Source organism: Triturus cristatus, chromosome 6, assembly GCF_964204655.1.
Source record: "Triturus cristatus chromosome 6, aTriCri1.1, whole genome shotgun sequence".
Classification (NCBI taxonomy): Eukaryota; Metazoa; Chordata; class Amphibia; order Caudata; family Salamandridae; genus Triturus; species Triturus cristatus.
In genome coordinates this window covers 810989650-811061738 of record NC_140589.1, presented here as the reverse complement: position 1 = coordinate 811061738, position 72089 = coordinate 810989650, and the positions used below count along the sequence as shown (strand labels likewise).

General features: G+C 44.4%; 1 protein-coding gene across 7 annotated transcripts; it reads left to right on the top strand.

Annotated features, from left to right (window-relative positions):
• The first annotated feature begins 28624 nt into the window (after window positions 1-28624).
• ZBTB18 (zinc finger and BTB domain containing 18) lies at window positions 28625-43618 on the top strand. 7 transcript variants are annotated; one of them, XM_085611401.1, is made up of 3 exons: window positions 28625-28766; window positions 31108-32169; window positions 40235-43618. In XM_085611401.1, the coding sequence occupies exons 2-3, from the start codon at window positions 31122-31124 to the stop codon at window positions 40276-40278; spliced, it is 1092 nt and encodes a 363-aa protein (XP_085467527.1). In that variant the 5' UTR covers window positions 28625-28766; window positions 31108-31121; the 3' UTR covers window positions 40279-43618. The 7 variants fall into 7 exon arrangements, with proteins under 7 accessions (XP_085467527.1, XP_085467522.1, XP_085467526.1 ...); XM_085611396.1 differs by lacking the exon at window positions 40235-43618 and having other exon boundaries at window positions 28637-28766; window positions 31108-35366; XM_085611400.1 differs by lacking the exons at window positions 28625-28766; window positions 40235-43618 and adding an exon at window positions 28859-28882 and having other exon boundaries at window positions 31108-35366.
• Window positions 43619-72089: the final 28471 nt, after the last annotated feature.

The window sequence follows — 72089 nt, the reverse complement described above, 5'->3', positions numbered from 1 at the left end:
CTTTTTGGCGACTGTGCCTGTGTTTTCAGACTGACAGATTCCTTGTTGTATTAGTAATTGTATGGGGGATTGATTCTGTCTTAGTCTTTAAATTTTCCCTCGGACCCTCCCCCCCTCTTTTGTAAAAATCCTGCGATATTCCAGGATATAAAGTTTTTATCACATTCACCCAGACACACATGGCTTTGCCGTGGAGAATCCCGCTGATCATTAGATTTCTCTAGATCCGTGAAAGAGAACATCAAGTTGCGTGAAGATAAGATAATTTGACAGTAGGTCCCGTTTCCCATTTTTTAGGTTTCGCCTGTGAAGCAGGTACGCATTTCTTGTAAAATCTATTGTATTAAATATATCTTAAAAGGGGCTTACATCCTGACCTCATGCTTTCATTGCTTTTTGTTGGTTCCTGTGCTTGCCACTTACTTATCCTCCATTTCTATTGGCTGTAGCACACTGTTTCCTGTGTGCTCTGTTGTCTTGCTGCCCACTCCCCTGTTCTTTCCCCTGTTTTGCCAGAAAGACACGTCACTCCACTTGGTTCCGTTTCAGATCTCTATTGCTTGATAGGCTTGAATAAAGCTTCTTATCAACTATTGTACAGAAGATAATTTGACATTTCACTTGATTCCAAGCACGGATGCTACATGCGCATTCTTCATTTTACAGTTTTCGGTGCAAGTGTCACAACTTGGTGGGGGCTTAGTTCCTAGTATTGTAACTTCAGAGCCATAACTGTAAGCTGCATTTTTTATTAAACAAAAAGCTTCAGACGTCTACTGTGCCACCATCTGCCCTAGCTAATATATTTAGCTGCACTCCGGGCTCACCACTGCCAGCCTTAGGGGAATCACTAAATCGTTGCTATGGTGACTTATGCAACTCTGTCTCAGATACAGTGCTTTCGTAAGGGCCGACACAGGGCTGAAAACAACCAATGTACTGTGGCCAGGACCATCCTCAGCCTCTGGGACATGTGCACTGGGCGGAGCGCGTGCTGATCAGATTTTGTCCCTTCCACCATAAACAGCACCAGCCCACATAAATTTTAGTTTCACCAGCCATACAGGTCTCTGTTGTGGATGGTGTGGGCCTATACATGTGAGCTGTTGTCAGCTGACAGCTTGGGTGAGACATAACTGCATTCTACATTACAGATACTCATGTCTGCCAACCCTCACAGAACTTCGGCAGCCACTTCACATGTAGACAGACACAACGACTGCCACTGAAACGCTTCTGGTCAGTGTAGGCCGAGTAGAAGCAGGTTGCTTTTATTTCAAATTCCTGCCATGGTCACTGCCGCTGGTAGAATTAATGATTAAAGGACCTCTATTACCTCAACACTGCTCCCCTCACCTGCTCATAGGGAGTTGCCGGGGGCTCTGCCAGTCATGGTGAGGCGTAGGGCACAGCTCTAAAGACAGTTGTGTAACTGTGTCAGCCGGCCCTCTTCTGGCTGTCAACTGTCTCCAGCACATCACAACACTCTCAGAGCACCTGTCTGCAGTGAGTGACTCCACAGACTCCAGCTACAGTGACCAGGCCGAGCAGCAGGAATTATTTACAGCAGCTTTGTCAGTGACTGCGTTGGTAAGTGAAAGATAACATGGAGAGAGATCAAAGTTTTGTCTAGTGCATGTTTTGACTCACCAGTAGCGTAGAGGGTTAATATACCTGTTGCGAAGAACATGTATTCTGTACATCACAGAACAATATTTTATAAGGAAAGCTCAGTGGGTTACTGCTTTTGTCAAAGAGGTCCTTTTGTACTTGCAATTCATAATTTTCAATCTACACAATGACTTAAAAACTGTTATCAAAGTCATCAGCTGCATGTAACGTGCATAGTATAGGTTAGAACGTTACACTTTTCCCCCTGTCTTTCATGATCCTAATTTTGCTAAAAGGTGTTAGTTTGGGTAGAAAAGCATTCTTAATAGTAAATCAACCCCAACTACTGTGGTTACCAAGTGATATATGAGAGAGACATAGACAGACAGGCAGTTTCCGAACGTATGACTGTTTTTGAAATACAAAGTATCCTTCGTAGCTATACAATTTGAGGACCCGCTACTTATTTAGAAAACATTCTGTTTTTGGGAAAGGGCTCCATCTCTAACATACTAAGCAGCCGATTTTATCTTGTATGTTATTGCTTTCATGTGACTGGTGCAACACGTTTTATTTTTTGCTATGCGTGTGTCTCCCTGAACCAAAAACACTGACGGGTCTGCACCTCAATTTTTGTCTGTACTTACACGTGCACCCTGCTCTTTGTTTCCCCTGCCTGTCAGCGCACATCAGGTGGCACATAGCATACAATATCTTCTCCCAAAGTCATGGTGGTCTTTTGCTCCAGACAATGTTAGGTGGAGCCTAATAGCTGTCTGCGCACATTCCACTAAAGCTCTGTAGATGTGTCCTTTAGGAAAACTGCTTCACAATTAAAATACCACCCCACAGAAAATACTAGACAAACCGGGACTAAAGGCAAACTGGAGCACCCTGAACCGTACTTGGCTTGCACACGTTCACATGCACATAATGGAGCTACGAAACATAGTGCATTATTGCATCCGTTCTGGATCTGCACTGGGAGATGATGGCTGCAGACTTCACTATCACACGGTACACTGCCCTCACACACTACACTCCTTTCTCTAGTGCTGCACACTTCATTATCACACTGCATGCTTCCCTCACACACTGGACCCCAGCCTCTAGTGCTGCACTCTTTACTATCACAATGTAAGCCTCCCTCACACACTGCACTCCCACCTATAGTGCTGCACACTCCACTACCACACTGCACAACTGCTCACCAAGCTAAATCTTACAAAATCAAAACATTTATATTAATCGGATAGGCGAAACCTAATGCAAAACCAGTATTAATGCTTCATCCGACAATTTTGAATCAAGTTTAATTATGTTGGAAGAGAAGCTATCCGGGCCCTGGGCCTTTGAACTTATTAGCCCTTTTCTAATGGTTTCTATCACTATAACTGAAAGAATCTTGTGTCATGCCCCCTTGCTCCAACTGCTCCACCCACCCACTCCCTACCCCATCCTCTTGGCCTCTGTAACTTTATACAACCCTGATAAGTAGCTTACCCAAGTTTCTCCAAGTACAGGGGCTGCTACGATACCTTTTATAACCCACAGCATTCTATTTACTACGGTCCAAAAATCCTTTGTATTTCCCCCTCTCAATGAAGCTATTGCTGTAATCCAGCCATTTTTTTGCACAGTCCACTGGATCCTTCCACCCCCTTCCACCTTGTATATCTTCTGCTGCCATTTTGCTTATGGAGTTGATTAAGGTCTCATACTCATGTACCATTAGCTGTGGTGTCAGAGAGGAATGTACATGCAATACTTCCTTTATTCTAATAGGTCTGTAAATTTTCAACATGCCTGTCCAAATTAGCCTGCATTTATGTGACCTAAATATTGCAGAACTATTTTGCCACTTACCTCTTAAGCATGCATCCCTTTGCAGAGAAAGAATTATAGGCTTATGATCACTACCTGTTAATCTTCCGACCACTAGGTCCTTTATCAAACCAAAACTTTCGGTAGAGATGATGACATAGTCGATTAATGTAGCCACTTTACTATTGTCAAAGGCGCACTGAGCAGGCTGACCACTTACACATCTGCCGTTCACAATAGTTAAATTTAACCTCTCAAGCAAAAGACGAAGTTTCATCCCTCTCCCATCACTCCGTGATACTCCAAGTGCTGATGTGGGTTCCTCAGGGTGTTTTCTTTCCCGAAACTCATCCTTTACTAAGTTAAAAGATATTAAAGCATTACAATCTCCCACTATCAAGATGGAAACCTTTGGAAAATATAAACTCACCTTATCTATCAACTGATTATCCAATATTTTATTTGGATGAAAGTAACAATTAATTAAGCTATTGCTTCCTTTGCACCCTGTTTAGCAGGTAATATTCTGCTCACTAAGACTGTCTGGCAATTAGTATATTCTTGAAAACTTCTCCTCTCAATCTCATATTTTACACCAATCATTACTGCAAGCTCTCCAGAGGACGGGCTAAATTTGCCTTTAACTGCACTGGTACTAAACACTTTATGATCACTCATCATCACCTCATGTTCTTTCCAAATCTCCAGCAGTGAGATGATCATAGCATTTCTATCCTCTATGACCCCTCGCAATGATTCTAGATTCTTTTTTAGGCCCACAATATTCCATGAAACCAAATGTACCCCTATATCATCAGAATATAATAAATAGGGGTCTAGAAAACACAATTGTCTCATTTAATGCCCAGCAATCTATTTCCAAGCGTTATCGTCTTGGCTTACTGTTTTTTCTCTAGTTGAAAAAATCGGCTTTCTCATTTCAGATTTCACTATGAATATTTTCATATTCAACAGGCCTACAGGCCCCTTGAACCCCCCTCCACAAGGAGACATACTTAGGTTGATACGATATATAGGCTCTCCACCTACACCCTGGATCTTCTTCTGGGTTGCAAACACTATAGAGAGGGCGGGCCTATAAATAAATGACTCATATACATCAAAGCCAGACCTTCGGAGTTCATCCACTGAGGAATGACCACATCCACCATAATTCAAGAATACAAATAAACCTAGGCACATGGCCATGATGCTGCCACCTCACTTGCCTTGGGCAGAACCACCAAAGAAATATCCTTAGAAGATTTTTTTGATAATTGTGGAATTGATTAAAAAAAAGATAAAATGCATGATTTTGTTTTAAAAGCAATCCATGTCTGCAAAAATATCTACCAATAGCACAACCCTCTCTACTTCCTCATAGGGTCCAACTGCTGAGACTTCACCCCATCTTTGTTCTACTTTTGGTCTAAAGGCTTTGCTTCCACATTTAAAAGGGAACTGGCCTTATCCTGCCCTTTTACCCTTCTTCCAGACATAACTGTTCCAAATCAGTACACGGATAATCTATCGCCCCCACCCCATCGTGTATTCTGGGGATCTCTGCTGAGGGCACTAACCCAACCTGGACATCCTTGCCCAACAAAGGCCCCTTCTTGTGCTACATCTGCTGGAAATCTAATCCTCCTTGCTCTTTACTTTTCAACCTACACATTTTCCCTTTTCCTTATTTTGTGCCTTGTTTGCTGACGGGTTATAACTTCTTCCTATGTTGTACTTGTTAAAAAAATTTAAAACCTTATTTTCTTCAATTAATTAACCAATCAGAGGTTTGTAAAGTGCAGCTACTCACCCATGAGGGTGTCAGGTGCTGGGGGAGGGGGCTGTTGATCCGTCTGGGTGTGGAGGTTCAGTCAAAGAACCAGGTCATGAGGTCCTTCATGAACTGGGTCAACAACGCGGATTGCCTGAGGTGGAGTAGTAGGGTGTTCCAGGTCTTGACGGCGAGGTAGGCTAAGGATCTTCACTGGGTTCTGGACTTGTGGATCCGTGGGATGGAGGCCAGGACGAGTTGGGCAGAGGGCGTTGTCTGGCGGCTGTGTGGAAAGTGAGGCAGTGGTTCAGCTATTCTGGTCCTGCATCGTGTAGGGCCTTGTAGGCAAGTGTGAGGAGCTTGAAGGTGATTGTCTTGTTGATAGGTAGCCAGTGGAGTTTTCAGAGGTGTTGTGTCATGTGGCTGCACTGGGAGATATTGAGGACCAGTCTGGCTGTGGCGTTCTGGATGTTCTGTAGTTTCCTGAGCTGTTTCTGTGTGACGCCGGACTAGAGTGCGATGGAGACGGTGTCGAAGGCGGCCAAGAGGATGGAGCAGATCTCGTCGGTGGCAGCGAGGAGTGTGGTCTCGGTGCGGTGGTTGCTTCGGAAACCGGATTGGGAGATGTCCTGGATGTGGTTCTCTTCAATGAACTCAGAGAGTTGGGCGTTGATGGCCTTCTCAATGACATTGGCTAGGAAGGGGATGAGGGAGATGGGTCTGAAGTTCTTAGGTCTGTCGGGTCGGTGGATGGTTTCTACATCAGAGGGTTGATCTTGGTGGGGTTCCAGTTGTCGGAGAAGGTGGCAGTTTTGATGGAGCGGATGGTGCGGAGAACCTGGGGTCGATGGAGGCGGCAGCTCTATAGAAGATGTGGTACGGGCAAGGATTTGAAGGGGCGTGTGAGTGGATGCTCTTCATGGTCTTAAGTGTGTCGTCTGTAGTGAAAAGAGTTCAGTTCAGCACGATCAATTTGGGTGAGGTGTGGTTGCGTGCAGTGGTGGTAGGCATAGTGGAGGGGTCTTGGGCGTATATCTGCCTGATCTTGTGGTAGAAGAAGGTGCAGAGTTTGTTGCAGAGGTCTTGGGAGGGTGGGACATCTGTGGTCTCGCTGTTGGGTCTGGATAACTCCTTGACGATGGCGAAGAGTTTGTTGCTGTTGTGTGCGTTGACATTTATTCTGTATTGGAAGGCCATTTTCTTTGTGGATTTGAGGAGAAGGTGGTGTGCGTTGATGGCGGATTTGAAGGTTGCATGGGTTTTGTTGTTCCTCCATCTCTTCTCGAGTTGTCTGCAGGTGCGTCTGGACTCGTGGAGGGCAAGAGTGAACCAGCTGGCTTTCTTGGAGTGTTGCTTGCCTGGTGTCTTCTTGAGGGGTGCCAGAGTGCCTGTGCAGTTGGAGATCCATCAGTGAAGGTTGCGAGCTGCAGTGTTGATGTCTTTTGGAGTGGTTGTGCTAAGGAATTCAACAAGACGTTCTTCGATGGCCTTGTTCCAGATGTGATGGGGGTGATCAGGGTGGTGGTGTGGTTGTTGGTCCAGAGGAGTTCGGTGGTGTGGCTGTAGGCGATGTTCCCACTGGCGGAGAACCCGGGATCAAGCGTGTGTCCGGCTGTGTGGGATTATTCATTCACTAGCTGCTTGAGTCCGATGTTGTTGAGGTTCTCTAGTATGGAGGTGGTGTTCTGGTTACTGGGGTTGCCCAGGTGGAAGTTGAGGTTTTCGAGTAGGATGTACTCAGTGGATGCAAAAGCCTGGATTGCAATGAGGCCTATGTTGGCATTGGTAAAGGGCAGATGGGGGCCGGGGGTAGACGTAGGGTGCCGCAGAGGGAGGTTTTGGCATTGGTCTGGATCTGGAAGTGGAGATGTTCTATGGTTGTCGTTAAGTCGCTTGAGTGCATGTTCTGTCGAAGGGTGTTCTTGTGGCCGAAGGCGCTGGGTGTGGTCTTTGCAGGTGATTTAGCTGTCGGGGATGGCGATGTCCGGTCCAGAACTGAGGTTGGTCCAAGTTTCCATGAAGAAGGCAGCGTCGGGAGAGGCGGCGTTGAGGAGGTCCCAGTGGCGTGTTTGTGGAGGGATTGCACATTGAGGAAGTTGCAGTTGAGCCAGTCGGGTGTGCTGTTGGTCGGCTGGGTGGCGAGAGGAGCTGGCAAGTTGGCATGGGTGAAGGTGTGGCTGCAGTTCCGGCAGGCAAAGGGTTCATGGGTCTCCTTTGGCGATGTTAGGTGGCAGGCGGTGTGGTGTCCTGAGTTGAGGGTGATGGGGGAGCTTGTGTTGTAGCAGTGGAAGGTCAGAAAACCAGGGTCCCTGGTGCTGGGTGCGGTCCAGGCGCGGAAGGGGATAGACGATTTTGCCTTTGGTGTGCCAGCGGCGTGTCTGCACAGCAGCTGCCATTAAGCAGTGCTGCAGGGGGCTGGACAGCTGGGAGGGTAACTGGAGGAGCGGGGCCGCGGGGATCAAGCGGCAGGGGCAATGAAAGAGCAGAAAAACAGGCAAAAGAAAGGGAAAAAAGGCAGAAGCATGAGAAATTTAAAGAGAACAAGAAAAGCAGGAAGAGAGACAGAAGGGCAATCAAGGCTTGTGGCTCCTCCATTGTTGCAGTCTGGATCTTGACTGAGCAACAGTTGGGGTCTATTCAGGCAGTTTTTGAAAATATGTCGATGTTATTCAATTCCCCTTTAAAGCTCCCAAGTACGGTGACTTTTTTCTCAATGGATTAGATTTTATTTTTTGACATAGTCTTGAGGAGAGCATTACACCAGATATACATTTTCTTGGCATCATGGTAAGGGGCTAGTAGGGGCTCTCTTACGGCCAGATGTATGAAAGCATTTTGCATTCACAAATTGTGCAAATCGCAAAATTCAGATGTATGCGAATGCAAAATGGCAAAATGTCCTTAGTCATGTATGAAAGGCTTTTGGATTCATAATTTAGGTAATCGCAATATTTTGTGTTTACCTAAATTGCAAATGCAAATAGGGAATCACAATTTGCGAATCCCTGGTGCACATCTAAGAAGCATTTCCTAAATGCGAACTGTGCATTTAAGAAAAACTGATTACCAACAACTTCAAGTTGATGGTAACTATGTGCAAACTTTAGAAAATGCCCAGAAATGCATGTTACAAAGTGCCATGTGCTCACTTTCTTTTTTTGGGGTGCTTCATGGGGGCCTTAGACCCCGGGCATCCTTGACTTTGCATTAGCTAATTTGCGAATACCAATTTGGTAATCACAAATTAGCTAATTCAAAACCATTTACACCTATGGGCCTGTAGTGTGTTGAGTCTCTGTCTCGAGCACCTGCTCGAGACAGAGTTTTCAAGGGGGTTCTGGAATGGGGAGATTACGGTTGGCAGAGGGAAGAGGGAGATGGATGATGTGTAGCTCCTGCTGGCTAATAAAAGAAGTTTAATCCTACCTTTGTAGACACTTCTTTTCAGTGGCGACGAGTGCCGGCAGGAGTCCCACGCGTATGCTGCTTTATGTGCCGGAGCCCGGTTTGTCTTTATTTTCCGAAGACGAGCCGCTTTGCCCTGTTTGCTCAGCTCCTGCTCCATCAAGGTGAGGTGAGGTCTCGCCGACTATTTTCGCCACCGATTCCTCTTCGCACAGCCCCTTGATCTCCATGGCACCGGTGTCTGCGTTCACTCGCTCCTACAGCAATTTTCCCTGTTGCAACGGTCACTTCTCTGACTTGCCTGACCTACGGCGCACACGCACATTACGCGAGATGCGTGCGGCGGCCATTTTAAATCCAGGCAATTTCCTACAAGCCCTGTTGCAACGGCCATTTGCCTGACTTGCCTGACCTATGGCACGCACACACGTTACGCGAGTTGAGTGCGGTGGCCATTTTAAATCCAGGTAATTTCCTACAAGCTCTACCAGTGATACACACACTTCAATTTAAAAAACGAATATCACTCGGGTGTCATTCCCAAGGCAATCGGTGACACACACACCTATTTTTATTTACTTCAGTGAAACACACACTTACACAATAACAACTTTCTACTATAACAAAGGAAACAAACATAGCATCAAATTTTAACAATTTATTCAACCCCAGTGCAATTTAAAAAAAAAAAACTAAACTGTTGCTCCAAATTTATTTTACACACATTTAATTCTGTACTTCACTTTCAACATGCAGCAATCCATAATTCCACCTGCTTCTTTCATTCCCAGCCCAGTATCCCCGGAAACAGATTGGGAAAGATGCAAGGAAGGCTTTGAGGCATACCTTGATGCTATCAACGGTGAATCTTTTACATATAAAAAGAAATGTGCCATTGCCATTTTGAGACACTGTTTGGGCTCAGAAAGTGGCAATATTCTCAAACACATTCCTAAGGTGGTTGTTTTATTAGTTGAAGGTGAATGTGATGGTGTTAAGGATGAGTATGGTACAGCCATCAAGTCCTTGGACACAAGATTTAAAGCTTGCAAAATCGTTACGTTGGAGAGACCTACATTTTACAAAAGAGCACTGTTGTCTGGTGAATCAGCAGCTACTTATGTTGGCGCACTACAAATTTTGGCTGTCTTGTGCAACTATAACACGTTTGAAGAAGAAATGATTAGAGATCAATTGGTGGAAAAAGAAACAGTAAAAAGGTTCAAGAAGCCTTATTATCCAAGCCAGAACTTACTTTACAAGAAGCCCTGGAGATAGCCACAAGGATAGAAAGCACTACAGCATATTTGGAACAAATGACAATTTGTGATTCCAAAGTTCATTCCGATGCGATTTCGGCTGTCAGAAGTAAGTACAAAAAAACAAAAGAAAAACTGCATCAAGAAAAGACTAAAGAAAGTGACAAGTACTTTTCAAAACCTTCATTCAAACGTTGGGAGTGTTACCGCTGTGGTAGTTTATTTCATCTTGACAATATATATAAAGGCCTCAAAGGGAATGCCCTGAAATGGATGGCTAACTTTCTGTATGACAGAACTCAGACCATTAAGCTGGGTCCCTTTCGCTCACAGACTACCAGGGTGACCAAGGGAGTACCACAGGGCTCATGTTTGAGCCCTACCTTGTTTAACATTTATATTACTCCCTTGGCGAGACTATTGAGGAACTTGGGATTTATTCCTATATCCTACGCTGATGACACCCAACTTCGACAAAACCAACTCCAATATTTAGACCACCTTTTCAGAGGGTATGAAGGTCATTATGGATTGGATGAAAGAAAACTTTCTTCAGCTCAATGCAGCAAAGTCAGAGGTTATGCTGTTCGGCGAAGCAACGGTGAAGTGGTCCCCTAGCTGGTGGTCAGAGGAACTAGGTCTTGCCCCAAATCCAAAGCAGGTGGTAAAAAATCTAGGAGTGCGATTAGACCACAAACTCACATTGCGGGAGCATACCACCTCCACCGCTGGAACCTGTTTCCACAGCCTTAGTCTACTCAAAGAGATTTCCCTGTCCTACCATTATCCACTCGAAAAACCTTGATTCAGGCTTTAGTCCTAAGCCGCCTGGATTATTGCAACACCCTGCGGATTTCAAAGAATGAAAGGTCCATAAGCAAATTGCAGGTTGTCCAGAACACTGCGGCCCGCTTGGTGACCAATGCCCCACCCAGAACCGCATTGCTCCCGCTTCTTCAAAAACTTCACTGGTTACCAGTGCAGAAGAGGATCAAATTTAAGATCTGCTATATTGTATACAAGTAGTTAAACAACCTAGGCCCCAGCTACCTCAACGACAAATTTGTTAGCTATGTTCCTTCTAGACCGCTTCGCTCTGGAACTAAAGCAGTGCTCCAAGTTCCGCGTGTCAAAAAACACCCGCTTAGGTGGCAAAGCTTTTCACCACCTGGCCCCACGCTACTGGAATGAACTTCCCATACACTTGCGTCAATGCACGACTATCTGGTGTTCAGAAAGCTGTTGAAAACGTCACTGTTCTAATTGTCCCTCCTTGGTTAACTATGGCTGTCTTAGCGCGGAGATACTCTAATGGGGTGATTCGGGCGCTTTATAAATATATATAAATAAATCAAATAAATGCCAAGACTTGTCCTGCTATGAATGTCGCATGCACAAAGTGCTCAAAAAAAGGTAATTTCGCTAGAGTTTGCAGGTCCACTGGGAGAAGATCATTCAATGCTGGACCTTCAAGAAAAGTTTTCAAACTAGAACCTTGTAAAGAAGGAGAGTCATCGTCAAGCGAAGAAGAACAAATCTGCATCGTTGGAGAGTCACAAGTTGTGAGCACATGCAGTGTCACACCGCAAGGAATCAAGCATCCTTTATGTATTGTGAACATTAATGGTGTGGATGTTAAAGTATAGGCAGACTCTGGTTCTCCTTTTACCTTAATTGGTGTAAAGGTTTGGGAAAATTCATTCAAAAATCAAGGGTCTCCTTTAAGGTCATCCAACATAAAACCCATAGGTTATGGGGGAAAAGTCATTGATGTTTTAGGCGAGTTTGATGCTAATTTATGCTTCAAAGACAGTAAGTGCAAAGGAATAATATATGTTGCTAAGGAAGACTTTTCCTTGTTGGGCAGGCAAGATCAATGAATTTTAGGTATAATACTTGATCCTAACAACCCCCATCAATTCATATTAAAAAGAGATCTTATCTGTATTCAAACAATCAAAGAAGAGTCTTGGGACACCAAATATCCTGAGGTTTTCAATGGGAAACTTGGCCTATTCAAGGGGTTTAAGCACAAAATAAGATTGGTTGATAGGGCATTGTACATAAAGTTTGCAGAGTACCTTAGACTTTACGCGATGAATTGAAGAAAGAATTGGATAACCTTTGTGCCATCAATGTAATTGAACCTATCGAATCCTTTGATTGGATTTTTCCCATTGTACTAGCCAAGAAAACCAATGGTACCCTTCGCATGTGTGTTGATTTACGCGATTTGAATCAACATATATGGGTTGATCAACACCCTTTGCCTAATATTGTTGAAATGACATCAATTCTCAAGGGTGGAAAATGGTTCACTCTGTTGGACTTGACTTCTGCCTATCATCAAATTGATTTACACCCCCATTCCAGACATTACACTGCTTTTATCACTCCCGATGGTTTGTTCCAGTTCAAACGCATGTCCTTTGGACTTGCTTCCGCTTCTGCTGTATTTCAAAGAATTGTGGAAAGCAAGTTCAAGGGTATGTCCGCGGTGATGTCCTTTCAGGATAACGGTTTGATTTTTGGCACGAGTCAACAACAGCACAATGAAAGATTGCACTTTGTTTTGTCAATTTTAAATAGCAAGAGTGTCACTCTAAGCATCAACAAATGCAAATTGAATAAGCCCACCGTGGACTATTTAGGCTAGAAGTTGTCTGCCGAGGGTGTGGAGCCCAAGTCCAGTGTACTACATGCCATACAAAATGTCTGCACTCCTAAGGATAAAGATCAACTGAGATCCTTCATGGGAATCATTGAGTTTTATGCAAGGTTTTTGCCCGATTGTGCTGCTAAAACTTACCACATGAGTCTCCTCAAGAAAAAAACTGTGTTCATGTGGTACGAGTGTACAGAAGAAGTAAATCTAATTAAAAGAGAGATTGCACATGCCGTTCCTCGAAAACATTTTGATACTAAAAATCATACCATTATCATGACTGATGCCAGTCAGAGAGGTTTCGGTGCAGTGCTTATGCAACACAGAGAAGGAAAAGAGTCATAGCCTTTGCGTCCAGAGGATTGAGAGGTGCTGGGGCCACGTACTCGGTTATAGAACGTGAAGCTTTGGCATGCTGGTGGGGTATTGTCCATTTTAAGCATTATTTGTGGGGTTCTAAATTCACTGTGAGGGTCGATCACAAGCCTTTGGTTCATCTTTTCACCACAAAGGGTGGAAGCAGGGCAACTCCAAGAATTGCAAAGTGGCAATACAGGTTGTTGGAACACAATTTTGCTGTTGAATATGTCCCTGGCAAGAAAAATATGTTGGCAGATTGTCTTTCTAGGTTACCTAGTTGTGATGTAACCAGTTGTCTGGACGATGAGAAGGATACAGATTCCGCAATTATATGTTATACTGTGTGTAATTTTAATGGAGCTTTAACAGAACAAGAATGGAGTGCTTGTGATTTGTATGAGGAAATCAAGGGAGTGATGAACCTGGTGCATGAAGGTTGGTCTGGAAATTACTCAAGAGATGACTCCCTCAGCAAATATAAACATGTTTTTGATGAGTTGTCCATTGTTAATGGACTATTGTATCGGACTTCTTCGCTTGTGGTTCCCCAGTCAATGCGTGACAAAGTTCTTGTATTAGCTCACGAGAGTCACATTGGTACGCGTGCCATGAAAAAGAGGATCAGGGAAAGTTTCTGGTGGCCTGGTTTAGACCGGAATGTGGAACATTTTGTGAGGGATTGCATGCCATGTGCCATCAGTGACAAGTCTCAGGTGACTGTACCTGGGCCTGTGGAGGCACTTGAGGTGCCTGTTAAAGCTTGGTGCAAGCTTGCCATCGACATCATAGGTCCCATGTCCTTGTCTTCCAATGGTGTTTCTGAGTATGGCATTGTCCTTGTTGACTTTTACAGTCGTTGGCCTGAAGTTAAGTTTGTGAAGTCACCCACAACTGATTGTATCATTGAGTTTCTTGAATTATTGTTAGCTAGGGAAGGAATTCCGGATGAGTTACTTTCAGATAACGGCTGTCAGTTTACCTCTATACAGTTTAAAGAATTTATGGGCATAAAACACTCTAGAACATCTCTTTATCACCCTAGGAGTAATGGCCTTGTAGAAAAGTTTCATAGGGTGATAAAGAACAATGTGCAACTGTCCAAGGCCTGTGGTCTCAATTGCAAGAAAGACTTGATGAATTTACTGTGGGCAGTACGCACCACTGCCAATGCTGACACTGCAGCTTCTCCTTTTGTTTTGCTGAGAGGAAGCGTTCCCTCTTCCAAAATGTTGAGGAAGTGGATGGGAGAGTTTAAACTTCCAGAGGAAAAAATAAAGGAGGTAGTCAGAAAAAGGATTGAAGCTCAAGACAAGTATATCCAATCTGCGAGCAAAGAGTTGAGCGTATGCATTGGTGACCGAGTGAGAGTAAAATATTCCAGGATTCTTCCCAATGGAGATTCCAAATTCTCTGATTTTAAGCCTGTTGTGACAATCAATAAAGGAGCTGTAAAATTAGATGATGGCAGATGGTGGAACAAGAGTAAGATCTCAGTTTGTAAGTCTCGTCATATCATCGGGTCTGGAGGAGATAGGTTCCAAAGTTCTCCAGCTCATGAGGTTCATCGTGCACCTTCTTCTAGAATTTCTAAGTTGCCTTAAAAAAATTCCAAGAGTATGTCATGCATTAATTTATTTTATATTTCTATGCCTCTAAGTTGATGTTTTGTAGGGTATTTTGCCATGCTGAAGTTTTCTTACGTAATTACACTACAATGTTACAATAATTCTGTGTGCTTTGACACCGACACAATAATTCTGTGGGCTTTGACACAGACACGTTATCAATGTATCGTTGTATCTTTCTTATTTTAATTTTGTGCTTTGTTCTATAGCTATTTGTAATTACTGCCACCCATGTACATTGTTGCCCATGTTAACTTTTATTGTTTATTTCATGTTTTTGTCATTGTATGGAAGGAAGATGTGTTTAGTCTCTGTCTCGAGCATCTGCTCGAGACAGAGTGTTCAAGGGGGTTCTGGAATGGGGAGATTTCAGTTGGCAGAGGGAAGAAGGAGACGGAGGCTGTGTAGCTCCTGACGGCTAATAAAAGAAGTTTACTTCTACCTTCGTAGACACTTCTTTTCAGCACCCTTGGCTTTGCATTAGCTAATTTGTGAATACCAATTGGGTAATCACAAGTTAATTCAAAACCATTTACACCTATGGGCCTGTAGGCCCATAGGGATGAATGAAGTCATATTACCTAATAGCGATTCACTATTTCGTGAATCGCTATTAGGTAATATTAAGGAATCACAAAAATGTTACTGATTCCTAGATACATAGCATTTTGCGGTTCCCAAATAGCGATTCAGTAAAAATCGCTATTTGGGAATCGCAAAATGCTTTTTTGATACACCTGGCCCTAAATTCATGCTGTATTGTGTCGGGGTGCTTAGACCACGCGCCCAACGATTTTCATTTGTTCCTTCTTGTGCCTTTCTGAATTTCTTTCCTCTTATTGGTAAGACGTTGCTCTTTGGCCCACCTTTGAGTGTGTTTTTCACTTTGTGGCGTCTACCCATGTTATACGACTGTATTTTTCGTTTCTTGCACTCTAATTTTCACTAAATTGGTCCTGTGAACACAGCTTCAACGTGACCGCGCTATATTTTTCAATGCTTTATTTTGTTACTACATGGGGATCAGACGGCATTTATGGGAGGTGTGCGGGGGAGAACGGAGCAGTTTAGCCAGTGCACACCGCCCGACCTTGGGAACCTGCTCTCTTCAGGAAAGCCAGAAAGGTTTTCAGAAAACTTGGCCCGTCTCCCACCAGTTCTTCTGTAATAACTGGCAGCACCTTGCCTAACTTGCCTCCAGATAAAAGCTGCAAAATGCAGGGGCCTTTCGGGCACTGCAGGTATGCAAAGGAGCACACCATGATAATGTAAATGTGTGCATTGTAGTTTGTGTCATGTTAAAAATATGCAATACCGGCATCCATGCTGTTTGGAGAAAAAAAAACGCTGTAGGATACTCAACTTTTTATGCCTATGTTTTTTTTTTTACTTTCTTATCTCCCTTTCCCGTCTACCTGCCCCTTTACTGCCTACCCGCATGCCCCCATTACTCTTCCCTTCTCTACCTCCAACTATCCCCTTCCCTCTTAAGAACCCATAAATTGCTTTGCTTTACTTTGCCCGGGTTACTGCAGTGCAATGTTTTTCCTTTATTGTAGTTAGTGTCATGTTAAAAATATGCAATAACTGCATCCATGCTGTTTTGAACAAAAACCGATGTGGGATACTTAACGTTTTATGCCTCTCAACTCTTTTTTCTTTTTTTTACTCCTTATCTCTATCCCGTCTCCACGCCCCTCCTTCACTTTTACTCTCTCTCCCTCCCACTACTGCCCCTTTCCCTTTTAAGAACCAATAGAATGCTGCAGGTTACTTTGCCAGGTTTACTGGAGTGCAATCTATTTTCTTTCCTTATGGTGATGTGCGCATGTGAATTTGACATGGCGGTGACAAGCATGTGGTAGTTACATGGCAGTATGCCACGTTTGTGATGACATTAGTGGCAGTATAAGGGACCATATGGATAAATCAAAGCCCTACCATGGGAACCAGTGCGACCTTAGGCACGGACGGGTAGGGAAGCATATGCATGCTCGATACAACAGGGAGCATGAAAGCTAAATTTTCCTGAGTTCCATTGGGCCGGTTTTTTAGGTCGCATCTGTGCCCATGTGGGGGCCTTGATTTATCCATACGGTCCCTCATCAATCCTGATGGTGGACTCCTTAGTTTTGCCAAAATGTATTGATGCAGTCACCTTACTTTGGCCACAGCTGAATGCTTTCTTTACTCAAATTTTTTTTTGATTCAGAACTTGCAAATATTTTTCATTGGAAGCTCAGATATTTGTGCGGTCTGTCCTGCTGATGACCATATCAAATTAGTTTGGTCGAAACGCTGTTGATGCTTGTCTTTGGCATATATTGAAGAGGAAGCATTCTTCGCCACTTCCATTCTTGTGATTCGTCAACCGGTTTCTATGTTAATTCACTTTCGTCTGACATAGTTTACACTGTTAATCGTATCTTTTACAATATTTGTTGTGTAACTGTAGAAGCACCTTTTGTCAATTGTCTTATTGTCATTTTATATTAATATTTTAGTAAGATATGTTTTTGCCGTATATATTGTTTGATTGAGTATGGGTACATCGTGCACCTTCTTTTAGAATTTCTAAGTTGCGTTCAAAATTCCAAGAGTATGTCATGCCTTAATTTATTTTATATTTCTATGCCTCTAAGTTGATGTTTTGTAGGGTATTTTGCCATGCTGAAGTTTTCTTGTGTAATTACACTGCAATGTTCCAATAATTCTGTGTGCTTTGACACGGACACAATAATTCTGTGTGCTTTGACACAGACACGTTATCAATGTATCATTGTATCTTGCTTATTTTAATTTTGTGTTTCTTCCTCTTTGTTCTATAGCTATTTTTAATTACTGCCAACCATGGTTTTAGGTCGAGCATTTGAGACCTTTTGTATATACTTTAGTATATACTCTTATGGGCTTAAAGCCATTTGATTTGTTTTGGTGTCCTTTAAAAATCCTTGCTTGCTAGGGGTCAGTCCTGCCTCTTTGTCCCTCCTTTTTACTTTTTGTTCCTACCAGATAGCAGGGACTAAGTACTGTATAATTATGCTTTGGTACTTTCTGTTCTTTTATGGGATTATTTTTTTATTTTATTTCCTTCCTGCTCGTGTTACGCTGTGGGTGTGTGTTCAGCTTCAGTGCCCCCATTTGCTTCACTTTTTATTAGCAGAGCATTCTCCCTAGTAAACAGGCCTGTAAATCTTTAATCTTATCTGATCACATTTGCAGAGCATTCAAAGACCAAGTACAAATTCCATAAATCTTTTGAAGGTAAACCGCTCTGGACATGACTAGAGGGGGCCGAGAGGCAGAAGAGCTCACGATACAGACTGAAGAAAGCCATGAAAACTTGTTTTTTATTGCAGCTCTCTGAATCTGTCCACTAATATGGCTGCTTTTTGTTTCTTTTTGTGACTGTGCTAACGTTCAAAATGACTAAACGCAAGAGGCACGCAACTTCCTCTACTGCGCCAGGGCTATTGCTCCGATGTCAATGGAGCATCTTGTTCATCAGGTAGATTAATGGCACTGCCTAGGACATCCCATTTACACAAGATGAACTAAATAGTAATGTCTGCTGCAGACAGGTATGTAACTCTGGAGACAGCGACGCTGCTGCATAGTGCTGTTGTGCGAAAGAATGCATGTCATACACTCAATCTACTATTTATTACAGCCACTGCTCATTGTACACCTTTCCTCCCCTACTCTGCCCACTTAGAAGACCCTCTTCTAGTGCTGATGTCTATCCCAGAGTTTCCCTTTCAAGCGATCCAACACTTAAATTTTTTTCTCCCTCTGCTCTAGTTACAACTCCTTCTCCTTGTCTTGGTCCCACGATCAGCGCCCTGCCCGACTGGGAAGACTGCACTGGAATCTGAGGTTCTGCTGCCATCTTTGCTGAACCAGTGCCCTTTGTGGCAACCTTCATTGCATGCCCACCGCCCTGTCTGCTTCTCTTAAAGCCCTCCACTGTATCCTGCTGCCATGCCTTCTTCTTCCCCCAACGATGTGTGCATTTTCTTTTTTTAAGTATGATTCTTCTGAATCAGTTTTCTAATTAGCAAGACTTTTCCTGCACTGGCTGCAGCTCACGTTTCATTTCTGCTTTGACCCAACTTACTGCATTACGTGGCTTTTAAAATACAGGTGAAAGATTAATGGGAAATTTGGTACATCAAATTGACTCTTGAAAATTTCTGTAAATGTGTCCCACAATGCAGTGGGATCACGAAGTGCCAATTTCGTAGACTAACGTTATCAAATTGGAACGATTCAGAGATGTGATTTGAACAACAGATCCGTGACGTGCGTCTGTGAGCGGCGTCTGGGTGTAAAGTAAAGAACAAGGTTTTATTGTATACTATGAATATTTGTATAGAGCTCACTACACTTGCTGAGGTACTGAATCACTTTGTGGGATCTTTGGCGAATCATGGATATGACCTTGTAGCTGGTTTGACGTGTCTGCCAAATAGTGGAAGCTCTTAAGAGTCCGATCATTTGTTTGATTATGGCATATAAGTAGATTTGAAATCTGCACAAATAATGGCCCTAGCGCTCCTGGTTAACATCAAGCTTCCATTTGTTCTTAATGCAGGGTGAGAGGTGAGGTATGTTAGGGTGGGGTGATGCTTACTTACCCATCCCTAAATGCACTGCCCTAGTCACAGCAACTGGGTGGTCAGTCCAGCCCTGGTAGTGCTGTGTATATCATACAGCACAATTGACCAACTCAGTGGTACTCATTTTATTTACCTCAGAAATAATAACATTTTCACTGCAAAGTGCTCACAATTTTGCAGCATAAACATTGATCCACTGAGCTATCTAGTTGATTTAGTATGGCAGGCCTTCTTCTAGTCTATTAGTTCCATATCAGACTGATTTTTCTCATCTTCGCCTCCCAGGTTTTGGCATATTACATAAAGACCAGCTACTATTTTTAGAGAAACCATACGATATATTTTGTGACTTACAACATCTAATTCCTCTAAAATGTTTCAGAACACCCTGTCCCGTATAACATTGCTAGAAATTGTATCTGCTTGATGTATTTTTAAAAATACAACTTTATCGGCTTCGCTGCGAGTGTGAGCAGAGTCCTAGGCTCCCCAGCTGCTTCCTGGTTACTCCCTTCTGTGGCAACCAATTGCAGAGGGCGAGGGGAGGAGCTTAGGCAGCTGCTGGCCTTTAATGCTGGTCGCAGCACGGGAGCGGGCAATTTAGGACCTTGCCGCTACCCTGTTGGCGAGTGAGTTTACTTTGCCATGTCTTTTAAAAAAAACTGTTTTAATTGAATGTGCTTTTACGTATTTTTAAAAAGAAAAATAACAACTTTACCGGCAATAATTTTAATTCACGTCTTGTTAAATTGCTAGAAATTGTATCTGCTTGATGCATTTTTAAAAATACCAACTTTATCAGCTACACTGCGAGTGTGAGCAGCGTCCTAGGCTCCCCAGCTGCTTCCTGGTTACTCCCTTCTGGGGTGACCAATTGCAGAGGTGGGGAGAAGACTAGGCTGCTACCGGCCATTAATGCCGGTCGCAGTGCGGGAGCACAGCGGATGCGCACAGTGGGCGCGAGCTAACTGATTTACTCACCAACCTAAATTTCACTCAGCAGGTATCTTCGGCCACACACACTGGACCAGGTATGGACAAAGAATTTGGTTGTACCCGCACTCTCGATCCTACTTTGCATATGGTCAGACCATTACTTAATAAAGTTCACCATTAGGAACCAAAGTTCCCACTAGTGAAGGCAGGATGGTCAGGAAATGGAATACCATTGATAAAAATCAATTTCACGACACATTGGCTAACACAGCTCCAATAACTGAATCTGACATCAATGTCAGCGAGAAAACTCTCTCAGCCTGGATATTAGCAGCCAGTAATAAACACGCCCCATTCAAAATAAATAAGTCTGACCCGTCGTTTTGATGCACAAGATGGTTTTCCACCGACTTGAAAATCCCAAAACTGGGCCTTCTCCAACTAGAAAGGAGGTGGAGACAGAACTATTCACCAGAGGGAAAACTCATCTAGTCTGAGGCTATGAGGAATTATAAAAAAGGCCATCCTAATCGCTAAGGCCGTTTATTTCTCCTCCAGAATTCGGAGCTCCAATAACAAGTCTAAGGAGATCTTCTCAATCGTAAATGAACGGTCCAATTCAGACAGTTACCACAAAAGTCGTACCCACCCAAGCACTCTGTGACTCTTTGAATAACTTTTCATAGAAAAGATTTCCACCATTAAAGTAAGTATTCTAACACGTCCTTCTCACGCAACATCCCCATCTATGCCTGGAAATACTTGCTTGTTTGAGCAATACCCAGCCATAAGTATACAGGTACTCCAGGACCTTATGTCTAAGGTAAAATCTGGATCTCCCAGACTGTTGCCCTCCTCACGTTCTAAGAGATGCCTTCACCAGCCTTCCAGGGCCTGCCCTTTCCCTACTGAGAGTCCTTATTTCAGGGCCATGTCCCCAAGGCTTTTAATGAGGCAACGGTCGTTCCCCTTCTGAAGAAATTAGGGGCGGACCCTCAGATCCTTTTAAACTATCGTCCAATTTCTCTACTCCCCTACTTAGCTACGGTACAGGAGGCCTATGTGGCCAAGTGCCTGTCTAATTTTATTGAAGTGTCCAACTATCTAGACTCACATCAAGCAGGGTTCCGCCCTGCACACTCAACTGGTACGGTAATACTGGTGGTATCAAACTCCCTTGGAGAGAATACCGACCGGGGCGGTCCTCAGGCCCTGGTGTTGTTAGATCTCTCCACGGCCTTCGACATGGTCGACCACGCTATCTTGGTGGACCGTGTCAGGGAGGCAAGCATCCAGGGTTCTACCCTCAGTTGGATTAGCTCCTTTTTAGAGAGCCACTCCCAGTAAGTTTGCATAGCCCAGTTTATGGCTTCTAAGCTAGAAACCACTAGCGGTGTCCCGCAGGGCTCATCGCTGTCCCCCCTTCTGTTCAATCTTTACCTGCTCCCTTTGATCCGGTCTCTTAAAGAAAGAAAAGTTACCACATTTAATTATGCGGATGATCTTCAATTAATGTTTCCCATTGACAACTCCCCTCAATCAATTCTGGAATTTCAGTCCACCATGCTACACATTTGTCACTGGATGGACGGCAATCACATAAAGCTCAATCCAGGCAAGATTGAACTGGTACTTACGGGTGGCAGCCATAACCTCTGGGGCCCATACTTATGGTCGGTGGACCTAGGTCCCCCCCACCCCCTCTCCCTCTGCAAAAAGTCTTGGCATCACAATAAACAACGACCTGTCTCTTAAGTCCCAAGTCAGTTCCGTGATCTCCACCTGTTTCTTCCAATTACGGAAGATCAGAAAGATCAGTAGACTTCTCACTCGGGAAGCACTTATACAGGTAGTGATAGCCACAATTATGTGCCATTTAGACTATGCTAACTCAGTCTATCTTGGCTTACCATTATCTTTAACAAAACGTCTACAGTTAGTACAGAATCAAGCGGCTAGACTGATCCATCAGCAACCTAGGTGGCAACATGTTACCCCATTTCTGAGGAACCTGCACTGGCTCCCTATTGCTCAGCGCTGCACCATTAAAGTAGGATGTCTGGTCTTTAAATCATTGCATGGCCAGTGCCCTAAATTCATCGGAAACCTCATACAAAGGTACTCTCCCTCACGCAACCTACGCTCAACCCACCTCCATCTCTTGGCAACTCCCGCCTTCAAACTGAAGCGACAAGGGGGCTGCAGGTTTGCAATTCTGGCACCCAGACTCTGGAACTCCTTTCCTTTGGAAATTAGATCAAGCACTGACCTGCTGAGTTTCAGAAAATCTTTCCAAGACATGGCTATTCACCCAAGCATATAAATAAATCCCAACTGGTCCAGCTAGTCTGAGATATAGCTCCATGAAACCAACCAGTGTACGTGCGCTCTATAAGAATGTTTTTAACATTACACTCCTGTATTTTTACTAGAAACAGGCCTCTGCTCAGCTGTCATTTCAGTGTCCATGACGTCACTACTCGGGAGGCCCAACCCCCGCACTTCGAACACAAAACACTACCAGCTGGAAACTTTTTTTTTTTTATTTAAAAGGAAAATGACCACAAAAATCCCTAGCGCTTCTCTGCAACAGGAGTCTTTCCATAAAACGTTTGCAAAAAGTTAAAGCATCAAAGCCACCAGAGTCCATAATTAATGAAACTGTTGTTTTGTTAATATTTCAGTATACGAAATAAAACAGACCTACCAGCAACTGTACACTTGAAAGCTCTCATTGTGACATATTTCATGGAAAAGAAGTGTGCATGGTCAGAAACACTTTCTATCGTCACTAACACCATCATTACGGTGCAGATGTATATACACAAAGTCTCTGATGCTTCATTACCTGGTTAATATCCAATGATTGAGATCTTTCAACAAAATACCAGTTAGTTATTTACAAATATTTTTTTCTGGATATTTGGCTAATGCGTTTTTGGGACTTTGGACTCTGCATGTACATCCGAAAAAAAAGAAAATCTTACAGCCCAGGAAGAACTACTACTGAACTAAACAGACACAGTTACACTCACATGAACAATACATAGCCTTCATAGCCATTCAGCAGACGTTAAAAAAACAATTTATAACCAGAGGGCTTTAGGGGAATCCATTTGCAACTGCAGTGTCCGCTTGGATAAGGATCCAAGGTAGGCTGAGGGTACTGATTACTTTGGAGCAGGGACGTTGAAATAATGTGATTCTCCAGCTGTTGCGTTTTCCACATAATTATGGCTTTTCCACATTTGCCACTTAATCCATCACCTGCTGCATAATCTGCCAATTTCAACAAAAACAAATTCTAGCTCAAACGAATCAAATGTTACTAAAATTACTGCGACCTGTGTTGCAATGCAATTGAATTATATAAACTGTAAGTGGTTCTGTAGAGTGCCACAATTCTAGACACAATTGTGAAAATGCTATTTACTAAGCATGAATATTAAGGGCTTAAAAACAATCCCTATCGAGCAGAGTACAAGAGCTTCTATTAGTGATAAGTTCCAAGCCTCTGCACAATGAAATTCTTATTGCCCACAAACCACGACACAAAAAGCAATTTCTCAATTACATGTATTGTTCAGCTGTCCGTAACACACAGAATACATATAATACAATGGATTAAACTACTATATATATATATCATGTGAAAAATTAAAAATGATCAGTGTTAATATATACAAACATCATAAAATAAAGAACACAGTCAAATGTCCACATTTATGCAGTTCAAGACATTCTGGTAAGTTTCTTTTTATATCTGTAAAATAGCTGACACAGAACATAGGATATTCACGTCGACGTTTGACCATCTAATAACAATTATACATCTTAGTGTGTCTTCCTCAGGACTAAAAAACTAAAGGGACAACCTCAAGTGGAAGAAGCTAGGAACACAGAGCTTGTGCCCTGTGAATATCGTCAAAGTATATTTCATATAGTCATGGCCCACAGCCAGGGAACATTAGCTGTGTAAATTAGGGGACGTATGACCCGATCTTCCTTTGCCTTAAACACACAAAACCATTTCAATTGTATTCTCAGTATTTATTTCACTGGTGCTCATCCAAAACAGAAGTGGTCAGCTTGCTGTACGGCCTCCTCATGAGAGGCCTGAAGAAGACCTGCTAAGATGTATAACCATTAACACGTTATCAGAATCGAAAAGTCGATGTGAGTATCCTAGGTCCTGCGTCAGCTATCCTACAAATGTAAAAAGAGACAATATGAGGATATCTTCAACTTCATAAATGTGGACATTTGACTACGTGTTCTTTATGTTTCTATATCTGAACTTTTGATTTTTCATGCGACATATGCAAGTTTAATCCACTGTATTATATGTATTCTGTGCGTTATGGACAGCTAAACAATATATGTAATTGAGAAATTGCTTTTAGTGTTGTGGTTTGTGGGCATTAAGAATTTCATTGTGCAGAGGCCTGGAATGTATCACTAATAAAAGCTCTCGCATTCTGCCCTATAGGGATCATTTTTCGACCTTTAATATTCATGCTTAGTAAATGGCACTTCTCACTATTCTGGCTAGAATTGTGCCACCCGGTAGGACCACTTGAAATATATAATTGTATACCCAGGTTCGGAGGAACACAGGGCAACTCCATATACTTAATGGCTGTACAACTGAAGGCCCTATGCAATGGTTGTCTAGTCATCTGACAGTTGCTTATTAAATGTATTTGGATGTTACATTGGTACTAATGAGATCAAAAAGGTACTAATGAGATCAAAAGTTTGCCCAGACAGTGTTAACATGTTATAAATGTCAACATTATGAAGTAATATCAAAAAAGTTGCTGCATAATTCCAGTGACCACGCTGTAGAGTTTGCCCCTTATTGCAGAGCACAGCCTGAGGCTTAATATCTTGCAACCACTATAGTTGCTGATATTTTTTTGAGTAACTAGTAATTTTGCGTGCATGACACTTACATCGTAAATTTCTCACTGTTCTGCATGTACCTCTCCTTATTACCCTCCTACTTTTCCAGTTTTATATTGTGTTAACTTGAAGCTTACATGACTCAAGACAGTTTTCTTTTTTACTGGATTTTTGAAAGAGGAGTTTGCAGGGTGGTGAATCAACTTCACTTAAGCCGACCCGATTTTCATCTGTATTGAAGCAAATGTGCTTCTTCTGACAGTGGGTCCTTTATGAAAGTTTTCCCTTAATAAGGCCCAAGTTGTTGATCGCTTTGAAAACATGACATTCGCACTCCGTGTCCCCTCTGCTGGACTGGTTTCTGCAGCATGCGCCAAATGCAAGTCTGGGATGCCAGCCCTTCCATTTTAACCAGATAAGAGCCTGTGGGTAGCCCCATCCATCATTAGACATGGTAATCCTGCTGCCTCACCCAGGTCTCTCTGCTGCAGAACAATACAAGCAGATCCTGCAGCTTCTGGCCGAGCATGAGAGTAATGACTCTTGCAGCACCCACTGCAATCAGCAGGCCATGCAGTGGTGAGTCTACCTTCCTACCCCTCTATACCACCCAAAGGGGGTATCCGAGGTCTCCTACTGCTTACTCCTTTCAGCAATTCTGTTTGATAGATATTAAGGTTCTTTCTGCCTGCTTCTCTAATCTACAGTTTAATGGTAGCAGTGGCTTAGTCCTCCTACCACTCGAGTGCATCAATGTTGGAAAGTTTCCTCCCCCCTAATCGTGTGCTTGCTGATATTCTTCTAGTACCAACCCCTCCAAAGAGCCAATCAATTGTCCATCAACCAACAACTCTGTCCAGTGCACCAGCTGTTGGGGGGGTTCCAATATGGCACATATTCTGAGGTGCTTTGCTCTCCCATCTCTCCTGTAGCTTGCATGTGAAGGTATGTGTTTGTCCAACCAAACTGTAATATTTCTTGTGGGGGGGGGGGGGTTCCTGGCATCCAACCTTTTTACACAGTGCGTGCTTTTATCTCCCCAACTCAGTTATAGTGAACTAATATCATGCCTCAGCAAAGCAAATTTGTGGAGACAACTCTTCTCCTGCTACTGTTTTGCAGATCGCCTACAGGTTCGTTTGTTGTGCCAGCTATCTGCAAAGTACGACTCACTCTAAAAGCATATTTTAGCACTTATATTTTTTTTTAACGTTTTTGCAGGAAAAAGTGCAGTTTCATAGGTCACTAGCTTTTTAGAGAATAGATGCCTGGGGGGTGAGCAGTCCTAATACTTTCTCACCCCATATTTTCCTTCTCCTGTGGATGCATTAGGAATGGAAATAAACCAAGCTCCTAAGGGTAAAAAGCATGTAGAACGCTGCAAAGGCCAGTAAAAATCCCTCCCCCACCCAAATGATCCATAATTAGTCAACAAAGTGAAAAGCTTTCATAAATCACAGCATTTACAAACTATCACTTTAAACCGGGGAACGCTAAAAAAATATTATGTGGGTTGACAGTTTTTTCTTTGGTCAGATTTAGACAATTACAAAGCCAGTTGACATCCACATAACGCATTAGGCGTTAGTAAAACTTATAGGCATATCTACCATAAGCTTGCAATGACTTTTTAAATTAATTTATGTATACAACCATGCAAATGCTAGGGAACTTTGGTAAAAATATAACAAATATGGAAATAAAGGAGTGGTCAAGCACTAAAACAACAATTGGATCTTTATGCATGTATAAGTGCTATGCTTAAGTCCAGAATTGTGCTCTGATAATGGTGCACTCTGATAAAAGCAACCCAAACTAGCAGCTGCATATATTGGTATACGCTGGGTAGGTTTGTGATCACCCGGAAGTGGCTAACAAGTGTAATAGTGATTAACTTGTCTTTAAACACACAAAGACACCAATCTGGAGCTTGGTCCTACCCATTTGTTTTTTTCGTATTCAAAAAGCAGAGCTATCCACACAGTTTCACACCACACAATTCAATTCCACACATTTCTAAAATGCACCACATAGTTGGATTCCAAACCAAATAATTCAACTAAACACAATTACACAACACGCCATACATCCAAACCACACCACAAAATTCCACATCATGCACAAAATTGAACAGCACACCACATAATTTAACTCCACTACATATCACTCCACAAAACAAGATACCATTCCACAAAATTACCCTCCATATTATTTAAGTACACTCGATACCACAATTACTAGCCACATAATTCCCCTGCACACCATGCCACATAATTCCACTACACAAATCTACTCAACACCGCAAAATTCCATGCAAAACAGTTCCATAACTAACAATTCCAATCCAAACCACATAATTTCAATTAACACCACAGCATACACTCCTTAACACATGGGTGAAAGACATTGCCATTTACAACCCCAATAGCTGTAACTAAAGTAAATGCAAGACCTATTTCATCGCCAGTGCTCATTTCCAATACAGCAGCCCCGTTTCTTAAATGTTTTGCACCAAACCTAACTTTTCAATGGAAGTCCTAATGCAGATTGAGACATCTTTCCACAGGATGGCGGTCCCAAAATTTTGAGACTTTGAGCAGTTACCCCAGGGTCAGCTGTGCTGATCAGCCAACACTAATTCTTCTGGCCAACCTCTCCTCCCTCCTCCTTTCCACTTCTTTGCCTGCACCATCATTTCCTCCTTCTCTCCCCTTACCACTTCTCACTCTCTCCATTGCTACTCTGTCCTCCCCCTCGCTACCATCCATAGCTTTTGGGAGTGTACAGTGGCTCGATCTGGCAGAAGCAAATGGTATGGCAGCTCTCTTCTCAGAGCTCCGCCCTACCTCGTTGCTCAGTTTCCACCTGCATCTAGGAGTGAGTGGTAGCTCCCTTTTCCCCCTCACAGAGAGGCTTTCATGATGCTCTTCAAAATTTATGACAAGTTAGCGTAGTGGTTCTCTGGTAGACAGCTTTCAAAACTAAAGACGCAATTTAAACGTGTTAAGGCTTAAACAACACCTTCAAGTACAGGCAAGGACATCTCCTTAACAATCTCGTATAAGGTCCCAAAGGCGAGACCTGTTGGCTATGCCAATGCTTGTTTACGGATAGTTTTAGCGCAGGTGGCAGGAAAATGCTCAGCCCAACATCCTTAACAGTACCGAAGCACCTGCCCTCAAAGCGCCCAATGCAAACTTAAAACAGTTCCTTTCAAGATTTAAAATGCAAAAACAATGAGCTCCCAGAACAGGATTGTTAACCAGTTTAGAGAATGAAGCAACTGAAGGAGGAGTGAGGAGCGCGGCGTGCGGGCTCCCCCCCAGGAGAAGCAAGCCGCACCAGCCTAACGCTGGCCGCTTCCGCTCCTGCAGGGAGACAGCCGCGACCTTAAGGCTTCGCCGATGCCCGCACCTCTAAGCGCCTAAAGTATGCTCCACTCGGCTCCCTCCCTGCCCCGAGGTCAGTGCGTCGTCATTCCCGGTTGGAATTCGGACTAGGGGCCGGGGACCAGGGACCTGTGGCCGGGAGCCGCAAGAAGCCGAGAGACGCCGGAGAGACGAGGTTCGTGTGGAGTGAGTCTCGCCGGCGTTTCGGCGTGTGACGTCAGTGCGCCCTCGCCATCGTTCGCGCTCGCTTCCGCGTCCTCGTCCTCGTCCGAACAGCAGCAGCTGCACTGTCATAGTCTTTTTGTTTTTTCCCTGATAAAAGTTCTCATAAGAAGGAGCTGGTGGCAGCAGCGCAGAGGAGCAGCATATGGCGTTAAAAGGAGCACAGCTGGAGGTAAGCATTTCCATCTGAACATGATGTCAGAGCAGCTGACAGCCTGCCATCCCCTCAGCCTTTTATTCTAACGCGCAGACAGGGAGTTAGTGTGCGCAGATCTGTGTGGGGAGAAGGTATCTCATTCCTCTCTTAACATCATCTCCACTTTGCATCTGTCTCTCTCAGTCCGATTTTTTTAAACCAATCTAACAGACCTGGAGCCAGCAAGACTCAGAGGAGTGGACCTATTCAGGTTTATGTATACTAAAGGTAGGACTAGCTTGGGGATGTAGTTTGTGTGGTGTGGCTGTTTATTAAATTCATGGACAATTGCATTCGTTTTTAACTCGGTTTAAAGAGGAACTATGAATTTTTGACATCTAACGCAAGTGGACAGGGCTGCACACGATAGCTGAAAGACGATTTTTACAGCTAGTCGCAGTGTGCTCTCTTACATTTACCCTTCCTTGAAACACGTGCCCGTTTCACAGTGTTGTTATTTAAATATACTTTAAAAGAAGATGGGTTTTTATTTCTTTCATGTATATTTTACTGAAAAATGTTAGCAACAATATTTTTGTTTGTGCCATCTCATCTCCTTTCATTGAAATGTTTGCATGTACAGAAACGGATTTTACGCACATTTTCACAAAAGAGCTTTATAAAAATGCCTGCTGCTTTTGTATTTTTTCCAAAAACAGTTTGCGAGTTATACTGTTGCTGCCGAGGAATAGTTTTTTTCAAGTCTAGTTTTACAATATTATTTGAAAGAGGTTTTGTGTAAGTGACTAATTTAGACTTTGTGGATACAAGCTGCCTGAATTGGCCAGACAGCTGTAATCGCACTCCTCTATTCTTAATCTCTTTATCTGGGCAGCAGCTGCCATATGGCCAGAGTCAGCTGGATCAGATGTTTATAAGCTTCCTTCTTCGTCCCTCTCTGTCCTTTCAGCCTCCTAATTTGATCACAGCTACCTTGTGAGCTGCCCTCCAATCTTTATTTTTAGCCCTCTTAAGGATTAGGATTGATGTGGGCTGTGGGGCACTTAAAGTGATTGTATTGTAAATCTTCTAGCTATTATTTGAATGGTAGTTGCTTTACCGACTTTATTTGGCCATGCGTTCTAAAGATTCAGCATGGTCACACGAAAACTACCTGTCAAATCCAATTGTGAAGACTTAACTTGGAAAAGTATACATTTTGCGCCGACGCGTGCAGAAGACCAACTTTGCAAGTGAGTGAGTAATCTTATTTGAATATTTGCGCCAGCTGGCTGCCTGAGCCTCTCCTGCCCAACACTCCTCAAATACTTTGTGGTCGTTTGAGCATGGTTTAAGGTACAGTGAGCAGTTTTGTCATACATCTGAGCGAGAGAATAGCCCATTTATTTCCCTTTGGATTTTGCAGGTGCACACGGTATGAAACACTATCCTAAGCTAAAAAAACATTAATTGGGCATGCCAGCATTATATAACACGCCATATATATATATATATATAATATATATATAAATTAAGCTTTCTCAGAAAAGTATGAAGGTCTTTGTCGATTATTGCTTTAGACACTCAGAAACATATAACAATTTTTTTTGAAGAGTTCACTTTACCCAGAAGAAAGCTAAATGCTTGAGTTAATTCCTAGTGCATCTATTACCAGAAGAAGCCAAATGTACCGTAAGTTTTTTTAGTCTTCTTAACTTCTATACTTTTTGCTCTCGATCATTCCTATACAACTTGCACGGTAGCCCTTTTTGAACAGAACACGTCGATGTTCTGCAGCGTTCATAGTACACGTTTTCAGATTCTGCTTGCTATTTCGTCTGCAGCTGCCTTCTTGTGTACATAATATACTTGTCTATAGTGTTTAAACTTTGTTAGACTATCAGGTTCTTAATTTATTTTGATTGAAATCTACCAAATGAAGGCACATTAGCAAGGTATAAGGAGCTGTCTATTTCGTCCTAAAGGAGCTTTCTATCGTTGCAAGGATGCCACACCCTCTTTCAAACAGAAAATTATGCATTTGTTTTTTTTATTTAATAATATAGTCATTTTAAGTGTTGAAAGGTATTTATTGATCACGATTTACTAGATGTTTATTAGAACAGGTCATCTAAGTGTAGCTTTAAACAAAGTTGCTAAAGAAATGACCAAGAAACCACATTTCTCCGCAGATTTTTAGAAAATCCTATTTGTGGATGAATGTTTAAATGGTGTCTTGGGTTACACAATTTCACGTTTTCCAGTTTAGGACTTTGTTGTTATAATGTGGTAAACTTATTTCAAAACTACTTCACAAATTGTGCAGACTTGTTCTAATGCTTGAGAGATAAATATTCTGTTTTTTTCTGTTTTATAGGTTATGAAGACAGCATGGAGTTTCCAGACCACAGCAGACATTTGCTGCACTGCCTGAGTGAGCAGAGACTTCAGGGCTTTCTTTGTGACTCCACTGTTTTGGTAGGCGATGCCCATTTTAGAGCACACCGAGCTGTCCTGGCTTCATGCAGCATGTATTTTCATCTCTTTTACAAGGATCAGCTAGACAAAAGGGACATTGTTCATCTGAACAGCGACATTGTTACAGCCCCAGCCTTTGCGCTTCTCCTTGAGTTTATGTATGCAGGGAAACTCCAGTTCAAAGACCTACCCATTGAGGACGTGCTAGCAGCTGCCAGTTATCTCCACATGTATGACATTGTTAAAGTCTGCAAAAAGAAGCTCAAGGAGAAAGCCACTACCGAGGCAGATAGTACAAAAAGGGAGGAAGACACCTCTAGTTGTTCAGACAAAGTGGAGAGCCTCTCAGATGGCAGCAGCCACACGGCAGGCGAGCTTCCCAGTGATGAGGATGAAGTAGAAGATGAAAAATTGAGTATGCTACCCATCAAAAGAGACTTGACGGCTGAGGCTGGGAACATGTGGATAAGATTGCCCTCGGACTCCGCAGGCATTCCCCATTCTGGCTTGGAGGCTGAGACACACGCAACAGCAGCTGTGAAAACAGTAGCCAGCCCCTGTAGCTCAACAGGGTCTTTGTCCCAGAGGTCTGTCACCTCCTTGAGGGATCCAGCAGATGTTGACTGTGTACTGGACCTGTCTGTCAAATCTAGCCTTTCAGGACCTGAAACCATGAACAGCTCTTATTTCTCGTCACAGGACTTGGTGAGAAACAACCTGGTGCATGTGAAAGTAGAAAAGGAAGCTTCATGTGAGGGGAGTGACGCTTGTAGTAACGACTATGACATGGAACATAGTACTGTGAAAGAAAGTGTAACTATCAATAACCGGGTACTGTATGAAGCAGCCCATCTTGCTCCCATCAGGGAAGATTCTGTCTTAAGGGAGCTGGATCGAGATGACAAAACAAGCGATGATGAAATGGTAACTCCAGAAAACGAGAGAATCCAGGTAGATGGAGGTATGGAAAACAGTCTACTCCCTTATGTCTCTAATATTCTTAGTCCTGCTGGTCAAATTTTTATGTGTCCACTTTGCAACAAAGTCTTTCCTAGCCCACACATCCTACAGATACATTTAAGCACGCACTTTCGAGAGCAGGATGGGATCCGTAGCAAGCCTGCAAGCGATGTCAATGTCCCAACCTGCTCCTTGTGTGGTAAGACTTTTTCATGCATGTACACACTGAAACGCCATGAGCGGACTCATTCAGGCGAAAAGCCATACACTTGCACTCAATGCGGCAAGAGCTTCCAGTACTCTCATAACCTGAGCCGCCATGCCGTAGTTCACACACGGGAAAAGCCACATGCCTGTAAATGGTGCGAACGCAGGTTCACACAGTCAGGAGACCTTTACAGGCATATTCGGAAGTTTCACTGCGAGCTGGTGAACTCTTTGTCTGTTAAGAGTGAAGCACTGAATTTACCCACTGTCAGAGATTGGACCTTGGAAGACAGTTCTCAAGAACTTTGGAAATAATGTGTAAATATATAAAGTAATATATATATATAGATATATAAATCATATGTATTTGTGGTACGGTCTAAAAGCAGTCCTGTTTCCATAACAAGAAAGTTAGGATATTTACTTCTTTGCACTTTAGGGCTGCATGAACATTTCACTTAATCAAAAGCACTGATCGGTGATACTATGAAAACTGAATGAACAGCGTGGCTGAACTGCCTTTAGATGAATGTCGAGGAACCACAAAAAAGCATTTCCCCAAACAATACAAACAAGAAACTTCCTTTTTACACAATGTGGCCAGCTTTGCATGTCAAATGGTTGTCAATTGTTTATTTTCACAAATCCCGCTCTTTGTAGTATTAAAGCAACAGTACTGCCTACAAGTGCCTCAAAACCTCAGTTAGTAGGAGACCACATGTTGCAGCAAAACCGTTCCATTTATTTAACTTAATGTTGTAGATGGACATTTAGAGTTCAGAAACTGTTCTTCAATGAAATATTCCCATTCAGTTTCAGCTCTTGTAAAAGGGTGGCGTCATAGTTTCCTACAGAAAAACATTATTTGTCAGCTTAATGGTTTCATGTAATAGTATGACAAGAGTCCGAAGAACTTTGTAAAGATAGATGCTTCAACATGGTGTCTTCGTGACTATATGAGATGCATCATTTCTTTTCATGCCTAAACATATAGGGTTAAAGAATCCTTGGTAAAAATGCACTTACCCGCTAACCAAGGGCTAAAATGGTTATGGGGTGAGAATAACCTTGATCAATTTACCTGAATTTGGACTTTTAGATTAAGGTTTTGCTGGGGTGAAGGGGTTAGAAAAAAAGACGTGTTCAGGACTGATTTAGGATGTTGAATGGGGTTTTTTAAAACAAGTAAATAATTCTGTTGGTTAAACCAGTAATAAAGTCCTGAATTGGCAATTGCATAATTTTGTTCAACACCTTTTGGGCAGTACTCCTGCTTCTTGGTGAGCTGGATTTCATAATGTTGTACAGGAGGTTAATTTAGGGAATCCTTTCATTTTTTTCCCCTCAAAACTTTTGACACTTTTTAAAATTGTCTTGATTAGGCTGTTGGAAACCTGAATGCTTTTAGACCAATACGGAAAAAATAACAAATGCTGGACCATCCGTTTGTAAAGTGAGCAGTTAATTTGAACTGATAATAAATGCTTGAATGATTCCCACTGGAAAATTACTACACACACTAGAGTTCTTTGGCAGGTTCATGTTATATGAAGGTTTTGCTTGAGATGAAAATGGTAGCACTGCTCATGCAGTGTTAAGCTAAGTTTAAAATGTGAATTACCGTTCTTGTACACTGTAAATGATTAATTGGGGAGGGGGTACAAAACTTGGCAGGTTGTTTTGATGCTCTTAGTTGAGTCTCGATAAGTACTTATTAAGGCCACAGACATGCATGAGTTACCAGTATATATTTTTGTTATTGTTTGCATTGTATAACTTTAAGAGTGAGTTTAAATTTATTTAATTTCCGAAAGTAAAAACACCGTTCCACATGGTGTTATGAAGAGTAACAAATGCACTGGTTTCATTTATTTATTTATTTTTTTCAATTTGTTTTTGGGTTTGATATGTAAAGTTTACTTTTCTGCTGTCCTTAATTAAATTCGAGCTGTTTTGCCGAATGAACACATATATTTTAAGCTGCAAGTTTTAATTGGATGCACGCAGCAAGAGAAATGCAAATGTTTACACACTGGCTTAAAATGTGCATGTGCAGTATGCATTTTTTTGCAAACTCGAACCTCTAATTGCACAGAAACCGCTTCATGTCAAACTCTGGGCGTGCTTGGCTGAGCATTTTTGAGAAATACTACTGCACGAGCTGACAATGGGCAGGCCTTTTTCTCCCCTTTTTGAAAAGATTCTTTGGAGCGAACAAGCCCATGACGAAGGACTGGAAAACTTTGAATTGCATGGGAAGGGGTGGGGTTGGGTTGAGAAAGTGAGGCAGAGCGTAGGGCTTTACAGCATTGCCTGAATGGACGTTTCAAACAAGTGTGCTTTTCATAAGCAGCACAGTGTGAAGACATTCTGCAGTGTTTTGTTTCCCTGTCTTGCACTTACAAATAAGGTCTACCAGAGTAACATGGAAAACTTAAGCGTTTTTGTTATGTTTTACTCTTGTTTAAGATTTGATCGCCTTAACTACTGTAAACATCGCCTATGTCTGAGCTCAAGACACTGAATGGAAAATCCAATTTGCTGCTGGACCATATTGGACTGATTTGGTCAGATGTTGGGTGAATTTGCTCTAGTGGCATTCAGAAACAAAAAAAGCTGTGAAAATGGCCTTTTGAGCATTAACTTTTAGTTACTTGAAAAGTTTATAGGTCTTTAAGAAGATTTATGTTGAGCTGTACTTTTTTTCCCCTTGTAATCCAGAAAAGACAATCAATGTCTGAGAAGACTTCAAACACGTCTTTTGAATTTTGTTGTTGTGGTCTTGGAGAGAAATTGCGTTTTCTCCTATTAGTTTCACATTCTTCCATTGTTTTAAGAATTAGACTTACATGTAGCTTTGACAATCATAGTATGTTTTATTTTCCTGAGAAAGGAATAACTTATGATGCGGTTTAGTTTTGTACTTTTGATGTGTTTTGGTGAATTTCTAAACTTTGTGCTAACTGCAATAAATTATGAGCTGAAAAATGACTTTGTCAGTTTTTGCTTCATTTAATGTCCTTATATTATATATGGTGTGTCGATGTGCAATAGATTTGCAACTATTCCCACTCCATTTCAAGCTGCGCATTTTATACCAGACAGTAGTAACTTCCAAATTAAGAGGGTGTTGAACCATTATCTTGGACTGTGTAATTATGAATGATTACAGATTATTTCATTTCACATGTATCTACAATCGATTTAATTCAATTAATCTTTGCAGTGTTCACAGAAATGAGCGTTTGTGGAAGGCAGGTAAGTCATTTTAGTACATGGGAAGGAAATTTGTTTTATGTACACCTACGCAGTGAAAGTTCATGACGAATATATTTTTACCCTTCAGATTTGAGAAAGTGTTTATCAGTCATTTCTGTTTGCAAATAAAAATGCGTGTATAGTTTGCTATTTTTTTTTACCAATCTCTTGGAAACAATGGGAGGCAAATAAAAGATTTTTTTAAATTCCACTGTGTCTTTAAGGTTGAGTCACGTCAACATTAAATATATGTATAGGCATCTTCGTTTGGAGTTCTAAATTAAAATTTGACTTTTTCATCAAATAGGTTATTCACGTTATGTATTTAATAGAAGTGTGGGCACATATTTCTGATTTGACCTAAATTGTAACTTTTAGCTGTCGTCTCTGCAGTCATTTTTTAAATTAAAATACATTGACCCTATTATTGTGAATTTAATCAATGAAGAATTAGTAACAGCCTCTTCACATGCTTGAAGTTAAGTTCATGCCTCTGGGGGAAGAAAAAGAAGTTTCTGCTACATTCTTTTGATGAAATTCTAATGGCCTTTCTAGACTTCTGAACCTTTTAATTGGTGTTTAGAGACATGGGTCAGGAGTCCAGCCCTTCCCCTAATTCAGTGCTTATCGCTGGTGAAAAGGTAACCAGTTTACCGTGGCACTCACATTCATCTCCCAGATCCCCCATCTCGACCAGCTACACCTGTAATGCTCATTGTTGTTACTTTTTTATCCTTTTTGAGGAAATACATGTAGAGTTGATTCATGTGCTGAAGTAACTTGACCGATTTTTACAACAATTTTTAACCTTCTCAGGCATAACTATGCCACAGTTTGACAAGTCTCCTGACGTTCCCAACATGATGCTGACATGATCAGAGATTTCACTTCTGTGAATTTTGCTTTGCTAAGGTGCATAAATAGCACACTGTCAAAAGTTTATTCTTCCTGTTTCCTTGATCTCACCCTTCCAGAAACAATAAGCTGCTCTTTTCATTTACCACCTAATACGTGACCCATCACTCGAACCATTTACTTTATTGTTGTACTTGATTCAAATTAATTGTATTGCATGGCCATGGTACCTACTCAAGTAGGTCTTCCAACTCATACTTTATATTCCAAATCTTTAAACAACAAGTTCTTTACAAAAAAGTCAAGAGCTTTAAAATAAAAAATAAAAACATTCCTTCCATAAAATTAAACCTTTTAGGACCACTGACACTGACAGAGGTCTTCTCTGGATACCTGCGTATTCTCATAAATGTTGAAAATTGTTTTGAAGTCATGACTTTCTTCTTTGGTACATGGTGGCTTTCAGGAATTGTCAATTTGTATGCAAAAACATAAATTAAGCCAAATGCAAAATAAAATCGAAATTGAACATCAGTCTTGCACATCCCTCCACCGTAACACATTTTTGTAAGGATGTGTGCTGGCATCAGAGAGAAGATTCATAAACATAACCTTTATGTGCACTAAAGATCGATGTTACTCAGTTTTTTGCCATTGTATTTACATTTAGTTTTGAAAGTAGTGTATTTACATTAAACCAACATTCATGAATGTCAAGTGGTTGCTTTATGGTTACACTGAGTTGGCTGTGCTGGCATAATTCATGTGTAAAAACCCTTTGCAACCACATGTTTTAGAAATATAGGATTAAGCATACTTTGACTCTGGTTAGTTGCGAACATTGAAAAGTAAAGCTAATGAAGCTACTTTGTGCAATTATGTAATCCCACCCCCTCTGTTTGTGAATAACTTTAATTTATGAAGCTTTAGTAGTGATCTTTCAGGCATTTCTGAGCACTAGGCCTATTATCGCTGCCTTGTTTCCACAATGGAATGGTTGTTCAGAATTTCCATATTCTTGAAAAACAAACCTTTTCTTGAAAGACCAAACATTGGTGCATAAAATGGTACAAACCCCATAGCTATTATGTCCATATTTGTATAGACCACTGGAACCTTCCTTGATGTATTCTCGTGTCAATGTATTTGTGCCTTCAGTTGTTATCTTTAGCTAGCTGTAATTTAGTGAACTGATGGGGCATTCCTCCGCCCCTCAACAACCTACTTATATTTTTGTGGAAATAATCAGCATTTCCTTCTTTTGAAAATTGTTTATTTAATGGTGACTTAAATGAAAAGCGCAAGGTGTCTTCTACATTCGTGGGTCACTTACAAAGCATGCTCATGTCTCCGATTTTATGGCTTTACAAAAAATGAGTTAATTGTTGTATTTCAGTTATTTTGTGACCCTAGCCACATGTTCTCAAATGTACATCCTTAAAAGATTCTTCTTCATAATAAATGCTCCCTGACTCATGTATATCCCATATAACAAGTGCATATGTAATAATACCTTCTTCATCCCTTGTCTACTGCCTGCATTTCTTTGAAACTTTCTACTAAAAGAATTGTACATTATTCCTCAATTGCTCCTGTTTATTTTGACAACAGATTGTCAATAGTACTACAGGCTGTTGGTTCATTACAAAATATACATTGTTTTAACCAAACAACTTCATTTTCCAAATTGAATAATAAACCTTTTAAATGGAACCATGAATGAGCAACAATTAAAAGCAATCATTTTAAAATGTGCAGTGCCAGTTCTGCATAGAGGTTTGCTAGGCAAGCTGTAGAAACTACACGATTTGTGTTAACCTCACGTCTAAAGGAGAATAGTTAAGGTGGTTTTTTTCTAGCTGGCTTAATAGACTGGGCCAACATCAATAGCAATATTTTTGAATTCCTTTTCGAAAAGATAGTGCTGCTTGACTTTGTACATAGTGCTAGCTTTTCTCGTTAACCTATTTAGTTGCATGTCTCAGACTCGAAGTGTCCAAATAAGCAATGTGATGGGTTACACAGGCAGTTGCTCAGTGTCTCTGGGAATTTTCCAATGGTACAGTAGAACTAACTGAACCAAAAAATATAGAAATTGGGACATGCATACCAGCAGAGGATTTCCAGGACCTGGAGTTCCTTATCTATCTTAACTCAACAATCCTAATGGAACTGCCTTAGTTGTCATTGGGCATGCACTCTATTTTGTTACTCGCTGACAATTATGACACTTTGTCTTACAAACCTGTTGATATGCAGACTTGTATGCCATTGAATCTTGTGCCCTCTTGCATGGAATGCAGTAACTGTTTGTGTATATATTTGGTGGCTTTATGACTTTCAGGAAACAATCACATACACTGTTGTTCTTCAGGCTTTCTTATGGCGCAGAAGTTACCTGGCGAAAATGCATCCTGGTTACTTTGTATATTTTTCAATGCAAATTCAAAGCTTAAGTTATTCATTTTTTATGGAAACATACTTGGTTCCGTAGCACAGGTGGAGCTAGCAATAAAATTGGTCAGACGGTTACTGTTTCTTGATGCGGCTTATACTTTAAACTGAAGGAAGAAATAAGTGCAAGCATTTATGCACTTACAGAACTTTCTAAGCAAAGCAGTGACCATGCTGTCCCTGAATTTGTCAAATGCCATTCGCATCATTACATTCCTTCCTGAGCACTTATTGTAAGCAGTGTTATCCTAAGGTTCTATCAGTGCTATTCTGTTTCAGGGAGCAGCTCCTGTGAGATATGAATTCACATCTTCTCTGTTGCTTCCCAAATGTGCAGGGCTAATAATTGTGACCCTAAGGGTTTGTGGCATTCTCTTTCATGGACGATTGAGAAACCTTCAGCTTTAAAAAGTAATGAGTATTTTTTTTTTCTGCAGTATTTGAAAACCTGAATTTTAAGCCTTCAAATGTGACACTGCTTGTAACACACTTTAATTGTGCCAGTAGGGATTTTTGTCGGCACACAGATGTTGTTGTTATAAGTCAGTTTTACCTATAGTTTTTATTCCTTTATATCCGGCTCACTACATATAGCCAATAAATCAGAAAATATGGTGCGCTGTTCCAGGAAATGCTGGTTATTTTGAATGTTGTGTGAATACATATCATACTGATAAATAACTTCTTATGCAGTACTAACTGGCTAATTCCTTCCTTGCGTGCAGAGAGTCAATATTTTGTGGCGCAATAGCCACAGCCGTGCTGCTTTCAGTAACTATCGGTGTTTTGGTATGTTTGTGCAAGCCTTCAAATAATGGAAGGATATTTAAGTTGACCACTGTTTTTCATTTGTTTAATGGCAAAAGAAACAGATTTTTTTTAAAAATACGATAAAAAAAATATTCAACTTTTTAAGAAGGCTCAGAATGTTTAAATTGTTTATGTATTGCAACAATGCCTGATGAACATGCACCGAAGAGCATTAGATACTTGCAAACATGTCTGAAATAAGATATGTAGATGAGGAAAGCATCATAAACTATGCAACCTGCCATTAAAAGAAACCTAAACTGTCCCTGAAATTAATTTTCGAAAGCCTAAGTTGTACCTAAACATTTCTTACTTAAGTAATAGACAATCGTGAAATAAAGTGGTTCGTAATGAATCGATGGTCTTGCACAGTAGTAGATATGATCTTAACACTTTCAACTACCTGCTGAATGATGCTTTCTGAAGGGAAAATCAAATACAATTTTCTACGGAATATTAACACGATATATTTTGTATTCTAGGATATCTAGCAGATGTGCAGTATTGCCCATTCTTTTTTTCCTGAGAGCTTTAATAAGCTGGGAATAGATCTGCCATGCAACTCCAACCAGTGATTAAAAAATGGAGACACCAGACCCTTTGTTGGAGTAAAAGTACGCACAGATCTGAGGCTCATCATCACACAAGACGGAGGTGCAGTTTTGGAAAAAGGCCAAGAATTCATCACGCATCACAAGGAGTGTAACATATTTGCTGATCGTTCTTTGCAGTGGTTTTCAACTATCACGTAGCAGTGGTGCTGAGAAACATCACCAAAATGCACTTTTGTCCTGCTAAGGAAATTGAGCTAAGCACACAAAAATCGTTACTTTGGGTTATGTGCATTTATGTGTGGAAATAAATGTGTGCACAGTGGTATTATTTTATAAGCCAGTTTTGCCACAGTTGTATGTGTACGCCATGCAGCGATTTGTTTAAGTACATTCTTGCTTTTGAATTTTTTTTTTACATTTAATTTCGTGCTTGCTGTGTTAGCCACACATTTCATTTACACCAACTGCAAAGGGTGGCATGCAAAAGTGATAGCAGTAAATGTTGCATTGTCATACCAGAAGCGAAGGGAGCACCAGTAAAATATGATGTCTATTTTTTTTTTTTATAAGTATGCTGTTGGACAGCACTTTACATTCACATCCCAGGGTTTTGAAAAAAAGCATGGCCTCTAGCTCTAAACATCAAACAGTAGCCAATAGAAACCATTTATAAAATTGTCTATGAGAATCTCATAAAGTCAGAAGAATCGTGCAGACAGGCACAGGCAGTCTGAAGAATTGGCCGTTCCTTGTAGCATGCAACAGCATAGATATAAGTAACCAGCTTCTCGGTGTAGTGGGCTCATTTTGGGTGCTAGTATAGGATCACTTCTACGGTAATGTGCAGTAAAAAAACACCAAAAAAGTGTGCCCTGAACATGGATTAACTGTGAATGGTAATATTCAAGATGAAAATAGCAAACTCTAGCAGGCAGCAGGTAAACGCTACATTTTCCAACTGGTTACAATCAAACCACTTTTCCCCCCTTGTGAAACTTGAGGCAGGCAGTGACGTTTAAATATTTGAGGTTTCTGCTTTTTATTTGGAATAAAATGGGTTTTCACAGAAGATGCAATTGTATGTGTCCTGGTTTGTGACTAGGATCCGCTTGCCATTCATTTGCTCTAAGAACTTGATGTAAGTAGGCACCACTGCCACTTGTGTAATTGCTATATAAACAGTATATTGTATTTCCATATTTTCACATTTTTCAACATGGGAGGTGGTTGTGACATGAGGCTAGGTTTTCTAGCTTTTAACTTTGGTTTGCTTAGAAATTCATCAGAAGTGGCAGATAAATGGGTGATGTTTGTGTGCCTGCAGTATCTTTTTGTGAGCTCTTTTTAGCCTCCTGGGCTTTTATAGAGGTGATGGAGGACCAGGGGCCGAATTACACATGTGGCGCATCTTCCTTCATTGCTCTGGACGCACCTTTTAAAAGGTGCGCCCAACAATGAAGGAAAATGCACTGTATTATGATGAATGTGCTGCCCTGATGTGAAAAACAGAGAGGCTGCTTAGAAGCCACTCCGTGTTTTACAGTGTAGGCGGCAACCCTGCCTGCACTGTTAAAGGGGATTAGAGATCCAGTCGCAGGCGGGTGCAGTCAGTGACTGCACCCGCTTACAAGGGGATGTCTGGAGTGGCCCTCCAGAGGGCTGCTCTCAGGGGGCGCTCTGACAGTGTGCCACCTTTAGGTGGCTCACTGTCAATGCACCTCCTTAGAGCTTATTTGCCTCTTCATCCGCATCTGTAATACGACGCGGGCGCAGAGCCAATGGGATTCCCTCATTTGTATGTGGCATGCCCCCATGCAAATGAGGGAACACTCCCTGAAGATAGTCTGTGCACCAGCGCTATCGGTATTACAGAAGGGGCTGCACAAGCGTCTGTGGCCCCTTTTGTAATACAGAAGTGCCCCGGGGGTGCGCAAAGCGGGCGCAAACGCCTGTTCTGCCCAGGGGCACTTTGTGTAATGAGGCCCATGGTAACCTATTGAAAGCTGTGCTTGTCAACATATGAACTGCCTTCTTTGACCTTGTAGGTTCTTCAGGAATCTGGAACTATGTGTTGACATTTCTGGTTTGCCTTTAGCGAGACCCAATCCAGACCTGTGCTTGAATTATTACAGCTGTTATTATGGAAAAGGGAATTCCAGACTTTAGTGAAGTGATTGATTTTGTAGTTTCAGCATTTTGTAGCAAGTTGTGGCAAAGAATAAAATTTTCTGAGCAAGTTTAGCTTCGAGCCATTCATCCCTATATTTTGTGGTCCACTGCCCAGAAAACTGCCTATATTACATGTGACCGTTTTGCATGTTATTCTAATTGCACTTGCACTCTCTTCTGTGGTATACCTTTCCACCACTACTGGCGTTATCAATCCACTTTTTTAGTCTATCCTGTCACTCAAGCTGCAATAGGCGAACATATGGGCCAGCAGGAATTGGCGGTAGTTGTCTTCAATTGAACCATTCTGATTGCCTGCCAAGCTTCTGTTCCCTAAATAATCACATTGTGTTATAGAACATTGAGACAGTTGTTTGATACAGTCGGTTAAAACTTGTGTTTTTGGTAGATCAAAGAAAGTTTACAAGTGAAACTGGTAAGCACAAACACACCGACCTGAAGATGTAAATACTCGATATTGTTCAGGTGCATGTAAGTGTAGAAGTGGTCTTTACTTTAAAAGACCAGATTTATGCCTGAGATGCATAAGATGTTTGGATTTCATGAATATCCTGAAAATATCCCAAACTAACCAAATACTGGTCTGAGGTTACATGGCTACATATGTAAGCGGTAAACTGGCCATAACATTAAAACATATTTGCCATATTATGGAAGGCTCAATCCTACAGTTATGAATGCAGACTAGGTTATTCATTTGTGTTAAAGAGAATATTGCCCTCCAGATCTTCAAGAAGCAGGCCTCAGAAAATCATAAAAGGTCTAGTAACTTGAATAATCTACTCGACCTAACAGTACTGTACTTGACCCTTAAACTGATCTCAAATTGTATGATCCTAGGTACATATTTTATTTTACAGAGCCACCTTTTTCTTCACTATCACATTTGTGCACACCTTCAAACATGTGAGGTCAGTATTTCTGCTGTATAAAAAAACTCTTTTGTTTGATTTAATACATTAAATATTTGCTGTATGTATAATAAGAATCTAGCCCACTTGTACAGTACACGATCCCTGACTTGCTTCTTATTTTTCTAATAGCAATGACATCAGTGCTTTGGCAGGAATATTTCTCAGTTCATGTTTAAAACCTACATTTAATAAATATATTACAAAAGCATGTTGTGTTAGTGCACTGTCATTTACAAACCGCACATTTTCCATTGAAATGGGCACAAACTTTCCCACTGGTGTAGTTTTACTGATAAATCTATATAGCATATAAACAATCTGTATATATTGGTATCAGCTAAAATATTTGTCATTTGTAAATTACCAAATATAATGTTCTGATTTGTTTTTAGCCCATTTAAGTTGTTTTGTTCCTCACACAGAATTACAAAAAATGTGCATTCATAACTACTGAAATCTATTTCGAAATGTTTGTATAGTTCACTTACAAGTTATTTAAATGTTGTGTGTTAGAACAAAAAAAACATTCTACAGCCTTTCCTTGCACACTCTTTGTACAGAACAATTGTCAGAGATTTCACTTTACAAAATCTAACACTGCAGTCAGAGAAAGAAAAGTAATTGTAAGACATAAACTGACTTTTGGCGTCTCTCTCTCTCCGAAGCAGAGCAAATGGGACAAGTGAAAAACAAGATCTAAAGACCACTTTATTGCTCATTCACTGTCTTGAGTGAACCGATCACCTGTGTCTTGTCACCTCACCAGAACGGGCCAGTAGGACTTAAAAATAGCTTGCCATGATAAAATATGACTCACCATAGCGAGTGGGCGAGTAGATTTCTTGAGGCCTGAAGAAGGTATGCACAATTCTTAGGTTTATTTTGTATGGCATTATAAAATGGATATTGTAATTGTAAATTCTATTTATATGGCGCTTACTACCCCTGAGGAGGTGTTTAAGTGCTTTGCGGCGAGTAGCATGCTACTCTGGAACCCAAGCTTAGAGGTTAGTAGATTAGTAATTATCAGCCCATAGGCTTCCCATTTGCTGAATCCATAGTCGCTCTCCGATTCTTTCTTCCCATTTGCCCATGCATGCATCATGCCTCTTCATATGTTTAGACCTCCCCAATAGCATGGGCCAATTAATACTATCCATACATTGCTTCCTTTTTAGGAACAACTTTTTTCTATGCATTGGAGAACTACACCGGAGCACTCTTGTTTTCACATGGTCTGAGCCTGTAAATCCTGTTCTTATCTCATCACATTTGCTGTGCAGCCAAAAACAGAGATCAATTGTCAGTCGCTATTAGGTGCGGAAACATTCCCTCTGTCATTGGTCTCATCTATTCACAGATTTATGGTCCTTTCCAGGGTTAGCACCACCTACTGCCATATTCAAAGGGTTGGTTCCCTTTTATATTTCATTTTATGGGTTCACTTTCTCACTGTTTCGTTTGCTGTTTGATTTGATTTAGCAGTATTTTCATGCAACACGTCCACTGCACGGATGTGCTGTTAGCTTGTTGAGATAGCCTGCCATGGAGGAGGGGACTTATCCGGGGGCGTTGCAGAGTACTAGTCAGCGCTGGAATGATGAGCAACAAGTAAACGGGTGAAATAAAGTTAACGGGGGTCCAGCAATCCCAAATCATGCATACAGTCTCCCTTGTTGGTTGAAAATACTGGTAAATCAAATCAAACAGCAAAAGTAAAATATAACGTATCATGGTATCAAACATGGTGTTCTATAAACTTCCTCGGTACAAACCGTAGGTTATTAAACCAAATTGATGACTGAATGTGGAGGACTTTCATTCTATATTATGTGGATGGACGGTCATGTGATATCATTTAAGAAAATACACGCTATTCACGATTTGGAGCCCTGATGAAGTTCCAGGAGCAATAGGAATGAAATGCGTTGGCTGGATTTTAACCTTTTGCATTGAATAAATGCAATAAAGGATATATTGTGAATACATACTGGAACTTGATTTCTTTCTGGTGCACCTTCTTATACTTTACAATTCTTGATCTTCTTGACAGTGGCACTAAACAGCGGCAGGTGCCAGAAGATTTGTGCACAGGACATTATACATGTTATGACATGTGAATGAGGTGCAGCCTACTTTAAATTGCTTTAGAGTCCAAAGTCAAGCTCCTTCAAGTTGAATCGCAAGCTATATTAGCATTCGAGCTGACCTTTGTACAGTGCTTGGAAAATTAGAATTTTTAATGTATACAGCAGAGTGGTGCAGGGTTCAGAGGAAACCAACACAATCTGCATCCAAGATCAAGACCTGTCCCAATTTTCCCACAATGTTCCTGTATTAGTGGCTGGTGATTTCAACTGCACTTTTGAACCCCTTCCCCTCACACCACCAGATCTGACAGAGGAGTGGGACCGTGAGTGGCTTATTTCACAGCTAGATCTCCCAGCAGTCAGATGGACAAAGAGAGGAGGCCAGGTGTTAGCTCATACCTTAAAACATTATCTGAGAGCAACAAATGGGAGAACGTTTTAAGACTCTAAAGGAGATTTTACTTTTAACAGACCTGGCCACACAAGTAGAATCGACTGCTGTTTGGTCACTCTCAAACTTTGGCCCCTAGTCGATGACATGGCAGTGGTCAAAAGAACTGATAGCGACCACAACACCCTTGCCCTTACTTTCATCATGCTGGGCACTCAACAACCCGACACTAGCAGTAATCAAGACCTGGGTGTCCTCTCTGTTACGAACAACCAGAGATCAATTAAATCGGACTGGGTGGAGTAACATCCGGGGGCCCTTGATGTAGTCAAAGGCAAAGTTCGCCTGGAATTAGAGGAGCTAGCCAAATACCCCACTAATGATGTTGTGGAGGTCCTGGGATCCCGTCATGAGCTGCTCTCTAATAAGATTAGGGACACGCTAAGCCATTTGTGCAAAGCTCAAAAAAAGGGGGGGAATCCGCACACACTAGAGGTCGGATTCCCAGGGGGGCTTGGTATAACCAGGACTGCAGGAACGCATAGGGGGCACTTACACGTGCAATGAAACTAAAAACACGCCCTGAGGTAGCGGCTTGTAGAGCCAAGTATAGGTAGGCCATGGAAACAGCAAAGAAGAAGTGGTAGGGTTCCTTGTGGTCCTCTTTACATAGGGCATTTTTAGACAAAGACTCCAAGAATTTTTGAAGCAAAGCAGCGTACTGGCTCAAGGGTAAGATGGTCCTGGAATTTACAGTTCAGCCTGGTGAGTGGGTAGCCCACTATGGCTCCCTTTATGAATTAGGCACCATGGCAAGAGAGGATGCTAGCGAGAGGTGGGAGGAGGTCCCTGGCGGGGTGGGTGATATTTAGTTTTTTTCCACAGAGGGAACGCAAGCATCAATTTCATCTTGTGTTCCAGCCCGCGCACCGGGCTATGACAGAATTCCTAATGATTTATATAGAGAGGACATAACTCTTTAGGGTTCCTATATCTCGCTAATGATAGATGATTTAATGCCAGACGCTGTTTTTCTAACTGAAACCTGGCTTAACCCCGACTCCGAGCCAAACCTGATACAAGCACTTCCCTCTGGCTATCAAATTTCTCGCAGGGATCGTTCACAGGGGAAAGGCGGAGGACTTGCAATCATCTATAAATCTATTTATCAGTGCCACTGCACTCCGGACCCTATCCCAGACAGCGAAAGCATGTCTTTCTCCCTTAAGCTTTCCCCTAATGACAGCTTCACAGGAACACTTGTCTATCGCCCTCCAGGCCCTCTGAAACAATTTCACATTACACTACCCTCCTTAGCAGCAGAATTAGTTTTAGCCCCCTCCAATTTTACCTTGTTGGGCGACTTTAATATTCATTTTGACAACAGTGCAGATAATACTGCAAATGATCTTACTGCAAACTTGGCCGCAGTGCAATTAGAGCAATTGGTCCGAACCCCTACTCATAACAAAGGACATTTGCTGGACCCTGTATTTAGCAACTGTAACAACCTCAGGGTAGGCCCCATCACCCCTCTCCCATGGACTGATCATTTTCTTATTCCTCTCACCTGGTCCATACACAAACCTATATCCTGCACTCCCCTCCCACGCAATATGAGAAACTGGGCCAGGCTCCCATTAGAACAGTGGACTAGGTCCCTGGCAGCCTCAAGACCCTCATTTTCTCAGAACCTCTTGGCAGACAGCAGGGAATTTGATAACTGGATCCGGAAATCCATTGATTCCATACTTCCCTTTCGCAAAGTCACCTTAAAGAGACCTCGGGAAACAGCCCGTGGTACTCAGATGAACTGAGAGGGAAAAAACGACTTTGCAGGCAACTTGAGAGGAAGTTGCGTCTGGGGTTTGCCACCACAGATAAAGTCAAGTATAGGGAAGCCATCAAAGCCTATAAAGCTGAAATAAAAACAGCACAATCCTCTTACTTTTCTGGCAAAATTATGAAGGCTAGATCCAAACCGAGAGAGATTTACCAAATAGTCAAAAGCCTCACCAAGCTCCCCCTTCCGTAGTCCCAAATGACGACCCCACTACGCGCTGTAATGACCTAGCGGAATTTTTTTATCAGAAAATAAACAAAATTTTTGGAACATTTACAGACTCAACCTCGGAATCTTCCAGGGCTGAACCTCAGCCCTCCGATAGGGTGGAGGGTCACATACAAATAGCTCTAGATCATTTCCCCCTAATGGACCTAGAGTCACTAGAATCCATGATACTAAAGGTGAAGTCAGGCTCTCCAAATGATCCAGCTCCACCGCACACTATGACCACCGCCAGTAAAGTTATTCTTCCTACCCTCTTGGAGCTGCTGAATAACTCCCTGATAAAAGGAAGTGTGCCACCAACTTGGAAGCAAGCTATGGTGCGAGGACTTTTGAAAAAGCCCAACCTAGACCACAACAATTATAATAACTACCGGCCCATTTCCCTTCTGCCTTGGGTTAGCAAGATTCTTGAGAGACACATTAACCTCCATCTCACAAGGTTCCTCGAATCTAACAACCTACTTGATGCCTCACAGACAGGATTCCGCCCCAAACATGGGACGGAAACAGCTCTGTTAGCTGTGATAGAAGAAACTAGGCAGATCCTGGATCGAGGGGGATCAGTGGCAGTCATCCTCCTCGATCTGAGCGCTGCGTTTGACACAGTATGTAATAAAACTCTGCTGGGCCGATTGTGCGACCTAGGAGTATCAGGAGATGCTCTGGCCTGGTTAGGATCCTTTCTGAGCGAAAGGACCTTCCAAGTCTTTGACGGAGATGCCATCTCCACAAGTAAACCTTTGGATTGTGGGGTACCGCAGGGCTCATCACTGAGCCCCACACTGTTTAACGTGTATATGAGGCCACTGGCTGAGACCATCCGTCCGTATGGCATTAAGATCGTCACTTATGCGGACGACACTCAGCTAGTGGTCTCCCTTGCACAGAAAAACAGAGAGCCGGTACAGGCCAACTTAACGTCCTGTATGGAAGAGGTCAGGAGATAGATGATGGTATCCTCTCTTAAACTCAACGGCGATAAGACTGAGCTCATGGTGCTTGGCCCTCCAGCTCTGTCCACTATTGATCGCCTTTGGCCCACTACCTTAGGCTCACCCCCAAGTCCGAAAGATAACATCAAAAGCTTGGGGGTTTGGCTTGACAAGTCCTTAACCCTTAACACCCAAGCTACAAAAACATCTGCAACCTGTTTCGGGATTATTAGGACGCTGAGAAAAATCTTGCCATTCCTGCCTTTTGAAGCTAAACAAATTGTTATTCAAGGCCTTATTCAATCCCGACTTGATTTCAATAATGCCCTCTATTTAGGGGCGCCGGAATACGTGCTGCAAAAACTCCAGCGGATCCAGAACTGCGCAGCAAGCACGCTGTTGCAGATTCCACGCAGAGTCTCAGCGTTGCCCGGGCTGAGGCCCTTACACTGGCTCCCTGTTAGGGAGCGAGTAAAATTTAAAGCCATGTGCATATCCCACCAAGCTTACTGGAGAACTGGCCCAAAAATTAATCATTCCCTGCTCTCCCCCTATTTCCCTGGTAAACAACTCCGATCCACTCACGCATTTCTAGCAGTAACGCCCCGGTTCAAGAGGTCAAGAGCAGGAGGAAGGTCCTTCACGCTCAATGCTGCTAAGATGTGGAATTCTCTTCCCCCCCACATCTCAGATCGAACCCGAATCTGTCATACTTTCGAAAGGAGCTTAAAATGTTCCTATTTAGCAACTGCTAACCCCTTGCTGCTCTCCTCAAAGCACTATCCTCTCTATTAGCGCCTGGACGCCTCAGGGCAGCAGCCGCGCTTAATAAAACCCCTTTTCATTCATTTCATTTCATTCATATAAACCTGGTGACTAACTCAATCACTTCTGGTGTTGCCATTCCCCCTATGTGGAAGATAGCAGAAACAGTGCCTATCTACAAAAAGGGGGACAGAGCCAGGCCTATAAGTCTCATTGACTCTCTTCAAAAAATCTTTTGTTAACAGATTTTAGGAAGAATCCAGGATTGGATGCTTGAGTTTCGAATTTTGAGTGATTACCAAGCAGGCTTCCGCGCAAAAGTTAGTACCCTGGATCAGGCTTTTCACCTTCTCTGCATTTATTGGAAGGAAGTAGTTGTCAAGGGAGGGAAGCTCTATGTAGCCTTTGTCGATTTACGGTCAGCGTTTGACCTTGTCCCCCCGAGCTAACCTTTGGAGAGTCTTAAAAAAGATGGGCTTGCCGTGAAATCGCTTTGATGTTTTAATTAGATTACACGCATCCAACACAGCACAGGCCAGGTGGGGGAGAACAACCAAGTTACGGAAACTTTCCCAGTCCAACGTGGAGTGAGACAGGGATGTGTGTTAGCTCCCACACTTTTTACTCTTTTTATTAATGGGGTGGTTGACTTTTTAGATAGAGATGGGTCTGATGCCCCTAAAATCAGCATAAGAAGAGCACCTGCACTACTTTTTGCTGATGATATCCTCCTAATGTTTAAATCCCGCAGGGTCTACAACAACTTTTGAATGATTTTATAAGGTTCTGCGATGAGCGGGCTTGGTGTTGTTAAATGAGGCCAAAACAAAATATATGATTTTCAATAGAGGAATGGCCAAATTGTCCCAAAGACCTGTGTTTGCTGGTAGCAGTAAACTGGAGCAAGTTGAAGTTTTTGACTACCTAGGCATTCGTCTGACTCCATCAATGCATTGGGCTGGCCACATTGAGAAATCGAAATTACAACTAATTCAACATTCCGCTAATATTAGTAAGATTCACAGGAAAACGGTCTCCAGGCAAATCGCTCCAGCACTTGAAATCGATAATACCAAGGTCCTAGAGGGGGAACTCTATGGAGCAGAACTTTGGGGCATGGGCAATATAACTTGTGTGTCTAGCATCGAAAATTGCTTTCTTAGATCGCTGGTAGAACTTCCCTTCTGACACCCCTTTATTTGGATCTTGCCCACAGATAGCTGGCCCACAAGCTGAACTACAAACTACTTACGTTTTGGTACAGGCTGTGGACCGTGAAAGAGCTTATATCCTATCAAGAGGCTTTGTCCGACCTTTTGATATTACCCCAGGCAACCTCGATCTCGTGGTTTATTTCTCTGAGGGAATTACTGGGGAGGCTTGGGATGGAGACATTTTGGTCCAACCCAGAAAGTATGGCCCTAACCCCGAGGGCAAAGCTAAAAGCGATGTTTTGGGAACTATCATCTGAAAAGTACTTGGCAAAACCTGTAGGTAGTCTGACTCATGATTTTCTTAATTCCAAATTGTCCCCTGTTTTGAAGCTACCATTGACAAAATTGTACCCCCAGTTGTTCATATTAGGAAACGCAATCATTCTATAAAAAATGCAAAAGCGGAAGCGAGTTAGCAACATACTATCGTAACTCCCCTTCACACTTGCAAGATAGGGTTGAATCCCGGATTGGAATAATAACAGTTGATTCTCTCTAACAGACTATTTGATTATTTCTTGAGATAGTGTGTAATTCCCCAGGAAATCCATGCAGGTAGTCTTCAAACCTTTCCTTGGAACTATAGCAATGCTAGACGGGTTAAAAAGTATTGGGCATCCCAGGTTAATCACAACATTTTTAACATAATTAAGCCATGGTATAAGTGACTCCCCTTCCAGTTTAAGACAGTCGTTAATCATGTCCCGATTAAGGCCAGTGGAGGGACAAGACCAGATCTTGTGCCATAATAGGACCGGCTGTATTTTGATTATATCTGATAAATAAGGCATTCCAAGTTCTGCATGGCAGATGTAAGTAGCCGTACTGTTAGGGACCGCTAGGAGATACCGTAAAAATAAATTCTACACTGACTGTAAAGGTTGTACATCTGCAATGCCCCAAATTCCGGCTCCATAAAGTGCTGTTGAAATACATTTAGAGGTCCATTAGGATGTAGCGCGGAAAAACACCCCGAGCGCCATGGAAGCGGAAAACAACCGCCCGCCGGCCCAGTGGGAAAACCGGCGGCCAAATTAGCATTAACCGCCCAAAAAATCCGACCGCAGCGGTACGAGGCCCAGAATAACCGCCCGTAGCGGGCGGAGATGGCCAAAATCCGTCCTCAGCGGTTGGAATCGTGGCGGAAAAACAACCCGCCGCAAGTATAGCAGAGACACCGCCCCTGAACTTAGTATATCCCCGACGGTCCCGCGGTACGTACCGCCGTGTCTGACCGCCGTGGACGCACAATGGGAAGAATGGGAGAGCCAGTGGAAGAGCTGAAGCACAGCCACCGCGGCGGACGAACCGTCAAAAATATGGCAGACGAAACCAAAACCCCACAAAAAGGCCAAAAAGTGCACACAGAAAACTAGACATGCCTCCCAAATACACAAAACACCCCCCAATGACACAGCCACATGGCACAACGAAAAAAACAAATCCCAGGACAACACACCTGTCAGCAACACCCCAATTGGACACACCCACATAGCTGAGTATAACACCAGTCCCTTCCCTTACCACACTCCCTTGCAAAACTCCATGCAAGAAGGGGCACATATCCCAGCTGACAGGAGAGGCAAATGACACAACATCACCAGCCACACCACACACAGCACCACCTCCACACCAGCACAACTAACCCCCCTGCACAACACACACCATACACAGCACAACCACAACCACCACTCACACTCCTGCACCCACAATCACTTTGCACACCACACACCATGGCCACACAGAAAATACCCAAATTCACTGAGAGTGAGTTGAAGGTCATGGTAGATGAGATAGTCAGAGTGGAACCACAGCTTTTTGGTACCCTGGTCCAACAGACACCATTAGCCAAAAGGACACAAATGTGGGCTAGGATAGTCGAAAGGGTCAATGCAGTAGGGACCACCCCAAGATCAAAAAAGGAGATCATGAAGCGTTGACATGATCTGAAGAGGGTGGTCAAGGAGAGGAGGAGCAAGAACCGTGAGCTGGCTCAGAGGACTGGCGGTGGCCCTCCCATTCCACCAAAACCATTCACACAATGGGAGGAGAAGGTGCTTGCCATACTGCATCCAGAGAGTCTCACAGGAGTAGCCGGGGGAGTCGAGGCTGGTAAGTACAAACAAATGAGTACCGCCACTCTACAATGTACTGCCTTGCACAACTACAAAGCTACACCACCAAGGACACATACCATCCATCTGCACCACACACTCACAAAAACATGGCTCACAGATCCAACATTCACCCACTGCCATTCACCCCAAACATAGCTAACAACATAACCATGGGGGCATGTGTAAAGGCAGACTGCACTACAACAACCACCAGGCCCCCTGGCCCACACCTGAGCCGGATGGATTCCTCCCCCACCCCGCCCAGGAGCAGTTGGAAGCCATTGCAGTACACCAAACAAACTTACAGGTAGGTAGCCATCTTCCCTGGGAGGGTGTTTGTGTCTGGGAGGGCTGCACAACTCCTCCCAACATTTCCTCTGTCCCACACCTGAGCAGGATGGACCCCTCTCCCACCCCACCCAGAAGCATGTGTCAGCCATTACACAACCCACATCAAACTTACAGGTAGGCAGCCATCCTCCCTGGGAGGGTGTTTGTGTCTGGGAGGGCTGCACTACTACTCACAACATTCCCTCTGTCCCACACCTGAGAAGGATGGATCCCCCCACTCCACCCAGGAGCAGTTGGAAGCCATTGCAGTACACCAAACAAACTCACAAGTAGGTAGCCATCTTCACATTGAGGGTGTCTGGGGTGGGGGGTGTGCACCACTACTCCCACCATGCCCCCTGTCCCACACCTGAGCAGGATGGATCCCTCCCCCACCCCACACAGGAGCAGTTGAAAGCCATTGCAGTACACCAAAGAAACTCACAGGTAGGTAGCCATCTTCACAATGAGGGTGTCTGGGGGTGGGGGGCCTGCACCACTACTCCCACCATGCCCCCTGTCCCACACCTGAGCAGGATGGATCCCTCCCCCACCCCACCCAGGAGCAGTTGGTAGCCATTGCAGTACACCAAAGAAACTCACAGGTAGGTAGCCATCTTCACAATGAGGGTGTCTGGGGGTGGGGGGCATGTACCACTACTCCCACCATGTCCCCTGCCCCACACCTGAGCAGGATGGATCCCTCCCCCACCCCACCCAGGAGCAGTTGGAAGCCATTGCAGTACACCCATCAAACTCACACGTAGGTAGCCATCTTCACAATGAGGGTGTCTGGGGGTGGGGGGCCTGCACCACTACTCCCACCATGCCCCCTGTCCCACACCTGAGCAGGATGGACCCCTCCCCACCCCACCCAGAAGCATGTGTCAGCTATTACACAACCCACATCAAACTTACAGGTAGGTAGCCATCTTCCCTGTGAGGGAGTTTGTGTCTGGGAGGGCTGCACTACTACTCTCAACATTCCCTCTGTTCCACACCTCAGCAGGATGGAGCCCTCCCCACCCCACCCAGGAGCAGTTGGAAGCCATTGCAGTACACCAAAGAAACTCACAGGTAGGTAGCCATCTTCACAATGAGGGTGTCTGGGAGGGCTGCACTACTACTCCCAACATTCTGTCTGTCCCACACCTCAGCAGGATGGAGCCCTCCCCCACCCCACCCTGGAGCAGTTGGAAGCCATTGCAGTACACCAAACAAACTTACAGGTATGTAGCCAGTACGTGCACCCACCCATTTTCCCCAAATTAAATGGTGCCATATGATAACACCAGCCCTCTCATTGCACAAAGAGGCATACCTACCCCATTGCCAAGCACAGTGTGCACACAGGTAAGCCAAGGAAACTGTCACAACCATCAAAGTGTGACATACCAATGCACAAGTAGAAGAAAGCCTGGGCACATTCCTGCACAGTAACTAGTTACATGTGCATCACCATGGGGCAAGTGCAACAAGGACCATTCTAAAAATATGAAAGCTTGTGTGGTGGCACAAATCAAGATATGCATATGACAGGACAAAGGGATGCAGGAGATGACAATGGCCAGTCCATGGCCAGATGTGACGTCTGCTAGGTCAGACAAATAAACCATTAGTCCACAATTAAACACATGTTGTGCCAGGCCCTAGATGGCAACAAGTCCCAGTAAACCTCAATTGGACAAGGTTCGCATAGTATGCCTTGACACCTCGCACCATGGACACGTAATGCTTATACCACTGCATCATGTCAGGAAGCACAGTACTGCACACAGTCAACAATGTGATGATATGTCAATTGTGCAGTGTACAAAAAGTGAATGACACACAGCTAACATAAAGCTTGCCGGGTGCACTGCAATGACCATTTCACATCTGACCCACAGGTGACCAAGAACTCACCGCCGAGGACATCAGCAGCAACCTGCAGAGCCAGTCTCCACTCTCGGATGTTGAATCCCAGGATTTCGTGGACGATGAGCTCGAGACCGGCCCATCTGGTGTGCCAGGTAGCAACAGGTCCCAGGACCCCAGCGTCCCCCCACCACATCTGAGGCAACAACAGCTCCACAGCAGACCCCTGCTGTCACGGCCTGTGCGGCCACCGCCACCACCACCACCACCAGTGCTGCCTGCAACACCCTCCCTGTCCCAGAGGATGCCCAGCACACACCACCCATGGAAGAGGGCAGGGAGAGGATGCGGGTGCCCACAGTGGTGAGGCAACAGGTCTGTGGCAGCAGGGCAGGTGGGAGGGGCAAGGTCACCCAGGGACACCAGGAGGCTGGGACCCACTCCTTGGAAAACATCACCAGAGTCCTGGGCGCATAAGAACAGGCCCAGGGACGAACGTGCCGGTCGGACGATCTGTTGCACGAGCTCATCCTGCTGATGATGTCCATCGACAGATGCATGGGACAATTGGTGGACCTCTTGGGCCAGCAAGTGGCGGTAATGAGGGACAGGCATGCGCCCCAGACAACACCTCCGCCTCTCTCTGGTGGGCTGCACAATGACAGTTCACCATCCTCCCCCACGCCCACAGAGAGGGGTGAGTCCTCAGACCCCACTGGCCCTGCAGCAGGCCCCCCCTGCCAAACGATGAAGGGACCATACCAAGAAGACCCTGGGAGTATCTGGAGGCCAAGCACCTGCCAGACGCCAGTCACGGAGCCGGCCATGATGGCAAACCTCTCCACCACTGCATTGACTCTTTGGACTGTCCTTCCCCACACTGCCTTGTGAATGGCCTCTGTCTGTTGGACTGGGTCACCACAGCAATGTGGTGACTACTCGACCATTTCATCTACCACGACTGTCAACTCACTGCTCCCCCCCAATGGAAATGTACACCCCCCTCGCATCTCACCATAGTAAATAAAATATCCTCACACACATGTTGTTGTGTCTGCTCCATCTTTATTTCAGGGTGTACAGTCTTCAACATGATCACAATGTACCAGGAACATGGGCTGTATGTAGGCAAGGAGAAGTCGAAGGCACCTAGGGAAACACAACAGAACAACTGTCACTGGTCTGGGTGTGGCATCACAGACATCACACAAGCCCTAACACCAGGATAACCCAACATGCACATGTCACAATGGCCCCCAAGTGTCAACATACACGTCCTGTTGATGATCCCAAATGACATGTCCTAGAAACATTTCCAAACACCACTGAGTCTACAACTGGCCGATGATATAATTCTCATATGCCCTTTCATGACAACAGCAATATCATCAGACAATAGGTATGTTGCACATTGACACCCACCATCAAGTGAAGTAGTGGGTGATGAGCTGTTCATGCAGGTCAACACCTTCCTCCTCTCCACTGGACATGGCTTGGTTTGCAGGCTGGGGCCTTGGGTCCTCACCATCATCCAGGAGCAGGGCAATCTCCTTGCGAATGGCTAGGTTGTGGAGCATGCAGCATGCCACAACAATCTGACACACCTTCCCGGGCGAGTATGCCAGTGCACCTCCGGTCTTGTCCAGGCACCGTAAACATGACTTGAGCAGGCCAAAAGTACGCTCCACCACATGACGTGTCCTCCCAAGGGCCTCATTGTAGCGGACTTCAGCCGGGGACCTGGGATTCCGCAGTGGGCTCAGCAACTGTAGCTGTTTTAAAACCACGTCTGCCTGTTCTTTTGAGCAGTTATTATATAAGTTCAGAAGGACAGTACAATGTGTGTTGTCAGTGCGCAGTTTTAATAATTGGTAGTGGGAGTTTGAGGCAGTAAATTCTAGTTTTTTAGCAATCAACCTGTACAAGACATAGATACATAGAACTCCCTTCTTCCTCCCGTGACTAGATGCTAACGCCGGGGTATTGTATGTTTTATAGCCATTGATATGCAACGCGCTGTCTACCCAGGTTTCTTGAAAGCATAGTAGGTCATACGCATCAACAAAATCAGTCCAGGCAGGATTGGAAAGTTTAGCATGCAACCTGCCACATTCCAAAATAGGATTGTGCATAAACCTCTACTGCCCTCTCCCTGGTTACTAGCCCCCTTTCTGTTTTGAACCTTGACTGCACCAGTGCAATAATCATTTTATAGCCTGGGATTATGGGATGGGATATAGATATTTGTATTTTTATCTTTCCTTCCCTTCCCTTGAATATTCAGTATAGTGCTGTTGCTATCCAAATCTATACTGTTGTTGTGGTCAGCTTGTGATCCAGTATGACGAGGGGAACAGGGGTTATTTGCATCATTTGTAACACTTATAATTTCGGTAGTAAGTTCCTCCACGTCACACTGGATTCGTTTCAGAGCAATGATTGTTTTTGCTTCAGCTACATTTAGGTTTACTCGATTACCCAGAACAACAAGTCAATCAATATCTTCTAGTGAGGAGAGTATTCCAAATCTATTGTACGTGGGTATGCATGGTGGATACAATGGGACAGCAGGAGAACCCTTCACTTTTAGGTGTGTCTGTGAACGATTTAGAGGGGGATAAAAGTTGCCAAGAGGTAAAACATTAATGTCCATGGTCATAACACAGTCATTACCCAATCTAGAGAGAATCTCATGTGTCAATTGTGGTGTCCTAAAGGTCAAAACGATGCAGTTACCTTGGAGTATTTTATCCCTTCTCCCCACCCACCCAACTCTTCTGACCATTTTAAATTCTCCAAATAGAACCTCTGTTATCCCGGTTTTATTACCAAGCGAAAAGAGAGCCTTATTCCTTAGCGCTTCCCATGGTTCGTATGACTGTGATGAGATTTGAGGGACGTTCGCCAAGACAATAGTATATGGAGTGGCTGCCGGAGGCAGATCCAGCCTAGTGGCTGACTCATCTTGGTTAATTAGACGAGGATGACCTATAGTCAGGTTTATTCCAGAATCTGGTTGGGAGATTACCCCTATATGATTATGGCTATGGCCAGTCCTTTTACTTGTAGATGCCATCGATGCACTACAGCCTGACTGTGTTTGTCTATTGCTATGGCACTTTGATGAACCTTGATTGGCATATGGCTCGGTATTATGAGCTCTATTAGTTAAATGGCCAACCTGGTGGGGACAAAGAATCCTTACTTTTATTTATTTATTTTATTTGTAAAGTTTTGTATAGCGCGAACATGACCCAAGTGGGTATCAGAGTGCTTTAAATGGCTGTGGGAGAAAAAGCATAAAAATATATATCAAGAACACAATAATATATTGGCAGGCACACTGAGGTCAAGCATATGCCCCTAGCGTATTAAGCAGCAAAATAAGATGGGAGACAAGAGGAGTGAAATTTCTAGTTCAGCGCAGTGTTCAACAGTAAGGCTTTCACTTCTCTTTTGAAGGCAAATGTTGAGGGAATCAGTCTTGTTCACAGGTTCCATATTCTCGGGGCAATTCCAGAGAATGTACGATTGTAGGTTTTCTTTTTTTTAAATTTCTTCGGTTTGAGCAGAAGTGTGCTGGTGCTCCTAGAGGGTCTGGAGGCTCCCGATAGTTCGAGCTTATTTACCAAGTAAAGGGGAGTGTTGTAGTGTATCGCTCTATGTATCATACATGCAATTTTCAACTGGATCCTTGAGTCAAACGCAAGCCAGTTGAGCGATTTCAGGTCCGGCGAGATGTGGTTGGTTTTCCTAGAACCAGTGATGAGTCTAGTCGCAGCATTTAGCGATGCTCTAATGGGGGCTAAGCTGAGTTTCGGAAGCCCGCATAGAGTAGCACTGCCGTATTCTAGTCTGGAGATGACTAGTGCTTACACAGCAGATGTGAAGTCATCTTGGGGAAGGTAGGGTTTCAGTTTTCTTATGATGCTCACTTGGTAGTTAGCTCCTTTGGTAGATGCTCTGATGTGATCCTGCATGTTTAGGTTCTTATCGAACACAATTCCTAGTGATTTCGTGGAATCAATATTGTGAGGTGTGCAGTTAAGAGCTGAGAGGTTTTCAAGATATTTCTCAACAATCGTGGCTTGCTTAGCGGGAGAAATGAGGAGGAATTCTGTTTTAAGGGCGTTTAGCTTGAGGTGGTTAGATGTTAGCCAGCCAATTAAGAGTTTTGTGCAGGGTTCCGTTGAGTGACTTGATATCTTCAGGGGAGGTGATTTTCATGTACTGTTGGGTGTCGTTCGCGTACATGTGATATTGGATGTTTGAGTCTTTGAGGATTAAAGTGAGTGGTTCCATGAAGAGGTTGAAGAGCGTGGGGGAGAGCGAGGATCCCTGGGGTACACCCAGCGAGCAGGGCCTGGAGTTGGAAAGTGATTGATTGGATTTGATTCTCTGAGTTCTATTGTTGAGAAAAGAGGCAAGCCATTTTAAAACAGTGCCTGAGAGCCCCATCCTACTTTCCAATAGTCTCAGTAGATTGTCATGTTTGACAGTGTCAAATGCTGATGAGAGATCAAGTAGTATGAGTAGGCAAGACTCGTTCTGGTCAAGCAGGGTGAGCGCGTCGTCTACTATATGAGTGATGGCTGTTTCAGTGCTGTGGCCAGGACGGAAGCCCGATTGGAATTGGTCAAGCAGTTGAAATTGCTCAATGTGTTTGTGCAGTTGTTCGTGTACAGATTTCTCAAGTAGTTTTTCCAGGGTAGGGAAGTTTGTGATTGGCCCCTAGTTATTCAAGTCTACAGGGTCTGCTGTGGGGTTTTGGAGAATGGGGAGAACTAGGCCCTCCTTTAGGCAGTCAGGGATCACACCTTGCAGGAGAGACGCATTGAAGATCTCGGACCAGAGTGGGACCAGTGATCCTATCATTTCTTTAAAGAAGTTGGAGGGGAGGGGATCATTGAAGTGATTTGACGGTTTCAGAGTTGAGAGGATGCTGAAGATAGCAGTGTCGTTGATGACTGAGGCTTGAACCGGGAGACAGGCAGACTTGCATTTGGCACTTCAGTTATCGACTGCACATGGTATTGTTTTGATGTGTATTTTAATCTTGATATCTTCCACCGCACCGCGTATTTTGCACAAGTAGCGAGCAGCGCTTATGCTGTGTTTTAATTTCATATTACTGCTCTAAAGTGTTTTTTAAAACTCTTTTATTCTTACCTGTGCTCCTGAGACTTTCCAGACCTGCTGGGGAGGATTCCCTGACATTACTTGTCTCGCGCTCGAGTCGGGCGGGGGCAGCCATCTTGGGAGGACAGGGGGTAGCAGGCTAGTCTTTCCCTAGCGTTGGATACATAGGCAGACGCTGGCGCGAGCGCGCCCAGTTACTCTCCTGAGGCTTGAGCCGGGAGACAGGCAGACTTGCATTTGGCACTTCAGTTATCTACTGCACATGGTATTCTTTTGATGTGTATTTTAATCTTGATATCTTGCACCGCACCGCGTATTTTGCACAAGTAGCGAGCAGCGCTTATGCTGTGTTTTAATTTCATATTACTGCTCTAAAGTGTTTTTTAAAACTCTTTTATTCTTACCTGTGCTCCTGAGACTTTCCAGACCTGCTGGGGAGGGTTCCCTGACATTACTTGTCTCGCGCTCGAGTCGGGCGGGGGCAGCCATCTTGGGAGGACAGGGGGTAGCAGGCTAGTCTTTCCCTAGCGTTGGATACATAGGCAGACGCTGGCGCGAGCGCGCCCAGTTACTCTCCTGAGGCTTGAGCCGGGAGACAGGCAGACTTGCATTTGGCACTTCAGTTATCTACTGCACATGGTATTCTTTTGATGTGTATTTTAATCTTGATATCTTGCACCGCACCGCGTATTTTGCACAAGTAGCGAGCAGCGCTTATGCTGCGTTTTAATTTCATAATAATGCACTTAAGTGTTTTTTAAAACTCTTTTATTCTTACCTGTGCTCCTGAGACTTTCCAGACCTCCTGGGGAGGATTCCCTGGCATTACTTGACTCACGCTCGAGTCGGGCGGGGCAGCCATCTTGGGAGGACAGGGGGTAGCAGGCTAGTCTTTCCCTAGCGTTGGCTACATAGGCAGACGCTGGCGCGAGCACACCGAAGGGGTGCCTAAGGCAAGCCCGTCTGCGCCCGTCCGCGCTCAGGCCGCGCACAGCGCCCGAACCCCTGGTAGATTGAGGCCAGGTGAGCCCCCAGTTCATACATATTCCAGATAGTTATTGTTGGAATTGAAAGGGGTGCATAAGACTGCCGATTGTTAATGCCTTACTTTTGATGTAAGGCCTGTGGTTCCTCCGGGGACATGTCCTAACTGTAATACTGCGTTACCTGCTATATGTTACCAGCTGATTAGGCCCAAGAAGGTCAGTAGGACAGTGGTAGCCGGACTTAATAACAAATCTTTCAAATGTATTCTAATTAACGCAAGGTCATTGGTTAAACATAGCCTGGAGTGCGCAAGTCTTATAGAGGATAATGATATAAAGATGGTGTTCATCACCGAAACATGGACAAATGAGGGTTCCGGACCTGATTTGGTGATAGCTGCTCCACCAGGCTTCCTCTGTCAGGTATTGAACAGGCCAGATAGGAAGGGAGGTGGGCTGGCAGTTATCTACCATAACTCCATTCAAGTGGTTTTTAGACCCGTACTCTTAACAGCCTGTGAGGCCCTATCTTTTAATTTCAGCTTAACTGACCATCACTCTTTTAAAGGAATGCTACTGTATAGGCCACCAGGGCCCAGATATTCTTTCACCGTTCCTTTGGAGAACATGCTGGAAGAAGGCCTTTGTTGTAATACTTATACCATCCTGGGAGATTTTAACTTTTATTTAGAACTCCCGAATGACCCTGACACAGCTATGTTGATGGATTTGATGGACAGTGCTGATCTTAAACAACTCGTTAGGGGGCCAACTCATGTAGCCGGACATACCCTGGAGGGCATTTTTTCAAACCATCCAGGCATGTCGTTTATAGGCCTATTACCACTTGTGTGGTCTGACCACGCGTTTTTTTTATTTGATCTAAATGTGGAGGACCAACATACAAGGAGCAGATATCACAAAGAACTGATGGAGACTAGAGCCTGGAATAGAGTTGACGCGACTGCTTTCCAGGAGCTCCTAACCTCCACAGTGGATCATGTAACAGATGGGGTAGAGGAGGCTGCCGCCTCCTATACCAGATGGCTTACACAGGCATGTGATGAACTGGCTCCACGTAAAACTATCTTCCCGAAAAGACTATATCCCTCGGCCCCATGGTATACAGAGGAGATAAAAATTCATAAATGTAATTGTAAACGTCTAGAACGCAATTGGAGAAAATGCTATTCGGATGCAGAGAAGAAACTGTATAAATCTAGCCTGCAAATTTACAAACAAGCCATCTTCTCCGCTAAACAAAAATTGTATTCAACCCAAATTGAACTGGCAAAGAACTCACCTAAAGAGCTCTTCCAAACGGTCTCCAAATTGGCCTCTCAGAGGCCAGCTACCGTCCAGTCCAGTCCAGACCTTTGTGAGGAGATTGCCAATTTCTTCCGAAAGAAAGTGACAAGCATATTTTCCGCCTCCAGTGACTCTAATGATGGTGGTTCAATCACGGTAAAGGAGGACTCTGAACACATAAGGCTCTCCCCGTATGCCCTGGACGAATTTAGGCCATTGACTGTGCATGATACGTCGGAGCTCCTAATGGGAGCTAAATCGGGCTCACCTTTTGATCCTGGACGAATTTAGGCCATTGACTGTGCATGATACGTCGGAGCTCCTAATGGGAGCCAAATCGGGCTCACCTTTTGATCCTTGCCCAGTAATGATTACTAAACTGGCCCCTGGTCCAATTGCCTTATCTCTCACAGCCATTTTTAAGGTCATGTTTGAATTTGGACAGTTTCCTAAGCAGTGGAAGGTAGCTTCAATACTCCCCCTGCTAAATAAGCCTAGCCTTGACCCTAATGATCCAAACAATTTTCGTCCAATCTCTCGTCTCCCTCTTCCTGCCAAGATGGTTCAGAAGGCGATGAATGGTCAGCTTAGTGCCTTCCTGAAGGAAGCCCAAGTGTTAGATCCCTCCCAATATGGTTTTAGAGAGGGACCCAGCACGGAGTCTGCTCTTATCAAGGCTACAGAAGAGATTAGAGTAGCAGTAGATCAGGGAGGCAGGGCAGCCCTGATCCTATTAGATCTTTCTGCTGCATTTGATACGGTCCATCATGGGATTTTGATGGACCGTCTCAGGGACTGTGAGGTACAGGGTAAAGCCTGGGATCTGCTCAAGTCTTTTTTATCAGACAGAGGCCAGATTGTATCCCTGGGGAAATTTCAGTCAAAACTCTTTTCACTGCCATGCGGTGTGCCGCAGGGGTCTTCATTAAGCCCAACATTCTTTAATGTGTATGTCTCATCTTTGGCTCCTGTCATCAGGGCTTATGGGTTTGGGATTACATCTTATGCGGATGACACTCAAATTGCGATGTCTCTATTACCCGGCCATGAACTAGGAATAGATAGCTGTTTTCAGTCATGCATGGAAGCAGTAGGAAGATGGATGGCGGGAAACTGTTTAAAACTGAATTCGGATAAAACCGAAGTGATGCTATTTATGAATGATCCTAATTTTTGGACTCCCAATTGGTGGCCGGCCTCTCTGGGATCACTCCCCACACCCTCTAAATAGGTGAAAAATCTGGGTATTCTGTTTAATGAGAAATTGTCCCTGGGAGCCCAGGTCAATGCAGTAGTTTCAAAAACAGTGCATGTTCTGAGAACGGTTAAGAAGGTCGTGCGACTCCTTCAATTGGGGTGCCGGAAAACAGTAGTCACAGCTTTGGTTTTATCGAGGCTGGACTACTGTAACAGCTTATATTTGAATATTCAGCAAAAGTTTTTGTATAAACTTCAGCTTCTCCAGAATGCCGCGGCCAGACTTCTCACGGGTACATCTAAATTCTCCCCAATCGCAAAGGAGACAAAAAAATTTAACTGGCTCCCGGTGAGGAACCGGGTGCAGTTTAAGTCCCTTTGTATAGTTTTTAAAGATCTGCAAGGGTGGGGACCTGACCATCTAAGATGCCAATTTCAGTGGTATAAACCGATAAGAACTCTAAGATCATCAGAAGCTAAACTGGTCGTAGTCCCACCCACAAAATAAAGCCCAGTGGGGTGGCAGAAGCTTCTCCCTGTGTGCAGCGAAGGCCTGGAACGGCCTTCCATTTCATTTGAGAAACACCACCAATCTTCTAGCCTTTAGGAGGGGGCTGAAGACCTGGCTTTTTGACGAATAACTCCTTTTTTCCTAGCTCCGTTGTACGAGATGTAACTAGCGCCAGGACACCCCCGGGTAATAGCGCGCTTTAGAAATCTCCATAACATAACATAACATGAGTGTGAATTGACTCCAAGATGCACTGTTTTTAGTGGAGTGAAACGGCGGAAAAGTAGGGGAGGAGTGTAAGGAGAAGTCAAGAGAGGGTGAGAGAGCGATCAGGGCAGACATTTGAATCTGATTCGCTCTTACTCGCCTTTTCCAGGATGAAGTCGGCAATGTCATTGCAGTTAGGCTGAGGGCAGGAGATGAAAGGGGATTGAGTAGGAGTGGTATTGGATTGTGACTTAATCAGCTCAAACAACCTTTTCGGGCGATTTTTGGCTTTGTCCAGTTGTGATTTGAAGAAGGTTGCTTTCGCCTTTCTGATGAGTTTGTTGTATCTACTCCTTTTTAGTCTTAAGATTTTTAGCAGATCAATGGATGGAGCGGATCTCCAAGCGCGTTCTACCAGTCTCATGATGCGTCTGTCAGCATTAAAGCTGTTGTTGAACCAAGGTTTGGAGTCTTTGATGGCTTTTCTTTTTAGTTTCAGGGGAGCAGTTTCATTTCAGGGCGGACAACATGGAGTTGTTATAGTGCATCGTGAGATCATGCACGTCAGCCATGCTTGGAGGCGGCGGTAGAGAGATATTGCAGCGCGCTATAAGCTCATTAACGTTTGAATTTTGGAGCGTTCTTTTCCAGTGTTTTTGTTTTACTAGTTGAGATCTTTTGGGGTTCCAATTTTCTAGGATACGGAAGGTGATCAGGTGATGGTCAGACCAGTCACAGGGGAGGATAGATTTGAGCTGTATGGAGTTGGGATTGGAGATGATTAGATCGAGGGTCGATCCTAAATTGTGCGTGGGTTTGTCACAGAATTGAGTCAGACAGAGGTCAGTTAGGAAGTTTTTGAGACTGTTTACCGTTGGTCATGTGGGTCATTCCAGTGGAGATTGAAGTCACCAAGGAATATCTTGGGGAAGTGTCGTCCCTGATTGGAGGAGATGGTTTCCATAGTTTGTTCAATTAGAGGGAGGTTGTCACCTGGAGGGTGATAGAAGATGTGCAGGCTGCATAAGGGTCTATGTTTGCTAGTGATATCTATGGATAAATATTCACAGGATGAGAGATTTGCAGAAGGGGACTGTTTTGCTGAGAGAGAGTTGTGGTAGATACAGGCTATGCCACCACCCGTTTTCTTAACACGATTGAGTCTGATAATGTTGTGGCTTGGAGGGACTAGAATGTCAAGGGTGGGACCTGAGGAGTCGTTGAGCCAAGTTTCAGTGAGGATAAGGAGGTCTAGATCCTGGGCGAGGGTGAGATCGGCAAGGTCCGTGGCATGTGTCACCGTTGACCTACAGTTGAGTAACATGCATTTCAGGTGTGGTTTGTGGTGTGTGATGGGGATCTGCATGAGGTTATTAATGTTGAGGGCATTGACGTTGAGGCTGGGAGCTCTATGTGGGTTGGGGGTGACGCTTTGTATAGCCATCGTTTTGCCATGTTTGGGATTAGTTGATCCAGGCGCCATTGTAGGGGCGGTTTGTGCCGTTCCAGTGGGGACGGAGATGCCTGCAAGTGAGGAGTTGTAGGCTTGGAGGAGGGAGAGAATATCTGATTCAGGTAAATGATTTTTGGATCTGGCAGGTCTAGATTGAGTGTTGGCGTAGGGAGTGGAAATCCAGTCTTGGCTTGAGTGGGGTCTTTTGGTGTTGCAGGGGACAAGGGGAGAAGTATTTAAGGAGGAGTGTGGGCAAACCTACGGTGTAAAGAGGGAATTATGTGGGGAAGAGTCAGGAGGGAGGGAATTATGTGGAGAAGAGTCAGGAGGGAGGGGCTGCTGTGGAGAGGGGGAGTTATGTAGGAGAGAGCTAGGAGGAAGGGCCTGCTGTGGAGAGGGGGAGTTGAGTAGGAGAGAGCCAGGAGTGGGGGAGATGAAGTGGCGGTGATCGGAGCTCGGGATATCTTTTGCTCCAGCATTAAGGGAGTGGCTATGTTCAGGTCCGTGTCTTAGGGAGACGGTGGGTGAGTCGGTGGAGCCCAGATTTGGTGGAGCTGGGGCCTTATTTGTGTTATTGAGTGTAGGCTGGGCGATCAATAGGTGGTTGTGGCAACTTAGAAAGAGATCAAGACGATCCTGTGGCAAGGTTAGAGGAAGGACGTTCCTAGAGTGATTTGGAGTGTCAAGTGATTTTTTAATGAAGCAGAATCTGTCATCAAATATGCTCCGGTTCCAATTGGAAGCTTGAATTCGGATATTCCCATTGTTGTATATGGATATGGTAGCATTAGCACTGAAAGTGGGTGATGACACAAATAAGAGTCTTATACCGTGAGGAAATTTCTTAGCCGAGGCGATTCTGAGTAAAGCTTGGAATGCCGTTCTCCATTGCGCTCTTCTTTTCGTATAGCAGGTCAGGTCACTAGTAATGGTTCCTTTTTTTGGACAGAAGTATGAGTCAGAGATAGTTGAGCCTGCTACCTGGATCGGTGGATTTGTCGTAGCATTATAAAGATAATCAGTAGTGCCTTTCCTCAAAATATTTTCAATAGCTTTTTCCCTTTTCAGTAGATTATCTAGGGTGTCAGCAAATAATTTTCGAAGACCATCTAATTTGACCGAGAATTTATCGTAGTCCTCATTATGATTATTTTTATAGGTTGCTGAAACTGATTGCCCTTTCCCCCCTTATCAGATTTTGACTTGTTATTAGCATTCTTTTGTTTCTTCCCTGATACATTAACTGATACATTTGATCTAATTATATGAGTATCTTTACCCAGTGACAGAAGTGGTTTTTCAGGATTTCTAGGCCGCTTAGAGGGAGGCTGAGTTTTGTGTTCCTGATTGGACACATGGATGTAATCAGACACGTCCTGCACGCACCCGTTAACATGAACTATTGGACATGATTCAATTATATCATTAGTGGGTGAAGGACTAGTGACTAAACACTCTGAATGTGTGGGCCCTGTAACTCCCTCTCCTGCCTTAATGCCTTGATTTAATGTTTCTTCTACTGTGGGGCCGATTTCGGTTCCGGCCGCAAAACGTACCGACCAACACGGACCCGGACCGGATACCAACCGACACGTACCAGCGCTGTACGACCCGTGCAGTACGATGCAACGCACGTGAATTAAAACCGAGACGTACGGAATACAAGCTGTACGATCGAGCCATAGGGAAAATAGTGATCCGGCCGGAAAACCAATGCGAGTTTCACCGACCGACACGAACCCGGAATGAACCCGACCGACCCGTACCCACGATGTCCGATCCGCGCAGTACGATGCAATGCGTGGAAACTCAGACCGACTCGCACAGAGACCAAGCCGCACGACCGACACGCACAGAAAACCGGGCCCACAAGCAATAGAGACCTTCGCGACCGACGCGTATGAAACACAGAAGATAGGCAGCGTGAACGAGGCGGAGAAGCCCGCACGAGACAACATCAGCATCCGTATCTGTCAGATGAACGTCTCCTTCATGCCTACAAAACCCAAAGGAAAAAAGACAAAAAAAGGACCAAACAAGCAATGACAAAGCCAATAAATATCAAATTAAAAAAACCTGGGACAAAGACACACCCACAACTCCAAATATATGAAGGACTACAATCACTACCATCATCCCTTGCAAACAGGAGACACAGCCAGCAGCAAACACCATTACACAGCAACCACAGACACACTCACAACTCACCCATCACATAACTCACACACCATCAGCACCTCATCCAACATCACACACACATACAGCCAGCAAAACCAACACCAACCCACCCTCACTTGCACCCTCACACACACATCACTCACCACCACCATCCATCACCATGCCCCCAAAGAAGAATCCAAAGTTCACAGATAGTGAGTTAGAAGGGCTGGTAGACGAGATCATCAGAGTAGAGCCACATTTGTTTGGTACATTGGTCCAAAGGACCCCCATGTCACAGAAAACAAAGATGTGGGCGAGGATTGTGGACAAGGTGAACGTACAAGCACCAGAAAAGCGCACAAATGACGATATCCAGAACAGGTGGTATGACGTGCGCAGGAGGGTCAAGAAACTCATCGAAAAAGATCATGCCCTGAGTCAGTGCACCGGCGGTGGCCCTCCTGCCAAACCAGTCTACTTCAGGACCTGGGAGGAGAAGGTGCGGGACATCCTACCACCAGAGAGCGTCCATGGGCTAACAGACATACCAGAGCCTGGTGAGTACACAAACAACATATCCAAGATTGTGTGTCAAGGGGACAGTGAAACCATGCACCGCAAGCAAAGTTACACTAACCAATAGATAATCAACCCAAGATGTGTATGCCAGTCAGACAAACACAATACCTGCCATCTCATAGTGACTTGGAACTGTGTCATGACATGCACCAACCTACAAACAAATAGAGTAAGGCAGTGGCACAATGCTAAATAGACACTGCCAAACAGTTTGCCACCACAAACACACTACCTCACAGTGCAGCTGACTGACAGGAAGGAATTGTGGGGATGCAGCTGAAGTGAGTGTATCCAAAAGTATGATGGGGTTTGTAGTCACAGATAATGCTCCCCCTCAAAATTGGCCCATCAAGACCTCTCTGAAACATGCCCACATCACAGGGAATGGAAAATGACTGACAAGATGGCTGACACTGGGTCCTGCTGTGGGGAGCACAAGGCCCTGCTAGGGCATGTGCGCAAATCAGAAGCAGGACACCACTGACTGACATCCTGAAAGACAACTTGCACGCTGTTAGAAGGCGACCTCAGAGGGGCCCGGAGGGGGCCCTGACTGTCCTGAGACCCACCCTCAAATTATCGTAGCCGGGCACTGGCGGGAGACTCCGCAGGGGAGGAATCTCGTATCTAGGATCGTACACTCGGCACCACACGACAAAGAGACACCACACCGAGGGTTCTTAGGATTCAAGCTTTATCAAATCGAAGTGGTAGGATCTTTATGATCAGCAAGGCAGATATTTACAAGCAGAGCGTGGGCTCACAGAGTCTTGGCGGGGGTAGGAGGTATCGGGACAGTCTTTGGGGGGATATGGATCAAATGCAGGAGCGTACCCGGCGCACAGCTCACAATCCTCGAGCTGGGGGTTACGCTTGTCGTCGTGGGGTCCGGCGGGACCAAAGAGAGTCTGGGGGAGCCGCGAGTCACTCAGCAGGCTCAAGCACAAGTTCGGAGGTCTTACGATCTTCAGGGAGCCGCGAGTCACTCAGCAGGCTCAGGTACAAGTTCGGAGGTCTTACGATCTTCGGGGAGCCGCGAGTCACTCAGCAGGGCTCAAGCACAAGTTCGGGGGTCTTTACGATCTTCAGGGAGCCGCGAGTCACTCAGCAGGGCTCAAGCACAAGTTCGGAGGTCTTACGATCTTCAGGGAGCCGCGAGTCACTCAGCAGGGCTCAGATGTTCCAAGGCGAATCTGCCGGACAGTCCCCGAGCACCCCTTGTTATAGGTCGACCCCTCTTTGATGTCCGGAGTCTGTGCAGGCAGGGGTCTTGTCACCTGGGGGTCGCTTGTCGAGGTTTCCTGCCATTGTCTTTTGATCCTTTCAGGGCCGGGTCGGGAGGAGTCCCAGACACCCAGCAGGCGTGGAGCCAGCCCTCAGGGAGGCCGGAGGGCCGATCGAAACCCATCGTCCCAGGGGAGTTCAGAGGTGCGGTAGAAACTGCTCCTCCCTCTCTCATCCCCTGGAAGCGTGATGTCCTCCAGCCGGAGTGGCGCCTCTAGGCCCGGGTTGTGCTGGGGCCGGGCGGCCATCTTGGTGCATGAAGTGGGCACGCGTGCCCGGGGTGGCCGAAAGGAGAGAGGCCATGGACGGGGATGCCCGGGTCGCGTGTGTGTGTTCTGGTGGGAAGGATCGGCTGGGCCGTGTGCTTGGGGTCCCAGGTACCAGGTTAGGTAGTGCGAGGGCAGGAAGGGCCATGCTACGAGGCCGGGTCTAACACGCGTCCCCCCCAGCTGAAATCCGGAGAGAACTACCCATCATCTTGGGGGGTTCTCTTCGCTGAGGCGGAAGAACCGGGAGAGGCCGTCAGCGTTGGCGTGGTCCGTACCAGGGCGATGTTCTACGGTGAAATCCATCCCCTGGAGGGAGATTGAGCACCGCAGTAGCTTGGGGTTTTCTCCTCGCATCTGCATGAGCCATCGCAAGGGCCGATGGTCGGTTTGGACTTTGAAATGGGTGCCAAACAGGTAAGGGCGCAGCTTCTTGAGGGCCCAGACTACGGCAAATGCTTCGCGCTCAATGGTGCTCCACCTCTGTTCTCTGGGCAACAGCCGCCGGCTGAGGAAGGCGATGGGCTGGTCTAGGCCTTGGTCATTCACCTGGGACAGGACGGCTCCAATGCCATGCTCGGAGGCATCGGTCTGGACTACAAACTCCTTGGAGTAGTCGGGAGCCTGGAGGACGGGGGCCGTGCACATGGCCTTCTTTAGGGCATCGAACGCTTCCTGGCAGGCAGTCGTCCACTGCACCCTCTTGGGCTGTTTTTTGGATGTGAGTTCGGTGAGGGGGCCAACCAGGCTGCCATACCTCCGGATGAATCTTCGGTAGTAGCCAGTGAGGCCCAGGAAGGCTCGGACCTCCGTTTGGGTGGTGGGTGGTTCCCAGGCCAGGATGGCGTCGATCTTTGGCTGTAGAGGGGCGACCTGGCCGCTCCCGACCTGGTGCCCCAGGTAGACTACTGATCCTTGCCCAATCTGGCACTTGCTGGCTTTTACTGTGAGGCCTGCCTGGCGCAGGGCGGTTAGCACTCTCCGGAGGTGCTGGAGGTGCTCACTCCATCCGGAACTGAAAACGGCGATGTCGTCTAGATAGGCCGCACTGAACTGTTCCATCCCGGCCAGGACCCTATTCACCAGTCGCTGGAAGGTGGCCGGGGCATTTTTCATTCCAAAGGGCATTACGCGGAAGCGATAATGCCCATCTGGGGTGGAGAAGGCGGACCGCTCCTTGGCTTCCTCTGTGAGCGCAGTCTGCCAGTATCCGCAGGTGAGGTCGAATGTGCTGAGGAACCGGGCCGCCCCGAGTCGGTCAATGAGCTCGTCGGCTCGGGGGATGGGGTGGGCATCGGCCCGGGTGATGTCATTGAGCCCCCGGTAGTCCACGCAGAATCGGAGCTCGGGGGCGACACCGGGGGCCGCTGCCTTCGGAACTAGGACCACGGGGCTGGCCCAGGGACTATCGGATGGCTCGATCACCCCCAGGGTCAACATCTTCGAGACTTCAGCTTGAATGCAGGACCGGACCCGGTCAGGGACTCGGTAGGCTCGGTGTCTTACTGGCGGGCTGTCCCCGGTGTCCACGTCATGGACACACCAGTCGGTAACTCGGGGGATCAGGGAGAAGAGGTCGGAGAATTGTCCTAGGAGCTGGCGACAGTCCGCTTGTTGCTGGTCAGTGAGGGAGGGGGAGAGGTTCACTCCTTCCACGGAGCCATCCTTCTCCTTGACACACAGAAGGTCCGGGAGGGGATCGGACTCATCTTCGGCCCCGTCATCGGTGGCCAGCAGGAGGCTCAGTTCTGTCCGCACGAAGTGAGGCTTGAGGCGGTTCACGTGTAGGACCCGCATGGGATCCCGGGGCGACTGGACGTCC